The sequence below is a fragment of the Oncorhynchus keta genome, chromosome 26 (genome assembly GCF_023373465.1).
Source record: "Oncorhynchus keta strain PuntledgeMale-10-30-2019 chromosome 26, Oket_V2, whole genome shotgun sequence".
In the NCBI taxonomy this organism is placed as follows: Eukaryota; Metazoa; Chordata; class Actinopteri; order Salmoniformes; family Salmonidae; genus Oncorhynchus; species Oncorhynchus keta.
Genome location: NC_068446.1, coordinates 3,195,751 through 3,266,924, shown reverse-complemented (window position 1 = coordinate 3,266,924; position 71,174 = coordinate 3,195,751). Strand labels below are relative to the sequence as shown.

The window sequence follows — 71,174 nt, the reverse complement described above, 5'->3', positions numbered from 1 at the left end:
TACCAAAATGTGATTGCTAAGCAACAAGACAGTTAGTTAACCCTTGCTGCCCTCAAACTAAGGCATGCTGCCTGCTCCTTTTCCATAGGCTGTGTATCAATTGGTCGATTTTACAGTTTGAAATGAGGTGCGTTCCGCGTCCTCATGCATTCACATAGAAGTAGCCCATTTCACTGTGGCAGACAACTTAGGTTTGAGGCACGCTATGCTAATCAGTGGAGGCTGCTGAGGGGAGGACAGCTCATAATAATGGCTGGGACAGTGCATGGAATGGAAACCATGTATTTGATACCAGTCCGATAATTTTTTAATTTTTAAATTTTTTATTTCACCTTATTTCACCTAATTCCGCTCTAGCCATTACCACCAGCCCGTCCTCCCCAATCACGGTGCCAGCAACCACCTGTGATGCCTATGTAAGACAAGGATTAGCTAGATGAGCTGGGCAAAGTTATCTCTTCGCTGAGAGCCCAAGTACTCCACCAGTGTTTCCTCAGATCAAATGGGCAGACATTTGTGCATCTCCAGTCAGAACTGAACCTGCCTGAACTCTTCCCTTAGTGCATTTTACGGCTGGTGGCCACATCACATCCATTGTTGTTTTCCTGACTAATAAATACTGTGTGTATTCATATCAAAGTCAGTACCTTATTACCTTATCATAATACGGTTTCTGTATATCATGTTATGTCATTTCTACTGTAGCAGACTGTATTTCTGTATGGGGCATAATGTATTCTGTGTATATTCCTTTATAACCGTGGACAAGCAAGGTACTGATTTCATAACCTTTATTGTGTTATATTCAATTTTGATAATGTGGTTGCTTTCATCTATTAGTTCTGTGAAACGATGTTAACACTAATGGCGTCAAAGAAGTATTTTAGCTGGTGTTGTATCCGGAAGCTGCCCTGGCCTTATCATGACCATTGCATTGGCCTGCATTTGGCCTGTATAGCTCTGCCCTGCCCTCTTGTGGAGCCCTTGTGGAGATCATCAGTTATTATGTGTTTTTATTGCTATATCCTCATGTTGTATTCTAATTACTAATCATTCCTCTTTATTCTGTACTATCAGAAACCACAAACACAAACAGTATTTGCCAATATCAGAACTGGAACTGGACATATTTGGTGCTGAAGATTGAGGACAGCTTTTGTATGTTAGAAATATACTGTTTGGAGAGGGAGTGGGGAGGATGAGGGAGTGGGGAGGATGAGGGAGTGGGGTGGATGAGGGAGTGGGGAGGATGAGGGAGTGGGGATGATGAGGGAGTGGGGAGGATGAGGGAGTAGGGAGGATGAGGGAGTGGGGAGGATGAGGGAGTGGGGAGGATGAGGGAGTGGGGATGATGAGGGAGTGGGGAGGATGAGGGAGTGGGGAGGATGAGGGAGTGGGGTGGATGAGGGAGTGGGGAGGATGAGGGAGTGGGGAGGATGAGGGATGAGGGAGTGGGGAGGATGAGGGAGTGGGGAGGATGAGGGAGTGGGGGGTGGATGAGGATGAGGGAGTGGGGAGGATGAGGGAGTGGGGAGGATGAGGGAGTGGGGATGATGAGGGAGTGGGGAGGATGAGGGAGTGGGGAGGATGAGGGAGTGGGGAGGATGAGGGAGTGGGGAGGATGAGGGAGTGGGGAGGATGAGGGAGTGGGGAGGATGAGGGAGTGGGGATGATGAGGGAGTGGGGAGGATGAGGGAGTGGGGAGGATGAGGGAGTGGGGAGGATGAGGGAGTGGGGAGGATGAGGGAGTGGGGAGGATGAGGGAGTGGGGAGGATGAGGAAGTGGGGAGGTGGGTAAAATATTGCCAATAAAATTGCATAATGGGACTGTGTTTGATTTACATGCTAAGTTTATGTTCAATTACAAAAAAATAGGGGTTTTGGTCTCCAGACGGAGACTCATCAAAGCAAACAGCAGAGCCAGGAGGGGTGAGGCCTTCCAGCTACCGCAGACCTACTGCACCTCACCCACTATAGGTCTGCCTACATCACCACCAGCATCTTCAGAGGGACCTGGGCCTTCGTCGGTGAGCAAGGGGTCCTCAGATTCAGGGTTCTCAATGGCCACAAGGTTGGGGCGCTGTCACTGTCATTCTCAGAATTTCTGCATTTGCGAGTTGTCTCCTTTTGAAAGTCATTGCTAATGCTACAGCTTAGCCCACTAACTACATACATAAACAACAACAATGAATGGCTCCAAGTGAGTGTCAGGGATGACATGATTGGCTACCGGTGTGGTGATACTGATGAAATGTCTCCACAGATGGTTTGTTTACATAACAGTTTAGGATAATTAACATGGCAGGTTAGGAGAACTAACGCACCAGGTTAGGTGAATTAACAAAGGAGGTTAAGAGAATGAGGTTAAGGTAAGGAAAAATGTTAGGCTTAGCTACAATGCTACAGTTGTCGACAACTGTGTTCCCCCGAAGCGACCACTGGCTAGAGCTGATGTAGGCCAAGCTACTCCATCTAGACACAACGGTAGAAACGTAAACAAACCATGTGTGGTGACACGCATTGCATTCCAATTTTTTGCATAGATTCTAATGGACACATAATGTGTGTAAAATATTTTTTTTGAAGGTTGTACTGATTATGATGAGCTAACGCTAAGCTATTTGCTGCCTGTGTGGAACCATGTTTGTTGACATCAATCAATGTATTCTGGGTGTCAGGTGAACGTCTGAACGTCAACAAAAATGCTAACAAAACTTAAATTGAAGTGAAATCAACTTGACCAATATGATTATGATGAGCTAATGCCTAAGCTATTTGCTTAGCGAGCAAAACAATACCGGCGGTGTAATTATGGAACAGACGGTTATTTAATGCAAATGGAACAACCTAGAAGCAGATAATCTCATGTTAGAATCAGACACAGGTGGACAAATGATGTTGATAATTCAGCAATGACATAATTGGGATCTTGATGGTAGGGGCCTTGTTTTACCATGCTATCAAAACCCTCATGTTGAAGCGCATTAATACATATGGACGTTACTGTCCAACTAATTGCTTACAAGGCTCGTAGTCTACGTCTTGTTATGCCATTTGAAAATGAGGATGACGGAGAGGGTATTAGTGAGCTGTCTCTGATAATCTGAAACCAATGGGGGAAGTCTGGTGGAATATGTCAGGTAGTGGAGGCCCCTTGTCCTTTTTAGATAAAACTATACTAAATATATTCACCTCACCAAATAATGTCTTTAATAACCTCTCGTGACACCCCATCCCGGGTCCGGGAGCGTAATCATCGACTGACACTAATTAGCATAACACCACGGACATAAATATGACTAGAAAATATTCATGAAAATCACAAGTGAAATATATTGAGACCCAGCTTAGCTTTTTGTTAATCACCCTGTCATCTCAGATTTTCAAAATATGCTTTACAGCCAAAGCAAGACAAGCATTTGTGTAAGTTTATCGATAGCCTAGCATAGCATTATGTCCAGCTAGCAGCAGGTAACTTGGTCACGAAAATCAGAAAAGCAATCAAATTAAATCGTTTACCTTTGATGAGCTTCGGATGTTTTCACTCACAAGACTCCCAGTTAGATAGCCAATGTTCCTTTTTTCCCAAAATATTATTTTTGTAGGCGAAATAGCTCCGTTTGTTCTTCATGTTTGGCTGAGAAATCGACCGGAAATTGCTGTCACGAAAACGCCAAAAAATATTCCAAATTAGCTCCATAATATCGACAGAAACATGGCAAACGTTGTTTATAATCAATCCTCAAGGTGTTTTTCAAATATCTATTCGATAATATATCCACCGGGATAATTGGTTTTTCAGTAGGACCGATTGGAAAAATGGCTACCTCTGTATTTTACGCGAGAATCACTCTGAGAGCCATCAGGTGACCACTTACACAATGTAGCCGCTTACGGGTATTCTTCAACATAAATGCGTAAAACTACGTCACAATGCTGTAGACACCTTGGGGAATACGTAGAAAAAGTAATCTGGTTGATAGCCCATTCACTGCTCAATAGGAACGCATCGGAACGCAGAGCTTTCAAAACATGAGGCATTTCCGGATTGGATTTTTCTCAGGCTTTCGCCTGCAATATCAGTTCTGTTATACTCACAGACAATATTTTGACAGTTTTGGAAACTTTAGAGTGTTTCCTATCCTAAGCTGTCAATTATATGCATATTCTAGCATCTTGTCCTGACAAAATATTCCATTTACTTTGGGAACGTTATTTTTCCAAAAATGAAAATACTGCCCCCACAAGAGGTTTTAAACACACTGTTTTGTTAGGTTTACAGTAGCTTCAGCAGCACTCTGTAGGGTAGCATTGTGTAGCTGGAGGACAGCTAGCTTTTGTCCTCCTCTGGGCACATTGACTTCAATATAAAACCTAGGAGGTTCATGGTTCTCACCCCCTTCCATAGACTTACACAGTAATTATGACAACTTCCGGAGGACGTCCCCCAACTATCAGAGCTATTGCAGCATGAACTGACATGTTGTCCGCTCAATCAAAATATCAGATAATTAATCTAGTATCGAAAGCATATGCTACAACTAGCACTGCAGTGCATTACATGTGGTGAGTAGTTGACTCAAGAGAGTAAGACAATAGTTGAACAGTTTTGAACAAATACATTTTGGTTGAGAGAGAGCTAGCTATTTTTGGTTGTATTTTTTTTTAAACGTTCAACTACCTAGCAAATGCAGCTAGCTAGTTTAACCTACTCAAACAGAGAGGGATGCTATGTTAGCTAGCTGGTTATGACTATCCAACAGTGGAACTCTTTATGACTATTGCCAACACTGGAACTCTTTTCTTAAATGGAAGCAAAAGTTCTGAGTGACAAAAAGGCTGTGTGATGGTTATATGAAGGGATAAACATACCTGAATTTGTCCAATAGAAACTCTCATTTGCAACTGTTAAACTAATGATTACATCAGGCCTGGGTAAAGGCCGTATGCGGCCCGCGACCTGATTCAATAATGCCCGCGGAATCATGCTCAGATCACATAAAGATTTGCGATAGTAAAGATTTGAAAAATATATTTGTTATTCAAATTATTATCCCAATGAATACTCGCCTTTGTGTACTGATTTAACTCCAACCACTTTATTTTGAAGGGAGGTATAAATAACGACAGACAGTGACTGACAGGCTGACACACAAGTCACAGTTACAAATAGTAGCGAGCTAGAAATTGCGCAAAAATATTTCTCCTGGATGAGAGCAGTGATGCACGTGACACGGCACAGTTGTTGATATTCTTATGAGGCATAACCTCAGACTTTGAAATTACAGAGGCGCTTGCTTCAGTGCAGTCAATGAAGAGCACCACCACAGGGAAATGTTGATTGGAGGAGGTTAATAAGTGTTTGGAAAATCTGGGACTGAGTTTTGAAAAGTTACCCAGTGTGACCACTGATGGGTGCCCTAACTTGACAGGAAAAAACCTTTTGTCCTTTTGATAAGGTTACTAGATCAAGTTGCTGAGCTGAACCCAGATCAGAAAAGTATTTTCCTGCATTGCATTATTCATCAGGAGGTGCTCTGTAAATGTGCTCTGAAAATGAGCCATGTTGTGGATACAATCACTAAAGTGGTAAACTTCATAAGAGCAAAATCTTTAAACCACAGGCAGTTTGTCTCACTGTTGGAAGAGACAGAGTCGGGTCATGCAGATCTCCCCTACCACACAAACGTGAGATGGCTGAGTTTGGGGAAGGTTCTTAAAGGGTGTGGGACCTGAAGACAGAGTTTGCTGAGATTTTGCAAATTAAAGGAAAATATGTGGATTTCCCTCAACTGCAAGATAAATAATGGTTTGTTGATTTTGCATTCACCGTGGACGTTATTTAAAAAATGTATATATTTTTATTTATTTAACTAGGCAAGTAAGTTAAGAACAAATTTGTATTTACATGACAGCCTACCCCGGACGACACTGGGACAATTGTGCTCCGCCCTATGGGACTCCCAATCACAGCCGGATGTGATTCAGCCTGGATTTCAACAAGGTACTGCAGTGACGCCTCTTGCACTGAGATGCAGTGTCTTAAACCACTGCGCCACTCGGGAGTGGCACCACATCTTGGCCCTTATGAATGAACTGGATTCCAAACTACAAGTGTAGGGCCTTTTTGCACATCAGATGTACAGTCGTGGCCAAAACTTTTGAGAATGACAAATATTAATTTTCACAAAGTCTGCTGCCTCAGTTTGAATGATGGCAATTTGCAAATACTCCAGAATGTTATGAAGAGTGATCAGATGAATTGCAATTATTTGCAAAGTCCCTCTTTGCCATGCAAATGAACTGAATTCCCCAAAAACATTTCCACTGCATTTCAGCCCTGCCACAAAAGGACCAGCTGACATCATGTCAGTGATTCTCTCGTTAACACAGGTGTGAGTGTTGACAAGGTCAAGGCTGAAGATCACTCTGTCATGCTGATTGAGTTCGAATAACAGACTAGAAGCTTCAAAAGGAGGGTAGTGTTTGGAATCATTGTTCTTCCCCTGTCATCCATGGTTACCTGCAAGGAAACACGTGACGTCATCATTGCTTTGCTCAAAAAGGGCTTCACAGGCAAGGATATTGCTGCCAGTAAGATTGCACTTAAATCAACCATTTATCGGATCATCAAGAACTTCAAGGAGAGCGGTTCAATTGTTGTGAAGAAGGCTTCAGGGCACCCAAGAAAGTCCAGCAAGCTCCAGGACTGTCTCCTAAAGTTGATTCAGCTGCGGGATCGGGGCACCACCAGTACAGAGCTTGCTCAGGAATGGCAGCAGGCAGGTGTGAGTGCATCTGCACGCACAATGAGGCGAAGACTTTTGGAGGATGGCCTGGTGTCAAGGAGGGCAGCAAAGAAGCCACTTCTCTCCAGGAAAAACATCAGGGATAGAGTGATATTCTGCTAAAGGTACAAGGATTGGACTGCTAAGGACTGGGGTAAAGTATGCTTGGGGTCATTGTCCATTTGGAAGACCCATTTGCGACCAAGCTTTAACTTCCTGACTGATGTCTTGAGATGTTGCTTCAATATATGCACATAATTTTCTTGCGTCATGATGCCATCTATTTTGTGAAGTGCACCAGTCCCTCATGCAGCAAAGCACCCCCACAACATGACACTGCCACCCCCGTGCTTCACGGTTGGGATGGTGTTCTTCGGCTTGCAAGCCTCCCCCTTTTTCCTCAAAACATAACGATGGTCATTTTGGCCAAACAGTTCTATTTTTGTTTCATCAGACCAGAGGGCATTTCTCCAAAAATTATGATCTTTGTCCCCATGTGCAGTTGCAAACCGTCTTCTGGCTTTTTTAAGGCGGTTTTGGAGCAGTGGTTTCTTCCTTGCTGAGCGGCCTTTCAGGTTGTGTCGATATTGGACTAATTTTACTGTTGATATAGATCATTTTTTACCTGTTTCCTCCAGCATCTTCGCAAGGTCCTTTGCTGTTGTTTTGGAATTTATTTGCAGTTTTCGCACCAAAGTACGTTTATCTCTAGGAGACAGAACGCGTCTCCTTCCTGGGCGGTATGACGGCTGCGTGGTCCCATGGTGTTTATACTTGCGTAATATTGTTTGTTCAGATGAACGTTTGTAAATTGCTCCCAAGGATGAATCAGACTTGTGGAGGTCTACAATTTTTTTGGAGATCTTGGCTGATTTCTTTTGATTTTCCCATGATGTCAAGCAAAGAGGCACCGAGTTTGAAGGTAGGCCTTGCAGTACATCCAGAGGTACACCTTCAATTGACTCAAATGATGTCAAATAGCCTGTCAGAAGCTTCTAAAGCCATGCCATCATTTTCTTGAATTTTCCAAGCTGTTTAAAGGCACAGTCAACTTAGTGTATGTCAACTTGGAATTGTGATACAGTGAATAAGTGAAATAATCTGTCTGTAAACAATTGTTGGAAAAAATGACTTGTGTCATGCACAAAGTAGATGTCCTAATGGACTTGCCAAAACTATAGTTTGTTAATAAGACATTTGTGGAGTGGTTGAAAAACGAGTCTTAATGACTGTATATACAGTTAAAGTCGGAAGTTTACACTTAGGTTGGAGTCATTAAAACTTGTTTTTCAACCACTCCACAAATTTCCACAAACAGCTCAAATAAGTAAAGAGAAACGACAGTCCATCATTACTTTAAGATATGAAGGTCAGTCAATCTGGAAAATGTCAAGAACTTTAAAAGTTTCTTCAAGTGCAGTCGCAAAAACCATCAAGCGCTGTGATGAAACTGGCTCGTATGTGGACCGCCACAGGAAAGGAAGATCCAGAGTTACCAGAGGATAAGTTAATTAGAGTTACCAGACTCAGAAATTGCAGCCCAAATAAATGCTTCAGAGTTCAAGTAACAGACACATGTCAACATCAACTGTTCAGAGGAGAGTACGTGTATCAGGCCTTCATGGTCGTATTGCTGCAAAGAAACCACTACTAAAGGACACCAATAAGAAGAAGAGACTTGCTTGGGCCAGGAAACACAAGCAATGGACATTAGACCAGTGGAAATCTGTCCTTTGGTCTGATGAGTCCAAATGAGAGATTTTTAGTTCCAACCGCTGTCTCTTTGTGAGACGCAGAGTAGGTGAATGGATGATCTCTGCATGTGTGTTTCCCACCGTGAAGCATGGAGGAGGAGGTGTGATGGTGTGGGGGTGCTTTGCTGGTGACACTGCCTGTGATTTATTTAGAGTTCAAGGCACACTTAACCAGCATGGCTAGCACAGCATTCTGCAGTGATATGCCATCCCACCTGGTTTGCGCTTAGTGGAACTATAATTTGTTTTTCAACAGGACAATGACCCAAAACACCTCCAGGCTGTGTAAGGGCTATTTGACCAACAACGAGAGTGATGGAGGGCTGCATCAGATGACCTGGCCTCCACAATCAGATGACCTGGCCTCCCGACCTCAACCCAATTGAGATGGTTTGGGATGAGTTGGACTGCAGAGTGAAGGAAAAGCAGCCAAATAGTGCTCAGCATATGTGGGAACTCCTTCAGGACTGTTGGAAAAGCATTCCTTGTGAAGCTGATTGAGAGAATGCCAAGAACGTGCAAAGGTGTCATCAAGGCAAAGGGTGGCTACTTTGAAGAACCCAAAATATAAAAAACATTCGGAATTGTTTAACACTTTTTTGGTTACTACATGATTCCATATGTGTTATTTCATAGTTCTGATGTCTTCACTATTATTCTACAATGTAGAACATAGTAAAAAAAAAAAATTAAAACCCTTGTATGAGTAGGTGTGTCCAAATGTTTGACTGGTACTGTATGTTTCAGTAAGATTGGATTTTTAGCATTTATAGCGATGGTTATCAACTTTACTGCAGGGATGGAACATAAGTGGCAGAGAAATTGAGGTTGTGGTGGCAGCTGCAGAGAGGTATTTGGGTATATGAGATTTGACCTCAGAAGAGTTACATGGTGTGTTAAGAGGTGGTGTCCCATCCTTTCAGGTTGTTGGCCTGAAGTAGGACTAAATATATTTAGATAGGGGAGTAGGGTGGTGTTTTATTTTTTTTAGTGAGTGTAGCGTTAAATGGTAGGGTAGGGTATTGTTTTTTAAGCAAAGAATAAGGGAGTTATACTCCAGTCTAGTAGGTGGCGGTAATGCAACATTTATTGGATGACAACCGCGGTTAAACCTCATGGAAGAAGACAAAGTGTAGAGGGATTAACATGGCGTCTATGGTTGCTGTGTTGATCGGGGCCGTAGATGAGAAAAACAATATACTGAACAGGAAGATAAATACGGTCTAGGTCCATTTTCAGCTAAAAACCTGCATATTACAGTAAGGCATTAGATATTATTTGTGGACGTTTTGACTATTTTGTCGTGCATCAGTTTTATAGAGTACCTAGCTAGTAAAACAATTGTAAAATAGAAACGCTAAGCCGCCAGCGGATATATGTCTAGTTTGCGAACTAGCCAGCCATGTATTAGCAGCTACTTTGACTTAAGTAGCTGTCGTTAGCAAAAACATTTGCTCGCGAGCAAGGAAGTCCGTGCGCGAGCTGGCGGATATGTATTTGTCTCGAGCCGTTTTTAATACATTTTAGTTTGCTGCTTCTGCAGGGTGTCTCGCTGTGCGAGAAGGCCCTTTCGCGATGTGGTTTGGTTTGGTTTCTTAATAAACAAGTGCTTCAGCCATGGTTTTGTTCAGCTAGATGCTTTTAGCAACGCGGGTGTATTTACATACACTAGCGTTGCTCTGAATTGTATTGGGTTGCACAGAAAACTGTCCGCGGGAAGCCCGTAGTTAAATTAAATAAATAATAATTTAAACTTACTGTGCTGGTTGGACATTATGAAAACATTGAATTTGAAACTAAATGTAAGTTATAGGGATGATATTGTAAGTGTAATGAAACAATGGAGCAGGTCTCGAGCCCGAGCTCCGGCGCGCTATCGACTGTGCGGCAAAAGCATGCTCAAGCGGCAGAGTCGATAGCGCGCCGGGGGTCGAGGGTTCGAGACCTACTCCCCGCTGTTTCATTACAGTATTATTAAACGGACTTTCCAAACGTGGGACTATTGTAGAACCACTTCCTCTCTGGTTACCTCATGTCAATATAAAAGTCCCCCACAAGTTATTCCTTTTTCGTCCATGTAATAGTGCAGGACTATTATTTTGATATGAGGTTAGTATGTCTACAACAGACCCACGTGTCTTTAACTGCATCTTTTGTTAACTTCTGGCTTTTTGGGCTACCCAATACTATTGGATGCAATGCTAGTGTATGTAAACGCAAAGCGTTGCTAAAAGCAGCTACTAACCAACTAGCGTTAACTACGCCCTTTGTTATATTGTAATAATGTGTCTTTGCAATGAACATAGCTAGTTATAATTTTACCTTTTTCTGAACTGGTCCAACTAACCATATATTTTCCTAGCTTAGATGCACTCTTGTTTAATCAGGCCTTTGGGACTTCATTGCAGCAAAGGTTTTGCCACTGTCTACTTTCTCAGTTCCTCTTATCAATACCCAATTAGTTCAATATATGATTTGATAGTATTACTATTTAGTATATAATAATAGTTTAGGCTATTGCTCTTCTAAGGTAAATGTAGGTAATGCCAACAATGAATGCATTTAATCTCTCCAGGTTTTCGTTGGACGAGCTGCCTCACGAGACCCTGATCATCCTCAATACAGAGTAGCAGTGGGAGAGGACAGGATCGAGGCATGGAGGAGTCAAAAAGCCCATTAAAATCAGTCAAGCCCTCTCGCAACGAGGCCAAGGGAGCCAAAGCTTCATCCTCTGCCAGCTCCAGGCCCCTGAAAGAGACTCCAGCCCAGAGAGAGTGCCCCAAGCCTGCCACTGCCTGTCGGAGCAAGGAGCACATTACCGCAGCCAGGGAAGAGCATAAGGACCAAGGCAGTAACTGTGGGACAGGCAGAGCCTCCACTGCCAGCCCTCAGAACCCAGGGAGAGGGAAGCCTCGTAGGCCACCTGGTAGGACCAACTCTGGGGAGAGGGGGAAGGTGAGACTTGAAGGCCAGCGGCAGCAGAGGGGTGATGCTGGGCCCTCGTTGGTTACAGGATGCAGCCCGGCTGGTGTAGGTGGAGACACAGGAGCCACAGGTATGGTGGCCACTTCATCTGAAGAAGGCCTTACTTTACAGACCAAGACAAGTCCATTGAAGGAGAAGTCACCGGGTGAGTTATTCTATACTTTACATAACTATAGGTTAATGTTTGAGTCATTAGCCGCTATAATAAGTCTCTGTTGGAGACCTCTTGTTTTACCATGGAAACTATTTTTGGTCAAAATATTTGTTTCCTACAGCTGTTTGATATTCTGCCTGTCTGTGTTTGCAGGTGAGAAGGCTGGTGCTGTGGTGGGCACAGGGCAGCCTGCATTGGAGGTCACTGTGGTGGGGTCAGAGGTCAACGAGCGTGGTCAGGGTAGAAACATGACCTCTGAGCAGAAGCTGGGTCTCAGACAGGCTGAGGAGCGCCTCTACAGAGACTACATACACAGACTGGTCAAGGTGAGGAGAGAAAATAAGTTACCTCAGTTTGTATCAGTCAACTGTTGTCTGTATGTATTGTCTGTATCAGTTACTGGAATTTATGAACACAATTGCACATTTAAGGCAGCTTCAGTCTCAAGTTAGATCGGTCTGATGGTGCTGAGCGATTAACCAACATTTTGGTTATTTTTGATTTTTTAAGCAGCTAACTGACGGTTAACCTCTTTCAGCTAGGGAGCACTATTTTTATGTTTTTAAAAATAGGCCCATCTGCTAGAATATGCATATAATTGGCAGATTGGGATAGAAAACACTCTAAAGTTTCCAAAACTGTCAAAATATTGTCTGAGTATAACAGAACTGATATTGCAGGCGAAACCTGAGTTTTGCTTGCGTAACACAGTGGGGCAGCCATTGACTCTCCCTCTCCTACTGAAAAAGAGACAGTGCCGGTAGATATATTATCGATTATTTATTTTAAAAACAACCTGAGGATTGATTATAAAAAAACGCTTGACATGTTTCTGTGGACATTACGGATACTATTTGGAATTTTTGTCTGCGTTGTCGTGATCGCTTGAGCCTGTGGATTTCTGAACATAACGTGCCAAACAGTTATTTTGGATATAAAAATAATCTTTATTGAACAAGGAACATTTATTGTGTAACTGGGAGTCTCGTGAGTGAAAACATCCGAAGATCATCAAAGGTAAGCGATACATTTTGTATTGCTTTTCTGATTTTCGTGACCAAGCTACTTTGATGCTAGGTGTTCAATCATGTTTTGTCTAGTCATCGATAAACTTACACAAGAGCTTGGATTGCTTTCGCTGTAAAGCATATTTTCCAAATCTGACACGACAGGTGGATTAACAAAATGCTAAACTGTGTTTTGCTATATTGCACTTGCGATTTCATGAATATAAATATTTTTAGTAATATTATTTGTGTGGCGCTATGCAATTCAGCGGTTGTTGATGACAATTATCCCGCTAAAGGGATGGGTAGCGTCAAGAAGTTAAGAAAAAGTTTATCTTTAATGCAACCGCTGTGTCAGATTTTAAAAATGCTTTATGGCAAAAGCACAATATTGAATAATCTGAGAACAGTGTTCAGCCACAAAAACAAGCCATACAGTTATCCGCCAAGTTGTGGAGTCAACAAAAGTCATAAATAGCATTATAAATCTTCACTTACCTTTGCTGATCTTTGTTGGAATGCACTCCCACAAGAAATGTTCGTTTTGTTCGATTACGTCCATATTTATGTCCAAATACCTACGTTTTGTTCACGCGTTTAATTCACTATTCCAAAGGCACAATGCGCGAGCGCAAAATTCAGACGAAAAGTCGTGTTCCATTACAGTTTGTAGAAACATGTCAAACAATGTTTACAACCTTTTTATAATACATCTTCAATAATATTCCAACTGGACAATAGCGTATTCATTACAGAGGAAAAAGAAGGAACGGCGCGCCCGTGTGACCTGCAGTAAACAACTGATTTGCCTCAGCTTAGTCCAATTGTTGAAACAGCTCTTATTCGACACCCTTCCACAATAGAAGCCTCAATCAACTTTCTAAAGACTGTTGGCATCTGCTGGAAGCATTGGGAAGTGCAATCTGGCCCCATAGACACAGCATATTGGATAGGCAATCACTTAAGTGAAACTACAAACCTCAGATTTCCCCTCTTCTTGGTAGGATTTGTCTCAGGGTTTCGCCTGCCATATGAGTTCTGTTATACTCACAGACATCGTTCAAACAGTTTTAGAAACTTCAGAGGGTTTTCTATCCAATACCACTAATATGCATATATTAGCATCTGGGGCAGAGTAGCAGGCAGTTTACTCTGGGCACCGTATTCATCCAAGCTACTCAATACTGCCCCCCTGTCACCAAGAAGGTCAATTATTTTAATTCCATTTAGTTTTTTTCCTGTCAGCTCGATGTTCATTTTCTGTAGAGATAAATCAGATTAAGCCGAACTGTGCAATATGGTAGGGAGTTGTAGTTTCCAACAGCCCAATATTTGACATAGTATAGCAGAGAAAATTGGGTAATTAACTACAATGAGCATAATCCATTGCACGCCTGCTTCCTTGTCTATGTGGAACAGACACAGAGACCTAGTTGTCACAGAGAGAAAAGAACACATGAGAGGAGTAGAAAGCAGTTGCTTTGCAAGGTGTACTTGAAAATGCATAATCTAAGTGATTTGATATAGTTGGTAGCCTGTTCAGCAGTCATAAAAGTAGGCCGTTTTTACTTTGAAGAACTTATCAAATTGTGATTTTTGTCTGACAGCATAGGCAGCAGCTCTATAGAGATGAGGACTTGGAATAAATGGTCATCCAATTAAATATTTTATTAAAGTAATGCGAATAAATTATGGATAAGGGATAAGCAGTAATGGTCTGTCACTACCATCATGGGATTTCTATTGTTTTATTCTGTGTTGCAGTATTCAAACCACAATGCAAAGTGCATTTAATGTTGAAGTCTTATCAACTTGTAATTGGTTAATTAGAATTATCACCACGTAAAACTGTCTCAATGCTAATAGTCAACAGCTCAAGACGTAGAGTTAAGATTTCCATGTCTACAGGGCAGAGGGGTGGGGCACTATCATGTCATCATCTCTTACATGCGATCGGTTTCACTGCTCTATCTCCGCCTCCACAGCCGTCTCCTGAATACCCTAACTTCCAGTATCTATGCAAGCTGTGTTCTGTACACATTGAGAACATACAGGGGGCACACAAACACATCAAGGAGAAAAGACACAAGAAGAACATCACGGTGAGAGAAAAAGCTACTTTTATTTAATTTGTCATAATTATCATGTCCTCCGACGACAACTGATGTGTAGTGTAACTTAGAAGGGAAACCTAGGCGGCTATTTCCATTTTTACGACATTTTAGAAGTGGAAATGTTTACTTGAGGTGGAGCTTATTGATGTGTGTGTGTGTTTATCCCCCAGAATTCTCCCTAGTCAATTAGACAGGGCCATTGGGTATTTGGATTCACTTTGCCTTTGTCCCTCTCCCCTGTGCTGTAACTGTTTTAGGATAAGCAGGAAGAGAATGAGCTGCGGGCGCTGCCTGCCCCCTTTCCAGCCCAGCTGGGAGCCGTTGACGCAGCCGTCCTCCGGGCGGCCAGCCAACACGGCATCTCAGAGCAGGACTTCCTGGTGCGACAGGAAGTGGTCGACAGGATGGAGGAGATCATCCAGCAGCACCTCTCAGGTAACCAACTCTTCCTATCCTTTTTGTCTCCTCCCTGTCATCTAGGCCTCTGATCTACAAAGTCTGAATGGGTGAACGCTGTGCAACCGCAGCTGGTCATTTATTTGTGTAACTGGGAGTCTGCGCTCCCTGTGTTTTCCCCTTACTGCCACAATGACATGCAGATCATTATGCATTGATATTAGGGCTGGGCGATATGGCCTAAAACTCATCTATATATATATATATATATTTTTTTTTAATTTATGGGCGGTTCACGATATATATCAACAAACAAAATATTCTCTCTTAAAGAAGCTTTTTTTTCCTGTACAATTTAATGGTCAAATACACTGAATTTCTACCCAGGTCGAATTATGTGCTTTCCACAACCATAAGACCCACTAATAATTTAAATATTTTATCAAAATAGTTGTACCTGCTTTTTTTTGTTGTTGCAATAATCACTGATAATCACTGTCTATAAAAATGCCCTTTTTGTTACACATTTATACAGAACAATGCACATTCACTAATAATGTAACAGGCATAAAATAAACAGCCGACTCATGAACAGTCTCTCAGGCACAATCCCAGATGCTAGTGAGTAGCCAGCTAATATTTATATTTCAAGTTTAGTCCACTTAGATCATGGTATAATTTCACAAGCTCTTTCCCTAAACAGCTAGTATTTTATTTTTTTAATTTCTTTCCCTAAACAGCTAGTATAACAATCATTATTTGACAAAAATGCTGCTAGCGATACGTGGTACGGTAATGTGCGCGCGACAAACTGAGCATTAATTCTTCAGAAGGATTGTTCATTGGTACATTTTAGTCGTGTCTGCTGTTCAAAACATTTTGAAAAAGGGAACAGGCGTCTGTCTGGTGAACGGCGCGAACAGGACGCTAAGGCCACTGACATTTTTCCTAGTGGTATCGCGATACTACACGGTATCGTGATACTTGTCCTGCTATCGTATGATGAGTGAAACGTTGGTATCGTGTCAACACTAGTAGGGAGATTATATGATCTGAATCATGTATAATGCTGTTTAATGTATGGCTTTTGGTGTTGTTTCTTATCCAGTTTGCTCCCTTCGGCTCTACGGCTCCTGTCTCACCCGATTTGCCTTCAAGACAAGTGACATTAACATTGACGTCACCTACCCCTCCACTGTAAGTCTTCGTTGTGTTCTCACCTAACCACTAATGCAAGTTATGTAAATGTAAAGTGGGAGGAGGCTATTCGAGACTATTGGGACACAGCCTTGGTTTGCGTCATCACCTCAATGTCAGTCTGTATCAGATGATTCAACGTGATTGTCTTGGATAGGATTTAACTGATTTGGCTAGTGCTTATTAGTTAGGAGGATCCAAGTACCTGTGAATAATAGGACTTCTAAACAGGACACTGCAAAACACATTTAACAGGACCGAACCGAGTTCACCAAATTGACACCCCTAATGAATGCATTTGATTGAAATATGATCAACTGATGCCGACCCTGACTAACAAATGTCATGCTGTTGTTGTCTCTCCAGATGACCCAACCAGATGTGCTGATACTAGTACTGGAAATCCTGAAGAACAGCAGTGAGTGTTGCATGAATAAACACTGTCGGTGTAGAGAGCGACTGTAGATTCGGCACAAGGAGGATTGTGTTGTGGCACCAGGCAGAGTCAGTGAGCTCTTTGTTCCAGCCCACAGGCCAGAGCAGGGAAGTGTAGAGCTGTACTGACTTCTGTGTTGGACTGGAGAGTCCATATTAACCTCTTTCAAATGAAGAATGTTGCTGTGAAACGAGAACATTTTATAGAAAACCTGATAACTAATGCACGTTAGTTTTAACGCCTAGGAGATGATGTTGTTGTCTTTGAGTTTGGGAGCAGTGAAAGAATGTTCACCTTTCTCTCTACAGCTGAATATTCTGAGGTGGAGTCTGACTTTCACGCCAAAGATCCGGTTGTGTTTTGCAGAGACGTCAACAGGTCAGTGGAATGTCAACTCTGCCGTTTTCTATTAGCTCTACACTTTTATCTATTTACAACATACTACTGTTTGAAATCTCCTCTGAGTTACTGGTTGCTGGATGGTTTTCATTCCTGGGCACATTGCAGCAATACATTTTGCAACAGAAAACAAAACATGAGTTTTTTTTCAGGTAGCCCCTCTCTGTTTCAGTCAGTTTTCTTCCGTTTGGTGCCTAATGAACACAACCCTGATGAGTTTGTTGTCTCCACAGTAGGTTGTTGTGCACGGTGAGTGCAGGTAATGACGTAGCCTGCCTCACTACCAACCACCTGGCTGCCCTGGCTAGACTGGAACCCAGACTGGTGCCTCTGGTCCTGGCCTTCCGCCTCTGGGCTAAGGTAAGGCTGTCCTGGGGGACGTTCTCTTTAATGGATAGTATGCCATCATATGCTGTAAATGGTATCTATCTAGTGCTTTTGATTACACTTTTTCAATGTTCAGGCCTTTGCTGACTGAACCTAAACCTCTTCATGCCAACAGTTCTTAAAGATGACTGTATTTGTCTGTGGGTTTCATTGTAAATGAGTCAATGATATGATATGCTCGACATACCCTTTGCATACTGTAGCTTTAGTTGTTTTGATGACCCCAACCGCCCCTGACCAGAGACAATTCTATATTTGGTTGTTTCTGTTCATCTAGTTGTGCCACATTGACTGCCAGGCGGAAGGGGGTATCCCCTCCTACTCCTTCTCTCTCATGGTCATCTTCTTCCTCCAACAACGCAGGGAGCCCATCCTCCCTGTCTACTTCGGCTACTGGGTAGGTGACACCACAGAAATATAATGACTAGAGTGGACATCGTTCTCTTTGTGACGCGTTTGATTATTTTAATAGAACTGGTCGCCATTGTGACAGGCACATTTTGAAGGTAATAAATGACTTTCAAGTGACAAGTCATAACATGTTGCTGGCTTTTCTGTTGTTGATAGCTAAGCTATGTCGTGTTCTGTTTCAGATGGAAGGCTTTGACTTGAAGCATGTGGACGAGTACCATCTGACGGGGATAGAGATGGATATATTTGTGGGGTGGGAGCACAGATCCCCCAGTACAGAGGGACGGGGGGACGGCAGGGGGGAAGGACGGAAGGCCAAGTCTGAGCAAAAGAAACCTGATGTGAAGAACCGGCATGTAGCGGGGAAGGTGAGTAGTCCGGGAGGGGAGGGTCTACTCACCGGCTCTGCAACGGCACACTCGCACTATGATCGAGTTCTGAAGTTCTTCACTTTTCCCAAAAAGTGTACACTTGCTCACTCTCCCCTTTATGGATTTATTAGATTGTTTTGCATAAGAGAGAAGACACCAGTCTTTTGGTAACACTTAATGACAACTTTCAGAAGTACACAGTCCATGAAGGGACGTGAACGAGGAGAGAACGTGACCGTTACTATGACTTTCAAGAATCAGAATGTTTTTTTTTGTTTTTGTTTATGGCGCTTCCTGAACTAAGCCGATGTCATTGACATAGTGCATTTCCCACTCTCTGTCCCCTCCCCAGACGCGTCTATCCCTGGACCTGGGTACGGGTGTTTCCCTGGGCCAGTTGTGGCTAGAGCTGCTGAGGTTCTACACGCTGGAGTTCGCCCTGGAAGAACACATCATCAGCATCCGCCTCAAAGAACTTCTCTCGCGAGAGATGAAGAACTGGCCCCGACGCAGGCTGGCAATCGAGGGTGAGTGACAGAGAGGGGGAGGGGAGAGAGCGCTGAATGGGGGTGTATTCGGACGGGTGAAACGATAGAAACGTACTGAATAGAGCTGACATGTCATTGTATTCTACATGACGGACAATCAGGTTTGTTTTACACAATACATCTTTGTGTGTGACTAGCTCTCCTCCTTTGTTACCTATTTTGTCATGACTATTTGTCTCCCTCAATGAGCCTGTTGAAGTACCAGGGGTTAATAGGTTGGGGTTTGGAAAGGTCAGAAGGACCTCTTATTTTTTTATTTTTCAGATTTCTCAGTTAGTTTCTACACCCCACTACCACCTTTTCAAGTCGTCATCCTCCATTTCCTCTTCTCTCAGATCCGTTTGCCCCGAAGAGGAACGTCGCACGCAGCCTCAACAGTCAAATGGTCTTTGAGTACATCCAGGAGCGCTTCCGCACCGCCTACAAATACTTTGCCTGCCCGCAGAGCAAGGACCGGAACGCCGTGGAGTGGCAGAGAGGCAAGAATACAACCAAACATGAGGGCATGAAGCGGCAGGAAGGCGAAAGTGGAGAAGACGGGTCTGAGAAGAGTGGAGGTGGACAGGGCGATGGGAATGAAGGGAAAAGTCAGAGCTCTGAGACAGGTCAGAAGGAGGATAGTGAGAGTGATGAAGAGGAACGGGCTGAGCGGACTCAGGAGAAGGAGGAGAGGGCATTGAATGGCGGGCTTATGGACTTGGTCCTTAGTGGGGGGGGGGCTCCAACGGATGGGGCTGTAGCAGAGCCTGGCACCGCTCTGGAGCCTTGCTCCGCCTCAACCCACAACGGCCTACTGGATAGGGATGAAGAGGAGGAGAAGCAGGGACACATTGCACCAGAGGACCTGCACTATATCTTCGACAGAATGATCTTCACTGGCGGAAAGGTAACACTTGTTTTCCAATGGACAACGTAAATTCTATAACTGATTTGACAGCACATGTTGTATATCTATGTCATTTCCAGAACTCCTTTGCCATAAGTGTAATAGTTTGACTTGTGGATTTGGCTTAACGTTTATGAGAAAGCATTTACCATAGTTTTCAGGTTTTATCTTAATGAGTTTCTGGTCATTTTGAATGTTCACAGGTTCTGCTTTCCAACAGGTCAATCCTCTTTATTATTTGATTATCCCCCCCTGCAGCCTCCTACAGTCGTGTGCAGCACATGTAAGAGAGATGGCCATCTGAAGGACGAGTGTCCTGAGGACTTCAAGAAGATCGAGCTCAAACCGCTGCCGCCCATGACCGACCGCTTCAGAGACATTCTGGATGGCCTTTGTAGACTCTGCTACCGTAAGTCGTCCGCTGTTCATCATCCTTGTGCCATCTTGCAAGGAGTTTGAGTGATTTTTTTTTTTTTTATCCAGATTTTGTCCCAGCATATTTTTATTTTTACCTTTATTTAACCAGGCAAGTCAGTTAAGAATAAATTCTTATTTTCAATGATGGCCTAGGAACAGTGGGTTAACTGCCTGTTCAGGGTCAGAACGACAGATTAGTCAGCTCGGGGGTTTGAACTTGCAACCTTCCGGTTCCTAGTCCAACTCTATAACCACTAGGCTACCCTACCGCCCCTTCTATATTATGGAGCGAAGACGGGTGTCTATAACCATACACTGTTAAAAACAATATATATACTTAAATAACACACACGGGAATACTCAAGCACGCTAAATATCATTTTTATTTTCCTGTTTTTTTGTTGTTAAATGTCTGTGTTTGTAGATGAGCTGTCTCCTTCCCCTGGAGAGCAGCTGAAGAGAGAGCAGATCCTGGGTAGTCTGGAGAGGTTCATACAAAAGGAGTACAATGGCACGTACAGATAACAACTGAGTTGCAGATGTTAACAGCTGAGAACAGCAGTGTAAAGGAATACAGAACTTCCACTTCAGGGTGTTAATATAAAACATCTGTGATATCATTCTACAGACAATGCCCAGCTGTGTTTGTTTGGCTCCTCCAAGAACGGCTTTGGTTTCCGTGACAGCGACCTGGACATCTGCATGACCCTGGAGGGCCATGATACAGCAGAGGTACATTAACTCACTGGACCGGCACCCATTTTGACAATTTTAAACTAAGCCTTCAGCTCTTTGTCTGATCTCATCTCCCTAGTCATTCTGAGATGTAAATATGTCTACCTCTACTAACAGAAGTTGAACTGCAAAGAGATCATCGAAGGCCTAGCCAAGGTGCTAAAGAAACACACAGGTAAGAGACCAGTTTGTCCACAGCACATTACTTTGACTGCTTGCTATGAGTACAGACTAGACAGTCATATTTTGTGACTTGGTGATTGATTAACCTGTGTTTTCCCATGTCAGGTCTGAGGAACATCCTGCCTATCACAACAGCCAAAGTGCCTATTGTGAAGTTTGAACACAGACAGAGCGGACTGGAGGCAGACATAAGCCTCTACAACACTCTGGTGAGTAAACCGACTGGTAAGCGTCAGTCACTGGTTAACAGGTCCTTTTGTAACTCAAGCTAAGTTTCTATTATCTACATAATTGCGTACCAGCTTAAAACTACTCATGGGCAGGTGAGACAGTGTCCCACCTGGCCAACATCCGGTGACATTGCAGAGCGCGAAATTCAAAAATACCAAATTCAAATATTTAACATTCTTGTATGTGTTACACATCCAAATTAAGCTTAATTTATTGTTAATCCAGCCGCTGTGTCAGGCTTTACAGCGAAAGCAAACCATACGATTATCTGAGGACAGTGCCCCGCATACAAACACATGAAGATCAGATTTCAACCAGGCAGGTGCGCCACAAAAGTCAGAAATAACGATTATAATTCATGCCTTACCTTTGAAGATCTTCTTCTGTTGGCACTCCAAAAGGTCCCAGTTACATCACAAATGGTCCTTTTGTTCGATAATGTCCTTCTTTATGTCCCAAAAATGTCCATTTATTTTTTTATTTATTTTTTTACCTTTATTTAACCAGGCAAGTCAGTTAAGAACACATTCTTATTTTCAATGACGGCCTGGGAACAGTGGGTTAACTGCCTGTTCAGGGGCAGAACGACAGATTTGTACCTTGTCAGCCCGGGGATTTGAACTCGCAACCTTCCGGTTACTAGTCCAACGCTCTAACCACTAGGCTACGCTGCCACCCCAAACTTGTTGAGTTTGATTAAGAAATACACCGGTGTCAACTCGCCCACAAAGTGTCTAATAAGTTACCTATATGAACTTGGTCCAAACATTTCAAACAATGTTCCTAATCCAACCTCAGGTACCCTAAAACGTAAATAATAGATTAATACCGGACAAAAACAACGTGAAGCGCGCTCCAGTTCACGCGCATCAAAACAGTGGAGTCCACCTGGAGTGACACTTACAATGAATAGCACTACTTCTTCATTTCTCAAAAAAAAAAAAACATTGAACCATTTCTAAAGACTGCTGACATCTAGTGGAATCCATAGGAACTGCAACCAGGTTCCTAATAATAAGGGTATCCCATAGAAAACAATTGGAAAATCCTATGACCTCAATTTTTTCTCCTGGATGGTTTGTCCTTTGGTTTTCCTTGGTTTCCATATCAGTTCTGTTATACTCACAGACATTATTTTAACAGTGTTAGAAACTTTAGTGTTTTCTCTCAAAATCTACCAATCATATGCATATCCTAGCTTCTGGGCCTGATTAACAAGCAGTTTACTTTGGGCACGTTTTTCATCTAGAGGTGAAAATACTGCCCCCTACCCAAGAGGTTAAGCAATTAAATGCATGCATCTGTATGGATTCATTGGCATCAGTCCTCTTCCAGGCTCAACACAACACCAGAATGCTGGCTACCTACGCTGCCCTGGACCCTCGCGTACAGTTCCTGGGATACACCATGAAGGTGTTTGCGAAGCGCTGTGACATAGGTGACGCGTCCAGAGGAAGTCTGTCATCCTATGCCTACATCCTCATGGTGCTCTACTTCCTGCAGCAGAGACAGCCCCCTGTCATCCCTGTTCTCCAAGAGGTACTGTTCACTTCCCCTTTTTACAACCCCAAAGTGGTTACTGTTGTAGCTTGTCTGTATGGACGTAGCCCACACCAACAGAATCAAATCAAATTTATTTATATAGCCCTTCGTACATCAGCTGATATCTCAAAGTGCTGTACAGAAACCCAGCCTAAAACCCCAAACAGCAAACAATGCAGGTGTAAAAGCACGGTGGCTAGGAAAAACTCCCTAGAAAGGCCAAAACCTAGGAAGAAACCTAGAGAGGAACCGGGCTATGTGGGGTGGCCAGTCCTCTTCTGGCTGTGCCGGGTAGAGATTATAACAGAACATGACCAAGATGTTCAAATGTTCATAAATGACCAGCATGGTCGAATAATAATAAGGCAGAACAGTTGAAACTGGAGCAGCAGCACAGTCAGGTGGACTGGGGACAGCAAGGAGCCAACAGAACATGCCGAAAGACTTTTTGTAAAAGCATTTATGAAAAACTTAAGGAAATAACCCAATGTTGGTCTTCTTCTTAGGTCTTTGATGGACATTCTGTACCGCAGAGGATGGTGGATGGTTGGAATGCTTTCTTCTTTGATGACATTGAGGAACTGGTGAGTGGTTTGGTCATCAACACTACTGAATGTAATATCCTACATGCCTGCTTTTCCTAAATGATGTTTTCGTTGTTGCTTACTAGTCATTGTAGTCAAAAGGCGTTCTCTAAAAGTTCTGAATATAATAAAGCTCACCATCTGTTTGACGTCCCCCGTAGCGTCAGCGTCTGCCAGCGCTTCCGCAGAACCGCGAGACTGTGGGGGAGCTGTGGCTGGGCCTGCTCAGGTTCTACACCGAAGAGTTTGACTTTAAGGAGCTCGTCATCAGCATCCGCCAGAGGAAACGGCTCACCGCCTTCGAGAAGCAGTGGACCTCCAAGTGCATCGCCATCGAAGGTAGTGAAACCATCCTTCTCAGTCACATGGTTGTGATGAGGAAAGGACCAATTTGATCACTGATGACTTGACTTTTTGACTTTTTTTTTTTTAGATCCCTTCGACTTGAATCACAATCTTGGTGCTGGAGTTTCTCGCAAAAGTAAGTGAACTATGTGTCCTGAAGTAATCCTTAGGAGGCCAATTCTGTGTTGTCTCTAGTATTTCAGTGATCGTGGTCGCTAACACCCCCCCCCCTCTCTCCTCAGTGACTAACTTCATCATGAAGGCCTTTATCAACGGCAGGAAGCTGTTTGGTACTCCTTTCTACCCCCAGCCTGGCATAGAGGCGGTATGACACACATTAGATATAGGACTGTATTAACAGAGTGTTAAGAGTATATGAGTGCTGGTATAGGTTCATTTTTGCCTTTTTAAATGACAATGCGTAAGAATGGGACCTGATCCAAGATCAGCTCTCCGAAACGCATTGTAAGTTATTGGCATTGTTGCCTTGACACTGAGTTGCATTTATGCACACGTATCAAATGGTTCCATTTGTCTTAAGTAAAGTCTGTTCTCATGTCTAACGATGTTTTCTTCCTGTGGTACAGAACTACTTCTTTGACTCCAAGGTGCTCACGGACGGGGAACTTGCACCTAATGACAGGTGCTGTCGGATCTGTGGCAAGATCGGTCATTACATGAAGGACTGCCCCAAAAGACGCAGGTACACGGGGAGAGAACATCAGTGAGTTTTTTTGGGAACGTGTGTGTGTGTGTGTGTGTGTGTGTGTGTGTGTGTGTGTGTGTGTGTGCGTGTGTGTGTGCAGACCTGGGTTCAAATACTATTTCAAACATTTTCAATACTTTGAACATTTGCTTTAGCATGTTTGCAGTGCCAGGTGTCACCGGTTTGTACTTTTGTATGTTGGTTCTATTGCAACAGGCATAGTATATATTATTTGAACCTGTGTTGGGTGGTGTTTCCATGTTTGATTGAACTAATCTTCTGTTTCTGTGCGCGTGTGTGTGTGTGTGTGTGTGTGTGTGTCATTTGTCCAAAAAGGGGGATGAAGAAGAAGGAGAACGAAAAAGAGGAGGATGTCAAGGATGGAGACGATCATGAGCCACGGGAGCGTCGCTGTTTCCAGTGTGGTGAATTTGGTCATGTACGGCGGGACTGCCCAGAGCACCGCCACCTTAGACAGAAAGCCGCAGGGGGACCAGGTACACACACACACCTCAATGTCCTTTTATTTGGTCATGTACGGCGGGACTGCCCAGAGCACCGCCACCTTAGACAGAAAGCCGCAGGGGGACCAGGTACACACACACACCTCAATGTCCTTTTATTTGGTCATGTACGGCGGGACTGCCCAGAGCACCGCCACCTTAGACAGAAAGCCGCAGGGGGACCAGGTACACACACACACCTCAATGTCCTTTTATTTGGTCATGTACGGCGGGACTGCCCAGAGCACCGCCACCTTAGACAGAAAGCCGCAGGGGGACCAGGTACACACACACACCTCAATGTCCTTTTATTTGGTCATGTACGGCGGGACTGCCCAGAGCACCGCCACCTTAGACAGAAAGCCGCAGGGGGACCAGGTACACACACACCTCAATGTCCTTTTATTTGGTCATGTACGGCGGGACTGCCCAGAGCACCGCCACCTTAGACAGACCTCAATGTCCTTTTATTTGGTCGCAGGGGGACCAGGTACACACACACCTCAATGTCCTTTTATTTGGTCATGTACGGCGGGACTGCCCAGAGCACCGCCACCTTAGACAGAAAGCCGCAGGGGGACCAGGTACACACACACCTCAATGTCCTTTTATTTGGTCATGTACGGCGGGACTGCCCAGAGCACCGCCACCTTAGACAGAAAGCCGCAGGGGGACCAGGCCACTTTTATTTGGTCATGTACGGCGGGACTGCCCAGAGCACCGCCACCTTAGACAGAAAGCCGCAGGGGGACCAGGTACACACACACACCTCAATGTCCTTTTATTTGGTCATGTACGGCGGGACTGCCCAGAGCACCGCCACCTTAGACAGAAAGCCGCAGGGGGACCAGGTACACACACACACCTCAATGTCCTTTTATTTGGTCATGTACGGCGGGACTGCCCAGAGCACCGCCACCTTAGACAGAAAGCCGCAGGGGGACCAGGTACACACACACCTCAATGTCCTTTTATTTGGTCATGTACGGCGGGACTGCCCAGAGCACCGCCACCTTAGACAGAAAGCCGCAGGGGGACCAGGTACACACACACACCTCAATGTCCTTTTATTTGGTCATAGACAGAAAGCCGCAGGGGGACCAGGTACACACACACCTCAATGTCCTTTTATTTGGTCATGTACGGCGGGACTGCCCAGAGGCTCAGACAGAAAGCCGCAGGGGACTGCCCGGCGGGACTGCACCGCCACCTTAGACAGAAAGCCGCAGGGGACCAGGTACACACACACACCTCAATGTCCTTTTATTTGGTCATGTACGGCGGGACTGCCCAGAGCACCGCCACCTTAGACAGAAAGCCGCAGGGGACCAGGTACACACACCACCTCAATGTCCTTTTATTTGGTCATGTACGGCGGGACTGCCCAGAGCACCGCCACCTCAGACAGAAAGCCGCAGGGGACCAGGTACACACACACCTCAATGTCCTTTTATTTGGTCATGTACGGCGGGACTGCCCAGAGCACCGCCACCTTAGACAGAAAGCCGCAGGGGACCAGGTACACACACACAACTTCAATGTCCTTTATTTGGTACACACACACCTCAATGTCCTTTTATTTGGTACGGCGGGACTGCCCAGAGCACCGCCACCTTAGACAGAAAGCCGCAGGGGACCAGGTACACACACACACCTCAATGTCCTTTTATTTGGTCATGTCAATGTCCGGCGGGACTGCCCAGAGCACCGCCACCTCAGACAGAAAGCCGCAGGGGGACAGGTACACACACACCTCAATGCCTTTTATTTGGTCACGGCGGGACTGGGGACCAGGCCGCAGGGGGACCACACACACACCTCAATGTCCTTTTATTTGGTCATGTACGGCGGGACTGCCCAGAGCACCGCCACCTTAGACAGAAAGCCGCAGGGGGACCAGGTACACACACACACCTCAATGTCCTTTTATTTGGTCATGTACGGCGGGACTGCCCAGAGCACCGCCACCTTAGACAGAAAGCCGCAGGGGGACCAGGTACACACACACACCTCAATGTCCTTTTATTTGCACTACTTTTTAATGGGTACAGGTGACGTAGTGTATATTAACTGATGCCAAAGAAAATACTGTACCAAGTTTGACTATGGTTGTGTTTAGAAGCTCAACTTTATTTGAGTGGTCCACAATGTTTTATTTATTTATTATCTAGTGGATAATAATTTATTATCTAATCTCTATCTAGTAGAGCTAGTGGATCACAGCAAGAGTATTTACCAGCTATGTCTACAGTAACTAACTCATGATTAAAGACCTGTATTTTCTCATTACTAGTACGGCCCAGCACAGGGCAGCAGTGGGACAGAGTGATGTATGTGGTGGTTGGTTTCTCTGTTTCCCACATAGTGCGAGCCATGGTAAGCTCCCAGTCCATCCCCATCCCCCAACCTCCCCAGGACCTCCCTGGACGCACCAGACAACCTTCCGAATGTGTGAGTACAACAGGGAATTGTCTCGCTCTCCCTTAGCCACCCTAACCATGTTCAAATGTAATGAATGAGTACTGTTGCAGCTAGCTTCTTTATCTATCAATACATGTATGTATGTATGATACATTTTTATTTTTTTCTGTCTTTCCCACTACCTCCTGCTCCCTTGCTGTCTCTCCAACTCTGCTCTCTCGGTCTCTCTGTCCAGTCTGATTCCCGCCAGACTCCGCCCTATTCCCCTCAGCCCACCCTGTTCTCCCAGGGTTCGAGCCAATCCTCCAGCTCCCCCCAGCCCTCCTCTTCCAAGACCTCCAACTCCGCTGGAGGGGTACCCCACAAGCAGCCCCAACATCCCCAGGTTCCCCTCTCTCTCTTTAGCTTCCCTCCCACCCACCCAAGCCAGTACCACCACCCTGGAGCTCTCACTGCTCTGGGGCTACTGCCATCCCACCACAACCAGCACCAATCACACCTGTCCCAGGGACACCAGGCCCATCACCAACCTCACCACCCCTCCATCTCCTGGCCCATCCATGGCCCCGTCCTCCAGACCTCCAGTGGCCCCGAAGGGCCCTCCCCGCCCGGCCTAAAATTCCCCTTACACCAGGCCCCGGGGCAAGGGAATGGGAACACAGGCCCAGGGGGGTCTCCGGTGGGTGGCAGCCCCATGAACCTCAATGACCCCAGCATCATCTTCGCCCAGCCGGCGGGGAGGCCCATGGGCTTGGGAGGAGGGCCGGGACTGGATGGGCACTGGCACAACCACCTGGCACAGCAAGGGGCACTGGTGGCTAATGGCACTGTGGGCAAGTCAGGTACACACTGGGTGGCACTGTCTGTCTGTGTTAGGTCTGACTGTCTGTGTCAGTCTGTCCACGGCTTGGTTTATTTGTCTGACTGTGGTCAGATTCTGTCCTTGTTCCGGGAGTCTTTAGCAGTAACTGTCTGTTTCCCTGTTAACGGTGCTGATTGTGTGGTCAGGTAAGAGACACCAGTGGTTTTGCCAACACACTTAATTTACTGTTCACAAAAAACTGGTGCTAGGACAGAAGGATATTATCAAATTATTGTAGTTGGCTTAGTTATTTGTTTTAAATTCCAAGGATGTTTTGCTGTACCGAATTTGAAGACCTCTCCATTCCTCCCTCCCCCCGCAGATCCGGGCTACCAGACCCAGTTTGGGGGGGTGAGTCAGCAGGGCTCTAGGAATTGGGAGCACAGCAACGCAGCCCACTACTCCCAGTCCCCGTCCTACCGCATGCCACAGAAGTTCATCCAGCAGGGCAACGGGTGCTACCCGCAACCCGGCAAGCACGTCATGTCCCAAAGTAAGAGGCTCAGAAAGCGAGAGGAGAGAGGGAGAGCGAGAGACGGACAAAGGGTCAAGAGACGTACTGCTAGGATGCCACCTCTCATTTAGTACACTTTTTTACTAAATGTAATCGAAATAATTTACCACTTCAATCTTTAAAAAAATACCCCTACAGCAGTTAACTTGACTTCCTTGTTTGTCTTGACTCCGCCCCAGGTTCTGTGGTGCACCCCAGTCAGCATTTCCCGCTACTCCCCCACGGACGACGACATGTCAACCTCAATTACATCCAACAGAAGAAATGAACTTTGAACTCTGCTCCCATAGCATATCCATTCAATTAGGTTTTTATGGGCCTTCACCATGACAAAACAAACACGATATAATCGAACATTTGCATCATTTGGTCACACTACTTTTTTAAATGAATTTGATCATTTTTGTAAAAACTTTTTACATTTTTCCTTTGGTCTCCTTATATTGATTTGTGATACAAATGTCATATTTTAATACCCCCGTTTTTGAAGGGGTCCAAAGTGTTTATTTTATTGTGTAAAGGAAGTAGGTAAAAATATTAGCTGTACTCATATTTTGCTTGCTTATGGATAAATGCTTTGAATAGATATTTGTAAAATATATATATATATATATCATGATAGGGGTGGCCCTGCCTTTGGAATGTATTCATACAGCCTGCCTTGTTCCACAGTGACAGCCTGAATTGAAAATGGATTCAATTGTTACAATTCACTCTGTGAATTACACAATACCCCATAATGACAAAGTGAACATGTTTGTAGAAAATATTTTGCACATTTTATAGGAAATGAAATGCATGCATTGAATTTACAGAAGTATTCACACCCCTGACTCAATACTTTGTAGAAGAGCACCTTTGGCAGTAATGACAGCTTGGTCTTTCTGGGTGCAACCATTTTCAGGTCTTGCCATAGATTTATATCAAAACTGTAACTCGGCCACTCGAACATTCACTGTCGTCTTGGTAAGCAGCTCCGGTGTAGATTTGGCCCTGTGTTTTAGGTTATTGTCCTGCTGAAAGGTGAATTCATCTCTGTGTCTGGTGCAAAGCAGACTGAACCAGTTTATTGTCCTGCTGAAAGGTGAATTCATCTCCCAGTGTCTGGTGGAAAGCAGACTGAACTAGGTTATTGTCCTGCTGAAAGGTGAATTCATCTCCCAGTGTCTGGTGGAAAGCAGACTGAACTAGGTTTTCCGCTAGGATTTTGCCTCTGCTTAGTCATCAACACTAAGAAACAGAATGTAACTATCATAAAAACTCTTTAACGATGACAAGCATACCCATAACACGATGCTGCCACCACTATACTTGAACATTTGGAGAGTGGTACTCAGTAATGTGTTGTATTGGATTTGCCCCAAACATAACACTTTTTTTCAGGACTTTGTTGCAAACAGGATGCATGTTTCGGAATAATTTAATTTTGTACAGGCTTCCTTCTTTACATTCTGTCAATTTAGGTTAGTATTGTGGAGTAACTACAATGTTGTTGATCCATCCTCAGCTTTCTCCTACCACATCCATTAAATTCTGAAACTGTTTTAAAGTCACCATTGGCCTCATGTTGAAATCCCTGAGCGGTTTCCTTCCTCTCCGGAGTTAGGAAAGACGCCTGTATTTTTGTAGTGACTGGGTGTATTAATACACCATCTAAAGTGTAACGTTGCCATGTTCAAAGGGATATTCAATGTCTATTTTTTTAAATTACTTTTACCCATCTACCAATAGGTGCCCTTCTTTGCGAGGCGTTGGTAAACCTTCCTGGTCTTTGTTTGAAATTCACTGTTGGACTGAGACAATTATCTGTAAGGTATGTGTGGGGTACAGATATGAGGTAGTCATTAAAAAATCACGTTAAACACTATTTCCCACCTAGTGAATCCATGCAATTTATTATGCGAATTATGTGAATATTTCAGCTTTTCATCTTTTTATTAATTAAACATTTCTACAAACATAATTTTACTTTGGAATTATGGGGTATTGTGTGTGTGGGCCAGTGACCCAAAAAAAATCTTGTAACAACAAAATGTGGGAAAAGTCTAGGGGTGTGAATTATTAAGGCACAATTAAGGCACTGTATGTAGTGCCAAAAATACCTATAGTAAGTGGCAACATTTTAAAATGAATAACAGTCTCCCAAAAATACTTTAAACACAAACACTTTGTTTTTGGTGACTATTTGTTGACTGCAGACAATTTTGGCCAGTTTCCCAGACAGATTAAATTTAATCCAGGCTGTATCTCAACCGGCCGTGATTGTGCGCACAATGGGCCCAGTGTCGTCTGGGTTTGGCCGTTGTAGGCCGTCATTGTAAATAAGAATTAGTTCTTAACTGACTTGCCTAGTTAAATAAAGGCAAAATCGTTTTTTTTTAAGTCCTGGACTAAAATATTTTTTTTATAGAGATTCTTAATCTGTCCTGGAAACCACTGCCTTGTTTAAAAAAAAAAAAATTAAATAGCCGATTGGGACAGCAAATTGTTGTCGCTCTACGTACAATGCAGTACATGTATGTTTTTCACGATCATCTTCGGTAATGATTTACATAACTGCAGCTGCTATACTAGAACATGGATTTAATCAGCAGGACACTGGTATTGGCATGTATTGCATACAATGTCACTGTAGTATTATTGATTCATACATTTGTTGATTCTAAAGTTACAGATTTCAGTTACTACATAATGGTAGTGGTTGTCACCCAAGTGAACATTTTTCCTAGAAATGCCTCTGAGGAATGTTTTTCTCTCAAATCAATGGAAGAAGCTGTCACAGCAGTCCACGTTGCATTGGGTTTGGGCTCTCCCACCTTTGCCTAGCCCATAGCCTTTGTGTTGGATGGACAATGTGAAAGGCAGTAGCAGTAATGTATACAGTCTGGTAGAACTTTTCCTGTTAGTCTCAGGTAAACCAGAACAGTATAGGGGACAGTGGTAGAAAATGAAGGATGCAAGTAAGAATGTATGCTTATGAATAGGTGGACTGAATAAGTGCTCATGATAACTACTAAAAGTCTAGCAATTTCAAAACTATACTACACACAGGCATGAAGGTTGTAAGGCTGGAGTGTGGGCCCAACCTTGCTGTTTGGTCTGGTCTTCTATGAGGTGTACAGGTTAGGCAACCTCTCCACTGGCCGGTCCCTACACCCTGGCTTCTGGTGGGGAACTACTACTAAAGTAGTACTTCAAAGCATTTTTACTTAGTTACTTCACACCACCTCCTCAGCAAAAGTTGGTGCAGGTTTGTTCAGTAGCTGGGGCTGTGTCTGTCTGTCTGTCTGTAAAGTTTTTGGGGGTATCTGTACTTTACTATTTGTATTTCTAACAACTTATTCTACTACATTCGTAAAGAAAACAGATTTTTTTACCCCCAGCAATATTGTCCAATTCACACACCGTGTCAATATAATGATCTGGTGGACTCACTAAACACAAATACTGTTTGTACATGATGTCTGAATAATGGAGTATGCCCTGGCTGTCTGTAAATAAATACAATTTAGAAAATGGTGCTGTCTTGTTTGCTTAACATAAGGAATTTGATATGGCAATCTATTTTTATCCATAACTGTACTGTACTCAAAAGTAACAGTATCTGGTGTGGCCAGCAGCTGCATTAAGTACTGCAGTGCATCTCCTCCCCATGGACTGCACCAGATTTGCCAGTTCTTGCTGTGAGATATTACTCCACTCTTCCACCAAGGCACTTGCATGTTTCAGGACATTTCTGGGGGGAATGGCCCTAGTCCTCACCCTTCAATCCAACAGGTCCCAGATGTGCTCAATGGGATTGAGATCCGGGCTCTTCGCTGGCCATGGCAGAACACTGACATTCCTAACTTGCAGGAAATCACGCACAGAACGAGCAGTATGGCTGGTGGCATTGTCATGCCAGGATGAGCCTACAGGAAGGGTACCACATGAGGGAGGAGGATGTCTTCCCTGTAACACACAGCGTTGAGATTGCCTGCAATGACAACAAGCTCAGTCCGATGATGCTGTGACACACCGCCCCAGACCACGACAGACCATCCACCTCCAAATCGATCTCGCTCCAGAGTACAGGCCTCGGTGTAATGCTCATTCCTTCGACGATAAACGTGAATCCGACCATCACCCCGAGTGAGACAGAACTGCAATTCGTCAGTGAAGAGCACTTCTTGCCAGTCCTGTCTGGTCCACCGACGGTGAGTTTGTGCCCATAGGTGAAATTGTTTCCGGTGATGTCTGGTGTGGACCTGCCTTACAACAGGCCTTACAAGCCCTCAGTCCAGCCTCTCTCAGCCTATTGCGGATTGTCTGAGCACTGATGGAGGGATTGTGCATTCCTGGTGTAACTCGGGCAGTTGTTGTTGCCATCCTGTACCTGTCCCGCAGGTGTGATATTCGGATGTACCGATCCTGTGCAGGTGTTGTTACACGTGGTCTGCCACTGTGAGGACGATCAGCTGTCCGTCCTGTCTCCCTAAAGCGCTGTCTTAGGCGTCTCACAGTACGGACATTTAAATTTCTTGCCCTGGACACATCTGCAGTCCTCATGCCTCCTTGCAGCATGCCTAAGGAACGTTCACGCAGATAAGGGACCCTGGGTATCCTTCTTTTGGTGTATGTCAGAGTCAGTAGAAAGGCCTCTTTAGTGTCCTAAGTTTTCAGACCTTAATTATCTTAATTGCCTACCGTCTGTAAGCTGTTAGTGTCTTAATGACCGTTCCACAGTTGCATGTTCATTAATGGTTCATTGAACAAGCATGGGAAACAGTGTTTAAAACCCTTTACAATGAAGATCTGAAGTTATTTGGATTTTTACAAAATATCTTTGAAAGACAGGATCCTGAAAAAAGAGAGGTTTCTTTTTTTACTGAGTTTATTTGCGAGTCATTCTATTGCATTGTTGGTCTATAGGTTAATTTTCATAATTGTGTGGAATTAAATTGGCACGTTTGTATTTTAGTTGCAATTTTATTTATCACACAGGCACAGCATAAAGAGCCTTGTTTGATGAGCGGAATAGCCTACCACCTGTCAGACAGAGCGAGAGTAACTCCTTAAAAAGCCTGTGGGCTATTGGAGTGAAACCTGCTTTTGTAAGCACAGTCATTGCAACAAATAATAATTCTAAATGCAATCCTGTGTTCACTTCTGTGGCTATGATTTAAAAAGGAGTTATTTCTCAGTCTCAACTCAATCTCAACTTTACTTCAAATAATGAGGCAAGTCTTACCTTGCTTCAAAGTAGCCTTGTAAAAATCCATCCATAGAAACAACACAATCTCACACTCAATTCCTGTAAATATTTACGGATTTCAGCAGATTGTGGCTTAATTCATGTGACAGAAAGCACATTGTTGTGTGACTGAATTTGTAGGAAAATACACTTTTTGTGAGACTTCATTCATAGAAAAATACATTTTGGGGGTGGGGGGGACAATCTTAGGAAAGTTATTGGAGCAATGCATTTTGGGGGCGGGGGGACAATCTCAGGAAAGTTATTGGAGCAATGCATTTGGGGGGGGACAATCTTAGGAAAGTTATTGGAGCAATGCATTTTGGGGGCGGGGGGACAATCTCAGGAAAGTTATTGGAGCAATGCATTTTGGGGGGACAATCTTAGGAAAGTTATTGGAGCAATGCATTTTGGGGGGGGGGGGGACAATCTCAGGAAAGTTATTGGAGCAATGCATTTTGGGGGGACAATCTTAGGAAAGTTATTGGAGCAATGCATTTTGGGGGCGGGGGACAATCTCAGGAAAGTTATTGGAGCAATGCATTTTGGGGGGGGGGACAATCTTAGGAAAGTTATTGGAGCAATGCATTTTGGGGCGGGGGGACAATCTCAGGAAAGTTATTGGAGCAATGCATTTTGGGGGGGACAATCTTAGGAAAGTTATTGGAGCAATGCATTTTGGGGGGGACAATCTTAGGAAAGTTATTGGAGCAATGCATTTTGGGGGGGGGCAATCTTAGGAAAGTTATTGGAGCAATGCATTTTGGGGGCGGGGGGACAATCTCAGGAAAGTTATTGGAGCAATGCATTTTGGGGGGACAATCTTAGGAAAGTTATTGGAGCAATGCATTTTGGGGCGGGGGGGACAATCTCAGGAAAGTTATTGGAGCAATGCATTTTGGGGGGGACAATCTTAGGAAAGTTATTGGAGCAATGCATTTTGGGGGCGGGGGGACAATCTCAGGAAAGTTATTGGAGCAATGCATTTTGGGGGCGGGGGGGACAATCTCAGGAAAGTTATTGGAGCAATGCATTTTGGTGGGGGACAATCTTAGGAAAGTTATTGGAGCAATGCATTTTGGGGGCGGGGGGGACAATCTTAGGAAAGTTATTGGAGCAATGCATTTTGGGGGGCGACAATCTTAGGAAAGTTATTGGAGCAATGCATTTTGGGCAATAGTGTTCTACACTGCTTTTGGTTTTTGTGTCCCACATTTATGTCAAAATACAAATGTGTTTACAACCCAGTGTTGAGTAAAAAGCTGTATTTATTTTTTTTTTGTTGTGGTATCGATGAAGGTATTTGATTGGGAAATGGGGATACATTTTAAATATGGGAAACTGCACTATAATCAATTAAGCCATATCAATGCAGTTAAACAGGTAAAATGACACTGTTGGCTTGCACTAATGGCACTTCCAAGGCTGTTTCATGATGATTATTACGGTCGGGTCAATCATGTAACATATGCCAGCATTGTTGACCTACTGTCTCTGCCCAGAGGCGTACTAGGCTACATGAGCCTACGTATGAGCCCTGGTTAGAGTCCCTGTTGCAGCTTTCAATTTATTTCGCTACACTGGAGGCAGCGTTGGGATCACGTCTAGTTATGGGATCTAGTGGTGGGAAGCATTCTGTTTTTCTACATTGTGTTGGGTGTAATTACATTTGATATATCTAGTGAACAACCAATAAGAAACAATGGGCGTGACGGATAGAAGTAGTCACTACAGCTGTGATCAAGCCTAACATCAAAGTTGCCTGAAGCAAAATGAAAAGTGTTATTCCCTAACCAGTGTGTCAGAAGATGTGACTGTCTCATTTACATAAGTTAACTTACCAGTGTGGACCCAAAACGAACACATTTAACACATTTACAAGCTACCTGTTTAAAGTGTTATTACAACCATGGTTTTATTTTGTTACTGAAGCGTATATATCTAATAACCTGATAATGATCCACATCCTATGGACTGTGAAACCTCTATGGACTGTGAAACCTCTATGGACTGTGAAACCTCTATGGGCTGTGAAACCTCTATGGACTGTGAAACCTCTATGGGCTGTGAAACCTCTATGGACTGTGAAAGTCCTATGGACTGTGAAACCCCTATGGGCTGTGAAACCTCTATGGGCTGTGAAACCTCTATGGACTGTGAAACCTCTATGGGCTGTGAAACCTCTATGGGCTGTGAAACCTCTATGGACTGTGAAACCTCTATGGACTGTGAAACCTCTATGGACTGTGAAACCTCTATGGACTGTGAAACCCCTATGGGCTGTGAAACCTCTATGGACTGTGAAACCTCTATGGGCTGTGAAAGCCCTATGGACTGTGAAACCTCTATGGACTGTGAAAGCCCTATGGACTGTGAAACCCCTATGGGCTGTGAAACCTCTATGGACTGTGAAAGTCCTATGGACTGTGAAACCCCTATGGGCTGTGAAACCTCTATGGACTGTGAAACCTCTATGGGCTGTGAAACCTCTATGGACTGTGAAACCTCTATGGACTGTGAAACCTCTATGGACTGTGAAACCTCTATGGACTGTGACACCTCTATGGACTGTGAAACCTCTATGGGCTGTGAAACCTATATGGACTGTGAAACCTCTATGGGCTGTGAAACCCCTATGGACTGTGAAACCTCTATGGACTGTGAAACCTCTATGGACTGTGAAACCCCTATGGGCTGTGAAACCTCTATGGACTGTGAAACCTCTATGGGCTGTGAAACCTCTATGGACTGTGAAAGCCCTATGGACTGTGAAACCTCTATGGACTGTGAAAGCCCTATGGACTGTGAAACCTCTATGGACTGTGAAACCTCTATGGACTGTGAAACCTCTATGGACTGTGAAACCTCTATGGACTGTGAAACCTCTATGGACTGTGAAACCTCTATGGGCTGTGAGACCTCTATGGACTGTGAAACCTCTGTGGACTGTGAAACCCCTATGGGCTGTGAAACCTCTATGGACTGTGAAAGCCCTATGGACTGTGAAACCTCTATGGGCTGTGAAACCTCTATGGACTGTGAAACCTCTATGGACTGTGAAACCTCTATGGACTGTGAAAGCCCTATGGACTGTGAAACCTCTATGGACTGTGAAACCTCTATGGGCTGTGAAACCTCTATGGACTGTGAAACCTCTATGGGCTGTGAAACCTCTATGGACTGTGAAACCTCTATGGACTGTGAAACCTCTATGGGCTGTGAAACCTCTATGGACTGTGAAACCTCTATGGACTGTGAAACCTCTATGGACTGTGAAACCCCTATGGGCTGTGAAACCTCTATGGACTGTGAAACCTCTATGGGCTGTGAAACCTCTGTGGACTGTGAAACCTCTATGGGCTGTGAAACCTCTATGGGCTGTGAGACCTCTATGGACTGTGAAAGCCGAGTGACAGTTATCACCATTTATTTATGGAGAGCCATTTCTGTTTTTATAACAGGTAGTATACATTTATTTACACTAGTGTGTTGATGAATTAAAAGCCAAATATACCAAAAGCTAAATCAAAAAGAGATTTACAACTATTTAAACATGTTAATAATTACTGAAACATGCAAACTACAAACCTTTTACCAGTTAAAGAAAATGCATACATTATAACTAGTCAAAAATATTTTATTACAAATAATACATACAAGTTAAGTAAATAATTGACTATAACATGAGTACAAACAGTGTGTGTATTATAATTTTCCATCATAAAAATGTGTCCCCATTCCCCAATCAAATACCGTTATCGATACAAGAAAAAAAAAATCTGTATAGGAAATGCGTTATGAAGATCGTGTAGACCTACTGTTCCAGAGCGCTCAGGACGTCAGACTGGGGCGGAGGTTCACCTTCCAACAGGACAACGACCATAAGCACACAGCCAAGACAACACAGGAGTGGCTTCAGGACAAGTCAGGACAAGCATGGACTGGGAGACTAGTCAGGATCGAGGGAAAGATGAACGGAGCAATTTACAGAGAGATACTTGATGAAAACCTGCTCCAGAGCGATCAGGACCTCAGACTGGGGCGGAGGTTCACCTTCCAACAGGACAACGACCCTAAGCACACAGCCAAGACCACACAGGAATGGCTTCAGGACAAGTCTTTGAATGTCCTTGAGTGGCCCATTCAGAGGCCGGATTTGAACCTGATTGAACATCTCTGGAGAGACCTGAAAATAGCTGTGCAGCAACGCTCCCCATCCAACCTGACAGAGCCTGAGAGGATCTGCAGAGATGAATGGGAGAAACTCCCCAAATACAGGTGTGCCAAGCTTCTAGCATCATACCCAAGACTCAAGGCTGTAATCGCTGCCAAAGGTTCTTCAACAAAGTACTGAGGAAAGGGTATGTAAATATAACATTTTAATTTTGCAAAATGTTCTAAAAACATGTTTTTGCTTTGTCATTATCTGTAGATTGATGATTTTAATCCATTTTAGAATAAGGCTGTAATGTAGCAATGCGGAGAAAGTCAAAGGGTCTGAATACTTTCCGAATGCCCTGTATATGTGTATATGGAGGGCGTACTGTTTCTGTGTTCATGTGTTTTTATTCTACTTTCCCTTGAGACATAAAAAAAAGACTGGAAGGAAGTTATGATGGGGAGATAGTTGAGGTATTGACTAAAATGGTGGGGGTCGGGCGTGCAGTGGGCTCGGGCTGGGGGCTCGGGCGTGGGGCTCGGGCGTGGGGCTCGGGCGTGGGGCTCGGGCGTGGGGCTCGGGCGTGCAGTCGGCTCGGGCTGGGGGCTTGGGCGTGGGGGTCGGGCGTGCAGTCGGCTCGGGCGTTGGGCTCGGGCGTGGGGGTCGGGCGTGGGGGTCGGGCGTGGGGGTCGGGCGTGTGGTTCGGGCGTGCAGTCGGCTCGGGCTGGGGGCTCGGGCGTGGGGCTCGGGCGTGGGGGTCGGGCGTGCAGTCGGCTCGGGCTGGCTTGGCAGTCTGGCTGAAATTTAATATAGAGGATGTCTTAATAAGACAATCAAAAGTATTTGTACTTTATTTGTAAGATTTGTTAATTTGTTAGGCTATTGGTTAAAGTTGCAACTCCATATTAATTATTGAATTATCACTGATCTAGTTCTGTCTTCTCACATATTTAATAATGATCTCTTACCTAGCTTGATGACTGGGCATTTTTGCTTACGTTTTGTTCTACTTTTTGGGTCATATTAAATTGTGTAGAAGTGAGGGATGCAAATTTCAGTCAATTTTGCTGCTGACTAACTGACCCTAATAAACCGGTCAACAAACAGTTACATATTTTCTAAAAGGTAAATTGATGTGACCAACAGAATGTACTATCAGAGATCTGTATATAATGACGAGATGCATATGTTTCCACCCTAACAATTGGAGTCGTCCCAAGACGGGAAGACAGGAAACAAGTTTATGCCCAAAATAAGCCCATAGAAACGCATTGGACTTACATTGAACATATTTTGGCGAGTGAAACCTCTGATACTATGCACATATACAAGGACCGGACATTTTTCATTAAGAGCTTCATGGAAACATGCAACAACGGCATGCTTATCGTCGTACAGTCAAAAGGATAACATGCATTCCTGTAATGAAGCAGCTAATAAAACGTCATTTTCAAACATTTGCCCAAATGCAAATCTCGTGAAAACATAGTTCTAAAGCACGCACCTAATGCAGGCGGTTTCATATGTAACAATATCTGTTAGAAATAGGTGGAATATAATAGCAACTACTATGATGGGTCGGCTGACTAGGATTGTGCCTTTTGGCTTGTGTATAACGAAAGAAAGTTCATATGAAAACCAATAGAGCAGGAGAGAAATGCTGGTTAATGGCATGAGAAAGTCTTACTTAAAATAATTGCCTCCACGTTTCTATTAAGACTTTTTCATGCCAATCTACGCACAATAACCCATAATGACAATGCATTTTTCCTAATTTATAAAATAAAACTGAAATATCGCATTTGGAATGAGTTGGTGTTTCTTTATTATTACTGTGGTTCTGTTGTGACTATCGTAACTGGAATGACAATTTGAGATAACCTGGGCCAATCGTCTTGCCCAGAAGTGGCATCAGAACGCCATTTCCTCATCAGAACACCATTTCCTCATCAGAACACCATTTCCTCATCAGAACACCATTTCCTCATCAGAACACCATTTCCTCATCAGAACACCATTTCCTCATCAGAACACCATTTCCTCATCAGAACACCATTTCCTCATCAGAACACCATTTCCTCATCAGAACACCATTTCCTCATCAGAACACCATTTCCTCATCAGAACACCATTTCCTCATCAGAACACCATTTCCTCATCAGAACACCATTTCCTCATCAGAACACCATTTCCTCATCAGAACACCATTTCCTCATCAGAACACCATTTCCTCATCAGAACACCATTTCCTCATCAGAACACCATTTCCTCATCAGAACACAATCTCCTCATCAGAACACCATCTCTGTCAGTCACCCACACAAACTTCAAACTCCTGGACGTATCTCAGCAAAAAAAAAAGGGGTGAGGTGAACCTCTTGAAGTGGTCCTATACACTCGCTCACATTTGGGGGTTTCAAAGGAGAGGTCAACTGAGGAGGTTTACTGAAATCAGGGTCACCCATAAACGTCTCAGACGGGTGGGCTCGCTGACGTCCTCATCAACACTAGACTTGCTTAGACATGTGTAACGGCACATGCTGGGAACACTCTAGGTTACTTTCCTGATAACCCATCAGGTTCCTCTACTCTGGGTTCCATACAAACCACAGGATTTGGCACGATCTTCCCTCCAGCCAAATCGATTCCCAAAATGAAAAAGACCCCCTTCACCGGTTGGCTAGGTCTCAGTCCAACGATAAAGAAACCAGACATAATATCATGCTCGAATTCCACATTATACAAAGGAACCTCCATGCAACCAATTTCAACCCCATGTACTGTAACCAGCGGCTGAATTGTAAGACAAAGGCAAAACACCCTCCATAATGAAGGGTTGCCCCAGTGTCTCACATTATCTTCACAAAGGGTTTCAGACACCACTTCTGGGCAAAATGATTGGTCCAGTGTATCTAAAAAGATTGTTCCATACACACCTGATCCAAAATCTTGTTTAGGAGATACACCAGTCCCAAATATAGATTTAATTGGCTGGAATGCTCCCACATGCAGAAACAGCTTTTTCTTGCTCTCATTTTTCTGTTTCAACTTAGCACACAGAGACAATGTGTCCTTTCCCATGGCAGTAATGACAAACTGGCAGATATGACAATGTATCTTTGGGCACTGTGGAAAATAACTGAAACCTTGCTGGATTGCTTTTTGCTTAGGGATAACTACTGGGTGCATTGTTTGTTAAGGTATTTATTTGTCAACACAAACTTATTTGCAAGTACTGCAGCTTTCTCAAGAATGAGATCCTTGTGCTCATGAATGTAGGTAGCAACCCTTTTGTGAAGGCAATTCTTGAACTTCAAGGTCCTTGACCTCTTGAGAACCACACCACCGATCAAAAATATATGCTTGTTCCCTTGCAAACTCAACATGGCTGTGATTCTGTCTTTTTAAATTTACAGAACTGTTGTCTGTATGCCTCTGGGACCATCTCGTAAGCCCGAAGGATGGCAGCTTTAACAGTGTCATGATCTGAACTCTGGCCAAGAGAAAGCTGCATACACTTTTGGGGCTTTTTTCACCAGAACACTTTGGAGGAGCAATGACCAATTCTCTCGCGGCCATTTTAGGGATGTGGCAATCAACTCAAACAGAGTAAAATAGACATGCACCTATTTTTCATTGAAAGGCGCTACAAGTCGGCTGTTCAGACCAAGATCAAACTCCGAGGGTGCTGAATGGATTCAGAGTGCTGCCAGATCTACTGTATCTCTTAATCGAAATTCATGCTCCCATTTTTGATCTGGTTTGGCTGCATGCTCTTGGTTTTTGGCAGCATGTTCACGTCCTTGTTCTGGTTTGGCAGCATGTTCACATCCTTGTTCTGGTTTGGCTGCATGTTCACGTCCTTCTTCTGGTTTGGCTGCATGTTCACGTCCTACTCCAGTTACTCCAGTCACTGCTCACGTTCTCTTTCCCTTTCCTTGTGCTCAAGCTCTAATTTATGTTGCTCCAACTTTGCCTTTAGTTTGAACTCCCTCAGTTGCATGTCTACCGACTCACCCCACTACTTGTAGCACCCTTTTCAGCAGAATCTTCATCGGGATTTCCTCCTCCAGTAATACCAATCAGCACTTTGACTACTGCCTTTGGATCGTCAGATGCCGCTTTGATGTCATAATGTATTGCAATCATGAGCAGATTTGCATTTATACATTTATCTAGCATCTCCCATGTAAGGTTTTCCACAACTGCTTCCAACTTAAAGTCCATGGCTTTTCTATTTTTTTTATTAGCCTGTGTGTTTACGCAACTATCAAAATTATTCCACCAATTGTATAAAAGTGGTGGAAAAAGTACTCAATTTTCATACTTGAGTAAAAGTAAAGATACCTTAATAGAAAATGACTCAACTAAAAGTGAAAGTCACCCAGTAAAATATTACTTGAGTAAAAGTCTTTGGTTTCAAATATACTTAAGTATCAAAAGTAAATGTATAAATAATTTCACCTTCCTTATATTAAGCTATTCATATCAGGCCTTTATGGTAGAGTGGCCAGATGGAAGCCACTCCTCAGTAAAAAAATGCACATGACAGCCCTCTTGGTGTTTGCCAAAAGGCACCTAAAGGACTCTCAGACCATGAGAAACAAGATTCTCTAGTCTGATGAAATCAAGATTGAACTATTTGGCCTGAATGCCAAGCGTTACCTCTGGAGGAAACCTGGCACCATGCCTACGGTGAAGCATGGTGGTGGCACCATTATGCTGTGGGGATGTTTTTCAGAGGCAGGGACTGGGAGACTAGTCAGGATCGAGGCAAAGATGAACGGAGCAAAGTATAGAGAGATCCTTGATGATCATTTGCTCCAGAGTGCTCAGGACCTCAGACTGGGGCAAAGGTTCACCTTCCAACAGAACAACGATCCTAGGCTTCAGCCAACACAATGCAGGAGTGGCTTCGGGACAAGTCTTTGAATGTCCTTGAGTGTCCCAGACAGAGAGACCTGAAAATAGCTGTGCAGCAACTATCACTACCCAATTTTTAAGTAAACAATTGGTATTAGATAAACAATAGATAAGTAAAGGGGGGGCAATGCAATTAGTCTGGATAGCCATTTGATTATGGAGTCTTATCGCTTAGGGTTAACAGCTGTTGAGAAGCCTTTTGGTCCTAGACTTGACGCTCCGGTACAGCTTGCCATGTGGTAGCAGAGAGAACAGACTATGACTGGGGTGGCTGGGGTCTTTGACATTTTTTATGGCCTTCCTCTGACACAGCCTGGTGTAGAGGTCCTGGACGGTGTGCAGCTTAGCCCCAGCGATGTACTGGGCCGTACTCACTACCCTCAAGGCACTACACCTTGCAGTCGGAGGCCGAGCAGTTGCCGTACCAGGCAGTGAAGCAACCAGTCAGGATGTGCTCGATGTTGCAGCTGTAGAACCTTTTGAGGATCTCAGGACCCATGCCAAATATTTTCAGTGTCCTGAGGGGGATTATGTTTTGTTGTGCCCTCTTCACGACTCTCGGTGTGTTTGAGCCATTCTAGTTTGTTGGTGATGTGGACACCAAGGAACTTGAAGCTCTCAAGCTGCTCCACTGCAGCCCCGTCGATGAGAATGGGGGCGTGCTCTGTCCTCCTTTTCCTGTAGTCCACAATCACCTCCTTTGTCTTGATTACGTTGAGGGATAGGTTGTTATTCTGGCACCACCCGGTCAGGTCTCTGACCTCCCTATAGGATGTCTCGTCATTGTCGGTGATCAGGCCTACCACTGTTGTGTCGTCTGCAAACTTAATGATGGTTTTGGAGTCGTACCAGGCCATGCAGTCGTGGGTGAACAGGGAGTACAGGAGGGGACTGAGCACGCACCCCTGAGGGACTCCGGTGTTGCAAAAATATATATATATATATATATTTATATTTCATAAAACGGCATTAACACTTACCCGTCCAGAAGTATGTCCTGTCCTTGCAGAAACAGCTCCTCAGTTCCTGTTTGCATCATAACACTCAAAGATTCCTCAAACAAAAAATCCTTCAGACACTTTAGACTTTGACTTCGCTTTTCCTGATTTATTCGTCATGATATCTTCAATGAAATCGTTGAAAATACAACTTTCCGAAATACTGCTGCGCGTAACAAGCGTCACAGCAAGTCCTCTGACAATCAAGGCGAGAATGGAGTTCCTTACGCGTGCATTTACAAACAAGGAATGGTGGTCCAACCCAAAACCATTACATACTGGCGTTTACCTCAGCTCATTGGCTATCTACCCAGCTAGATTTCAAGAAGATCAGTGGTCATTGGGCAGAAATACAGTCAATCAATGAAGCTTTGCTAAAATTATTGGTGCGCAAGGAAGTACTCTCTCGTTGTCTTCAAATCAGTTCACTTCGGTCAATAATCCCCATAATGATGTTTGGCTGTGTTGCAAACATCCAGAGGAATGCACTGAAACCAACCATGACTAGATAAACGATTTTTTACTGTGTGTAATTACGGCGAATGCTCCGTAAAAAATTGATAGAGATGGAATTCACGGCACACACGGTTTACAAAATGTTTCGATTTAGGCTATAAAAATGGATTTTATCAAAGAAAACGGCACTTCATTTGATCTCTGGGACCCTCAGGAAGAGAAATAAGAGCAAGATATCAGAATGTAAGTCGTAATTCTACCTTCAGATGTGAATGTGTAAAAACTGTCATGGCGGAAAATGTTTGTTGTTGATTGCTCTTCTCAAACAAAAGCATGGCATTTGTTCTCTGTAATAGCTATTTTAAATTGGAAAACATAGTTTGATTACCAAGATCCTAATCTTTTGAAGGATGTAAGACACTTGCATTTTCAAGAATGTTACAATGTTGTATTTTTAGTTGTCACTCTGAAATTTCCCCTGATGTTGATCCCTGTACAGGGATCGCAGTCATAAGAGGTTTAAGAAGGAAATCAATTCCACAAATTAACTTTTAAGAAGGAACACCTGTTAATTGAAATGCATTCCAGGTGACTACCTCATTAAGCTGGTTGTGAGAATGCCAAGAGTGTGCAACGCTGTCATCAAGGCAAAGGGTGGCTATTTGAAGAATCTGAAAAAGTAAATAATATTTGTTTAACACTCGTTTGGTTACTACATGATTCCATATGTGTTATTTTATAGTATCGATGTCTTTACTATTATTCTACAATTTCGAAAATAGTAAAAATAAAGAAAAACACGAAGTGTATATTGTAGTGTATATTGCCTTGATAGAAAATAAAAAGGTACAGAAGAAATCACCAGACCATGGGTCAAATACATTCAGATATGCCATATACATGAAAGACATGTCGTATGTTTACATTGTAAATTATGTACATTTACATTGAAAATCTAAAACACTCCTACATTATCAATCAAATATTTCCTTCTTATTCAAGTTTAATCTAGGACTACAACATATAGGTAGAGTATTATTGGTATGTGTAGTGTCATTACATGAGTGTGTTTTCTCCATCTGCAGCCTTTTCAGTTGTTTGGTGTTAGGAAAGACTTCATTTCCTTTTCATTTGTGTCAATTTAAAACCTAAGCAACCAGGCAAAGGAAGTTTCAATCAATTACCTTAGTTGATCAATCAAGTACAAGGGAGGTGTGAAAACCTTCAGACACTTCAGGCCCTCCAATAATGAATTTTGAAACCCCAGCAACATAATGAATAGGGCAGCTGTGGAAGACTCAACGAGGTGTTGCACACAGCTGGTAGGGCTTGGGACTGTGTGTAACCCCCATCTTAAAGTCCAGGCTGGGTTCCACCCCTGGGGGAGAGGAGAAGGTGAACCTCTGCAGCAGGGAGGTGAAGAACAGGAAGAGTTCCATCTTGGCTAGCTGCTCCCCAGGACACACCCTCTTACCTGGGGAGGGAACCAAATCACAGTAAACCTTCTCCAACTGACACTGTAAAGCAGGGGTGTCAAACTATTTCCATGGAGGGCCCATTGCCTGCAGTTTTTTTGCTTTTTCCTTTCAACTAGACAACCAGGTGAGGAGAGTTCTTTATTAATTATGACCTTACTTGGGGCGGCAGGGTAGCCTAGTGGTTAGAGCGTTGGACTAGTAACCGGAATGTTGTGAGTTCAAACCCCCGAGCTGACAAGGTACAAATCTGTCGTTCTGCCCCTGAACAGGCAGTTAACCCACTGTTCCTAGGCCGTCATTGAAAATAAGAATATGTTCTTAACTGACTTGCCTGGTTAAATAAAGTTTTTTTTTATTTTTTTAAATTCAGCAATCAAGTACAAGAGAGAAGCAAACACCTGCAGACACTCGGCCCTGCATTGGAATGAATTTGACACATGCTGTAAAGTACAGAACAGTTACTTTGGATTGGGATACTAACACTAACGTACACTGTAAAATATTTCCTGTAAAATGTACAGTAACTTACTGGCCTCAATTTATTTAGCAGTACAGCTACTGTAATCCATTTGACGGTAATCCATTTGATAGTACCAAAAATGTTACTGAAATCCAATTACCCATTGCAGTGACATATTACACAATGTTCGTAGCAAGTTTTTCATTTTGGTCCATTCAAATCTATTGTACCCCCTCACTTGCATTGACACATTGAGCAAATTCAGATTATCAAACATAACCACCAGATAGGCAACATGGGCGAGCCATTCCTAACAATCTAAATGTTCGAAGCTCATAAAAGCGTCCCAACAGTTTACCCCCGGAAAGCCAGCGGACCTCTGCATGATAAAGCACCCGCTCCCCATATCCCTGCAGAAGGCCTGGAGACACCTGCTGGTGCTCCCTCCCCGTATCCCTGCAGAAGGCCTGGAGACACCTGCTGGTGCTCCCTCCCTGTATCCCTGCAGAAGGCCTGGAGACACCTGCTGGTGCTCCCTCCCCGTATCCCTGCAGAAGGCCTGGAGACACCTGCTGGTGCTCCCTCCCCGTATCCCTGCAGAAGGCCTGGAGACACCTGCTGGTGCTCCCTCCCCATATCCCTGCAGAAGGCCTGGAGACACCTGCTGGTGCTCCCTCCCCGTATCCCTGCAGAAGGCCTGGAGACACCTGCTGGTGCTCCCTCCCCATATCCCCGCAGAAGGCCTGGAGACACCTGCTGGTGCTCCCTCCCCATATCCCTGCAGAAGGCCTGGAGACACCTGCTGGTGCTCCTCCCCATGCAAGAAATCCCTGCAGAAAGGCCTGGAAAACACCTGCTGGTGCTCCCTACCCGTATCCTGCAGAAGGCCTGGAGACACCTGCTGGTGCTCCCTAACCAGAATCCCTGCAGAAGGCCTGGAGACACCTGCTGGTGCTCCCTCCCCGTATCCCTGAACAGAAGGCCTGGAGACACCTGCTGGTGCTCCCTCCCGATATCCCTGCAGAAGGCCTGGAGACACCTGCTGGTGCTCCCTCCCCGTATCCCTGCAGAAGGCCTGGAGACACCTGCTGGTGCTCCTCCCCATATCCCTGCAGAAGGCCTGGAGACACCTGCTGGTGGTATCCCTGCAGAAGGCCTGGAGACACCTGCTGGTGCTCGCTCCCCGTATCCCTGCAGAAGGCCTGGAGACACCTGCTGGTGCTCCTCCCGTATCCCTGCAGAAGGCCTGGAGACACCTGCTGGTGCTCCCTCCCCGTATCCCTGCAGAAGGCCTGGAGACACCTGCTGGTGCTCCCTCCCCATATCCCTGCAGAAAGACACCTGCTGGTGCTCCTCCCCGTATCCCTGCAGAAGGCCTAAAACCTGCTGGTGCTCCCTAAGATGGGCAGAAGGCCAGACACCTGCTGGTGCTCCCTGTATCCCTGCAGAAGGCCAGCACCTGCTGGTGCTCCTCCCGTATCCCTGCAGAAGGCCTGGAAACACCTGCTGGTGCTCCTCCCCGTATCCCTGCAGAAGGCCTGGAGACACCTGCTGGTGCTCCTCCCGTATCCCTGCAGAAGGCCTGGAGACACCTGCTGGTTCCCTCCCCATCCCTCAAAACACCTGCTGGTGCTCCCTCATCCCTGCAGAAGGCCTGGAGACACCTGCTGGTGCTCCCTTGATCCCTGCAAAGGCCTGGAACACCTGCTGGTGCTCCCTCCCCGTATCCCTGCAAAGGCCTGGAGACACCTGCTGGTGCTCCCTCCCGTATCCCTGCAGAAGGCCTGGAGACACCTGCTGGTGCTCCCTCCCCGTATCCCTGCAGAAGGCCTGGAGACACCTGCTTTTCAGTTTCCCTGTCCAGGCCTGGAGACACCTGCTGGTGCTCCCTCCCCGAATCCCTGCAGAAGGCCTAACACCTGCTGGTATCCTCCCCGTTATCCCTGCAGAAGGCCTGGAAACACCTGCTGGTTCCCTCCCCATATCCCTGCAGAAGGCCTGGAAACACCTGCTGGTGCTCCCTCCCCATATCCCTGCAGAAGGCCTGGAGACACCTGCTGGTGCTCGCTCCCCATATCCCTGCACACTCTTCTTGATATATATACGACAGTTTCTTCTGAAACTCGTTAGTCTGTTCTTGTTCTGAGAAATGAAGGCTATTCCATGCAAGAAATTGCCAAGAAACTGAAGATCTCGTACAGCGCTGTGTACTACTCCCTTCACAGAACAGTGCAAACTGGCTCTAACCAGAATAGAAAGAGGAGTGGGAGGCCCCGGGGGACAACTGAACAAGAGGACAAGTACATTAGAGTGGATATTTGAGAAACAGACGCCTCACCAGTCCTCAACAGGCAGCTTCATTAAATAGCACCTGCAAAACACCAGTCAAGGTCAACAGTAAAGAGGCGACTCCGGGATGCTCGTCTTCTAGGCAGAGTTGCAAAGAATAAGCCGTATCTCAGACTGGCCAATAAAAATAAAAGATTAAGATGGGCAAAAGAACAGACACTGGACAGAGGAACTGCCTAGAAGGCCAGCATCCCGGAGTCGCCTCTTCACTGTTGACGTTGAGACTTGTGTTCCAGCAACAATAGTCATTTACAACATTAACAATGTTTTCGGATCAATTTGATGTTATTTTCATGGTCAAAACATTAGCTTTTCATTCAAAAACAAGAACATTTGTTTGACCCCAAACTTTTGAACATTAGTGTATGTTTGAATATGTTGGTAACCTGTTGTATAAAGGTGATAATGCCCCTCGAACTCGTTGTTTAGAGGACACATTGGCACTTTTTTTGCAGTTTTCAGTTTCTCTGGGTCCATCTGGATTATTGTACCAGAATTTAGAACATAACAATACAGTATCATACCGTTAATGTATGCAGTAAGTAACTGTTCAAATAAAGTCTAACGGTGTACTCTAACTATATAGGCTAGTCAATGATTCAACTTCAAGTCAATCAGTTAAACCGATTAAACCGAGTCAAGTATTACTATGTAAGGAAGATGAGTTGTGCATGTACTATTTCCTATTGGGCAGCTTTATTTGGCACCAATTTGGGGGGTCAACTGATATGGAAGAAACGTAGTACAGTATTTACCTAAAGAGAATGGAAGGAATGCATCTCTATTCCTAAACTTTCCCTCCTGATCCAGGAAGTGTCCAGGGTTGAAGGTGTGAGGGGTCTCCCACTCTGACTCATCAAACAGGATCGACTGGAGGGTGCCAAACACAATGGTGTTCTGAGGGGGGAATAACAGACATTGTCTCATCAACAAGTACACAATGGTGTTCTGAGGGGGAAACAACAGACATTATCTCATCAACAAGTACACAATGTTATGGCATCGACTGGAGGGTGCCAAGCACAATGGTGTTCTGAGGGGTGAGGGGGGACAACAGACATTATCTCATCAACAAGTACACACAATGGTTTCTGAGGGGGAACAACAGACATTATCTCATCAACAAGTACACAATGTTATGGCATCGATGTTTTATGTGTAGTTGAAATAATAAGGAAAGTGAGGGGAAAAGGAAAAAAGCTTATACTTTTAAGTCCCTATACGATAACCAAACACATTTAATTCTTCTTCTAAATGTATAAACACCACATGGTGACAACACACTACACATTAATGTAGTTATAAGGAATACATCCTCATAAAGCGCTGAATCATGCAGTGGATGCGCCGTGAGATCACATGATGAAGTAGAACAAGTACACGATCTCTATGCTTGAGATGAGATGACTGACCTTAGGGATGGTGTACCCTCCAACCTCAGTGTCTTTAGTTGCCATGCGGGATACGTTGAGCGGTATGATATTCCCCATCCTCTGTGTCTCATGGATGACTGCGTCTGTGTAGGGCATGCGGTTCCTGTCTTCCATGGAGGGCTGCCGAGACGACCTAACAACTGCATCGATCTCTGCCTGCACCTTGGCTACAACGGGGATACAAAGTATAAAGACACAACACAAAGGAAGTCTTCATGCAAATAGAGTGTGTGTGTGTGTGTGTGTGTGTGTGTGTGTGTGTGTGTGTGTGTGTGTGTGTGTGTGTGTGTGTGTGTGTGTGTGTGTGTGTGTGTGTGTGTGTGTGTGTGTGTGTGGTGTGTAAGCGTGCCTCCATGTGAGAGAATGACCTTTTATTAATCAATCAAGATCAATCATTTTGACGAACTGATTAAATGCTATAGGGGAAACTTAGTCATTGTGATGTTAGTGGGAGCACTTACCTTGTATCTCCGGGTAGTTGATCATAAAGAGAAGGCCCCAATGGAGGGTGGTAGAGGTGGTCTCTGTCCCAGCCACAAATAGATCCAGAGTGCAGAAGGACAAGTTCTCCAAGTTAAACCCAGCCCTTGTGTCATCTTCACACTGTGGAACAAAACACACCAAAACAACCTCAACATGCTAGACACTTAAAAATATTTGACAATCTAACGAATTGATGTAGCTAAATTACCAACGTGTCAAGAGAATGTGATAAAAAAATGTTTACATGTGTTGCAATACAAATCCACACCTTCTCTATCTCGTTGAGGAAGCAGTCGATGAAGTCTCTTGGTGATGAGGGGTCGTTGTCCTTCATGTGCTCCTGAATCCTGATGTTGATGAAGGAGATGACCTCCTTCCAGCCAGTGAAGATCCTTCTGTGAGGACCAGGAACCCGACGCATGACCCACGGCATCATGTTATACATCTGAGAACAGAGTTAGGGCAGGGACGGACTGAAACCAGAATTCGGCCAGGGAATTACAAACACAGCAGCCCCTCAAGGCCCTAATTTCTAGTAAAATAATGATAATTCTGACAAAAACATAGTTCCTGGCAGCATGATTATGATATTCAGTGGGGCAAAAAAGTATTTAGTCAGCCACCAATTGTGCAAGTTCTCCCACTTAAAAAGATGAGAGAGGCCTGTCATTTTCATCATAGGTACACTTAAACTATGACAGACAAAATTAGAAAAAAAAATCCAGAAAATCACATTGTAGAATTTCTATTGGGTTCAGGTCTGGAGACTGCTAGGCCACTCCAGGACCTTGAGATGCTTCTTACGGAGTCACTCCTTAGTTGCCCAGGCTGTGTGTTTCGGGTCGTTGTCATGCTGGAAGACCCAGCCACGACCCATCTTCAATGCTCTTACTGAGGGAAGGAGGTTGTTGGCTCGCGATACTCGCGATAAATGGCTCCATCCATCCTCCCCTCAATACGGTGCAGTTGTCCTGTCCCCTTTGCAGAAAAGCATCCCCAAAGAATGATGTTTCCACCTCCATGCTTCACGGTTGGGATGGTGTTCTTGGGGTTGTACTCATCCTTCTACTTCCTCCAAACACAGCGAGTGGAGTTTAGACCAAAAAGCTCTATTTTTGTCTCATCAGACCACATGACCTTCTACCATTCCTCCTCTGGATTATCCAGATGGTCATTGGCAAACTTCAGACGGGCCTGGACATGCGCTGGCTTGACCAGGGGGGCCTTGTGTGCGCTGCAGGATTTTAATCCATGATGGCGTAGTGTGTTACTAATGGTTTTCTTTGAGACTGTGGTCCCAGCTCTCTTCAGGTCATTGACCAGGTCCTGCCGTGTAGTTCTGGGCTGATCCCTCACCTTCCTCATGATCATTGATGCCCCACGAGGTGAGATCTTGCATGGAACCCCAGACCGAGGCTGATTGACCGTCACCTTGAACTTCTTTCATTTTCGAATAATTGCGCCAACAGTTGTTGCCTTCTCACCAAGCTGCTTGCCTATTGTCCTGTAGCCCATCCCAGCCTTGTGCAGGTCTACAATTTTATCCCTGATGTCCTTACACAGCTCTCTGGACTTGGCCATTGTGGAGAAGTTGGAGTCTGTTTGATTGAGTGTGTGGACAGGTGTCTTAAATACAGGTAACGAGTTCAAACAGGTGCAGTTAATAAAGGTAATGAGTGGAGAACAGGAGGGCTTCTTAAAGAAAAATGTCTGTGAGAGCCGGAAATTAATGCAAATTAATTACTAAATCATACAATGTGATTTTCTGGATTTTTGTTTTAGATTTTAGATTCTGTCTCTCACAGTTGAAGTGTACCTATGATGAAAATTACAGACCACTACATGCTTTGTAAGTAGGAAAACCTGCAAAATTGGCAGTGTATCAAATACTTGTTCTCCCCACTATACATTCAATTGTTAGGGAACTACTACCAGATAAAACTTCAATTTGTACATGACTCTCACTAACTGGTGCTATAAATATAGCCACTTAAGCCTCTAAATATGTTAATGAGCAAGTGTTTCTTTCCCCTCCCACAATATTTTTGTCCAGTACCCAGTCCAGTACCCAGTTGCACAGGGCGGGGTCGAGACCCAGGGTCTCGAGCTTGATGACGAGCTTGGAGGGTACTATGGTGTTAAATGCCGAGCTGTAGTCGATGAACAGCATTCTCACATAGGTATTCCTCTTGTCCAGATGGGTTAGGGCAGTGTGCAGTGTGGTTGAGATTGCATCGTCTGTGGACCTATTTGGGCGGTGGAGGTGATATGGTCCTTGACTAGTCTCTCAAAGCACTTCATGATGACGGAAGTGAGTGCTACGGGGCGGTAGTCGTTTAGCTCAGTTACCTTAGCTTTCTTGGGAACAGGAACAATGGTGGCCCTCTTGAAGCATGTGGGAACAGCAGACTGGGATAGGGATTGATTGAATATGTCCGTAAACACACCAGCCAGCTGGTCTGCGCATGCTCTGAGGGCGCGGCTGGGGATGCCGTCTGGGCCTGCAGCCTTGCGAGGGTTAACACGTTTAAATGTTTTACTCACCTCTGCTGCAGTGTAGGAGAGGCAGCATGTTTTGGTTGCAGGCCGTGTTAGTGGCACTGTATTGTCCTCAAAGCGGGCAAAAAAGTTATTTAGTCTGCCTGGGAGCAAGACATCCTGGTCCGTGACGGGGCTGGTTTTCTTTTTGTAATCCGTGATTGACTGTAGACCCTGCCACATACCTCTTGTGTCTAAGCCGTTGAATTGAGATTCTACTTTGTCTCTATACTGACGCTTAGCTTGTTTGATTGCCTTGTTTACATTTACATTTACATTTAAGTCATTTAGCAGACGCTCTTATCCAGAGCGACTTACAAATTGGTGCATACACCTTATGACATCCAGTGGAACAGCCACTTGCATCTAAATCTTTTTTTTGGGGGGGTGAGAAGGATTACTTACCCTTACTTACCCTATCCTAGGTATTCCTTGAAGAGGTGGGGTTTCAGGTGTCTCCGGAAGGTGGTGATTGACTCCGCTGTCCTGGCGTCGTGAGGGAGTTTGTTCCACCATTGGGGGGCCAGAGCAGCGAACAGTTTTGACTGGGCTGAGCGGGAACTGTACTTCCTCAGTGGTAGGGAGGCGAGCAGGCCAGAGGTGGATGAACGCAGTGCCCTTGTTTGGGTGTAGGGCCTGATCAGAGCCTGGAGGTACTGAGGTGCCGTTCCCCTCACAGCTCCGTAGGCAAGCACCATGGTCTTGTAGCGGATGCGAGCTTCAACTGGAAGCCAGTGGAGAGAGCGGAGGAGCGGGGTGACGTGAGAGAACTTGGGAAGGTTGAACACCAGACGGGCTGCGGCGTTCTGGATGAGTTGTAGGGGTTTAATGGCACAGGCAGGGAGCCCAGCCAACAGCGAGTTGCAGTAATCAAGACGGGAGATGACAAGTGCCTGGATTAGGACCTGCGCCGCTTCCTGTGTGAGGCAGGGTCGTACTCTGCGGATGTTGTAGAGCATGAACCTACAGGAACGGGACACCGCCTTGATGTTAGTTGAGAACGTCAGGGTGTTGTCCAGGATCACGCCAAGGTTCTTAGCGCTCTGGGAGGAGGACACAATGGAGTTGTCAACCGTGATGGCGAGATCATGGAACGGGCAGTCCTTCCCCGGGAGGAAGAGGAGCTCCGTCTTGCTGAGGTTCAGCTTGAGGTGGTGATCCGTCATCCACACTGATATGTCTGCCAGACATGCAGAGATGCGATTCGCCACCTGGTCATCAGAAGGGGAAAGGAGAAGATTAATTGTGTGTCGTCTGCATAGCAATGATAGGAGAGACCATGTGAGGTTATGACAGAGCCAAGTGACTTGGTGTATAGCGAGAATAAGAGAGGGCCTAGAACAGAGCCCTGGGGGACACCAGTGGTGAGAGCGCGTGGTGAGGAGACAGATTCTCGCCACGCCACCTGGTAGGAGCGACCTGTCAGGTAGGACGCAATCCAAGCGTGGGCCACGCCGGAGATGCCCAACTCGGAGAGGGTGGAGAGGAGGATCTGATGGTTCACAGTATCGAAGGCAGCCGATAGGTCTAGAAGGATGAGAGCAGAGGAGAGAGAGTTAGCTTTAGCAGTGCGGAGCGCCTCCGTGATACAGAGAAGAGCAGTCTCAGTTGAATGACTAGTCTTGAAACCTGACTGATTTGGATCAAGAAGGTCATTCTGAGAGAGATAGCGGTAGAGCTGGCCAAGGACGGCACGCTCAAGAGTTTTGGAAAGAAAAGAGAGAAGGGATACTGGTCTGTAGTTGTTGACATCGGAGGGATCGAGTGTAGGTTTTTTCAGAAGGGGTGCAACTCTCGCTCTCTTGAAGACGGGAGGGACGTAGCCAGCGGTCAGGGATGAGTTGATGAGCGAGGTGAGGTAAGGGAGAAGGTCTCCGGAAATGGTCTGGAGAAGAGAGGAGGGGATAGGGTCAAGCGGGCAGGTTGTTGGGCGGCCGGCCGTCACAAGATGCGAGATTTCATCTGGAGAGAGAGGGGAGAAAGAGGTCAGAGCATAGGGTAGGGCAGTGTGAGCAGAACCAGCGGTGTCGTTTGACTTAGCAAACGAGGATCGGATGTCGTCGACCTTCTTTTCAAAATGGTTGACGAAGTCATCTGCAGAGAGGGAGGAGAGGGGGGGGGAGGATTCAGGAGGGAGGAGAAGGTGGCAAAGAGCTTCCTAGGGTTAGAGGCAGATGCTTGGAATTTAGAATGGTAGAAAGTGGCTTTAGCAGCAGAGACGGAGGAGGAAAATGTAGAGAGGAGGGAGTGAAAGAATGCCAGGTCCGCAGGGAGGCGAGTTTTCCTCCATTTCCGCTCGGCTGCCCGGAGCCCTGTTCTGTGAGCTCGCAAGGAGTCGTCGAGCCACGGAGCGGGAGGGGAGGACCGAGCCGGCCTGGAGGATAGGGGACATAGGGAGTCAAAGGATGCAGTAAGGGAGGAGAGGAGGGTTGAGGAGGCAGAATCAGGAGATAGGTTGGAGAAAGTTTGAGCAGAGGGAAGAGATGATAGGATGGAAGAGGAGAGAGTAGCGGGGGAGAGAGAGCGAAGGTTGGGACGGCGCGATACCATCCGAGTAGGGGCAGTGTGGGAAGTGTTGGATGAGAGCGAGAGGGAAAAGGATACAAGGTAGTGGTCGGAGACTTGGAGGGGAGTTGCAATGAGGTTAGTGGAAGAACAGCATCTAGTAAAGATGAGGTCAAGCGTATTGCCTGCCTTGTGAGTAGGGGGAAGGTGAGAGGGTGAGGTCAAAAGAGGAGAGGAGTGGAAAGAAGGAGGCAGAGAGGAATGAGTCAAAGGTAGACGTGGGGAGGTTAAAGTCGCCCAGAACTGTGAGAGGTGAGCCGTCCTCAGGAAAGGAGCTTATCAATGCATCAAGCTCATTGATGAACTCTCCGAGGGAACCTGGAGGGCGATAAATGATAAGGATGTTAAGCTTGAAAGGGCTGGTAACTGTGACAGCATGGAATTCAAAGGAGGCGATAGACAGATGGGTAAGGGGAGAAAGAGAGAAAGACCACTTGGGAGAGATGAGGATCCCGGTGCCACCACCCCGCTGACCAGAAGCTCTCGGGGTGTGCGAGAACACGTGGGCGGACGAGGAGAGAGCAGTAGGAGTAGCAGTGTTATCTGTGGTGATCCATGTTTCCGTCAGTGCCAAGAAGTCAAGGGACTGGAGGGAGGCATAGGCTGAGATGAACTCTGCCTTGTTGGCCGCAGATCGGCAGTTCCAGAGGCTACCGGAGACCTGGAACTCCACGTGGGTCGTACGCGCTGGGACCACCAGATTAGGGTGGTCGCGGCCACGCGGTGTGGAGCGTTTGTATGGTCTGTGCAGAGAGGAGAGAACAGGGATAGACAGACACATAGTTGACAGGCTACAGAAAAGGCTACGCTAATGCAAGGAGATTGGAATGACAAGTGGACTATACGTCTCGAATGTTCAGAAAGTTAAGCTTACGTAGCAAGAGTCTTATTGACTAAAATGATTAAAATGATACAGTACTGCTAAAGTAGGCTAGCTGGCAGTGGCTGCGTTGTTGACACTACACTAATCAAGTCGTTCCGTTGAGTGTAATAGTTTCTACAGTGCTGCTAATCGGGGGCTAGCTGGCTAGCTAGCAGTGTTGTTTACGTTACGTTGCGTTAAAAGAACGACAATAGCTGGCTAGCTAACCTAGGAACTCGCTCTAGACTACACAATTATCTTTGAAACAAAGTCGGCTATGTAGCTAGCTACGATCAAACAAATCAAACCGTTGTACTGTAATGAAATGAAATGAAAATGTGATACTAACTGTGGAGCGAAGCGGAATGCGACCGGGTTGTTGATGGCTAGCTGTTAGCTGTTAGCTGTTGGCTAGCTAGCAGAGTCTCCTACGTTAAGGACGACAAATAGCTGGCTAGCGAACCTCAGTGAATTAAGATAATCACTCCAAGGCTACACACACTAAACTACACAATTATCTTGGAAACAAAGACAGCTATGTAGCTAGCTAACACTAGACTAATCAAGTCTAGTCTCCTTGTGGAGGGAATAGCTACACTGTTTGTTTTCGGTCATGTTTCCGGTCACTTGCCCTGATTAAAAGCAGTGGTTCGCGCTTTCAGTTTCACAGGAATGCTGCCATCAATCCACGGTTTCTGGTTTGGGAATGTTTTAATCGTTGCTATGGGAACGACATCTTCAACGCACGTTCTAATGAACTCGCACACCAAATCAGCGTATTCGTCAATGTTGTTGTCTGACGCAATACGAAACATATCCCAGTCCACGTGATGGAAGCAGTCTTGGAGTGTGGAATCAGATTGGTCGGACCAGCGTTGGACAGACCTCAGCGTGGGAGCTTCTTGTTTTAGTTTCTGTCTGTAGGCAGGGATCAACAAAATGGAGTCGTGGTCAGCTTTTCCGAAAGGAGGGCGGGACAGGGCCTTATATGCGTCGCGGAAGTTAGAATAGCAATGATCCAAGGATGTGGTAGGAGAAAATCCAAAGAAAATCCAATTGGAAATTGAGAGCCCATGCTCTTACAATGGAATGTATGAGAGGCATACTGAATTCTAGCGCTCAGGATGCAATTCTTCCACAGGGTTTCAGCAGTCTATGTTCAAGGTTTCAGGCTTGTAACTTCCAAAAACGAATAAGAAATATCAGTTTTAGTACAGGAACAGTCTTGGAAATGTGTGTATGCGCGCGATGAAGACAGAACGCTAAAAATCGGTTCTTATTGAACATACTTTTGTCCGTAAGAAATATTATAGTTTCATTACATTTTAGGGAGTAGATAGAAATGTATTTTGATTTATTGAAACAAAGTTTAGGGGTAGATTCAGATTCCTTTCTCTGCATGTTGAACGAGTGGATTAATCAAATTGATGGCGCCAAATAAACTGACTTTTTGGGATATAAAGAAGGATTTTATCTAACAAAACGACACTACATGTTGTAGCTGAGACCCTTTGGATGACAAATGAGAAGAAGATTTTCAAAAAGTAAGTGAATATTTAAATTGCTATTTGTGAATTTATGAAAACTGTGCCTGAGAAAATATATTTTGATGTGGGGCGCCGTCCTCAAATAATCGCATGGCATGCTGTCGCAGTAATGGCTACTGTAAATCGGACAGTGCAGTTAGATTAACAAGAATTTAAGCTTTCAACCGATATAAGACACTTGTATGTACCTAAATGTTTAATATCCGTAATTTTTATGATTTTTTATTTGAATTGCGCGCCCTCCAGTTTCCGACACCGAGACTTAAAAATTCTTATTTTCAATGATGGCCTAAGAACAGTGGGTTAACTGCCTTGTTCAGGGGCAGAACAACAGATTTTTATCTTGTCAGCTCAGGGATTCAATATTGCAACCTTTCGGTTGCTAGTCCAACGCTCTAACCACTAGGCTACTATTCAATTTGAATACATTGAATCTATAAAGCTTGTTATATATTAAATTATCTGAGCAGTTACATTTATGACCAATAGAACAAATACAGTGTCTAATTTATATATATATTTAATCATAGCAGATTATTTTATTTTTTCATTAGATTGAAGTTGAGTTGGGCTATGGATATTCTTGATCAATATGATCTTAGATGATTTTACTATTATCCATTAGCCTACATGCACCACATGACCAAAAGTTAGGTTGATTTAGATAGGGTTTTTGGGGCAAAAAGAGCTATGGCCAGTATGTTTCTGACAAAGTTAGGTTCAATGGAAAACTTCAGTCCTGTCAGATTTCCTGATCATTCTTGAATTGATGGATGGCCATAATATTTACATTTAAAAAACCTATAGTGCATTTAATATTGTTTTCTCCTCTAGGGTAGACAATTGTAGTCAACAAGTCAAAGTAAGTAACCACATAAGGTTGAAGCAGTCTACAAATAGAATATGAGAGAGAGAGAGAGAGAGAGAGACTTACCCCGGCCCAAAAGCCCCCTTCCAAGTAAATAATCTCGTTCATTGTTTTCAGGAGGGTTTGGAATTGGTCATCGCTGTATTCAAAGCGGTCACCAAACACAAGACAGCAGATCACATTGGAAACAGCATTGTTCATCAGTATCTGGGGGCTGAAGGGTTTTCCTGCATGGGCCAAAAGAAAACCTTATTCCCCACAAAAGCAATGTGGCTTACATCAAAAGTAACATGTCACCATATAGGCTAGTGGCCAATCCTCAAAAAGGGCATTTGTTTGAGATACCCCTACCAGACGTATAACAAAGCACAACCACGTTTTTCCCCCTCTAAGGTCTCCAATATATGAAATTGATGGTTGTATACATAAGCTCATGTGGCCCAATATCGCAAGCTCTGATATTGCAAAAATGTTGAAAATAAGTAGTCAATTGTCTCCCCTACCTATACAAACAAACAGCATTTGGAAAAATCTTAAAGGATTTGGGAAATATAGACCTGTAAACAGATACATTAGGAGGAAATATGAACTATGAATACAAATGTAACTTTCTGATAGCTGTTCAATAGACAACTTCCAGGTCAGATTTGCTCTCATAAGTTCAATAGACAACTTCCTGCCCGACAAAAGTTCAATAGACAACTTCCTGCCCGACAAAAGTGCATAAAGTTACGTTTTTTTGATGTTGTGGCTATTGCAATCAGCTTTAAGGCAAGTGGGCCCAGACACTGAACGCTCAGTTATTTCAAAGGTTCCTCTGTGGACTTTATACATTATGTGCCCCCCCCCTCCCCCAAATCCAATATGGTGTCCAATATCCAATATGCCTGCAACATCACCATTAACTGGTGGTTCAATTACCTCTGTACATGTTTTAAATGAGAGATATTTTTCAGATTTGTGTACTGTACTCATGACCTGTACTTAAGACAATTTTTTTGAACTTCAACTACATTACATGACCAAAAGTATGTGCTCATCAAACATCTCATTCCAAAATGTGCTGCTTTAACTGCCTTCACTCTTCTGGGAAGGCTTTCCACTAGCTGTTGGAACATTGCTGCTATAACAGCCTTCACTCTTCTGGGAAGGCTTTCCACTAGCTGTTGGAACATTGCTGCTATAACAGCCTCCACTCTTCTGGGAAGGCTTTCCACTAGCTGTTGGAACATTGCTGCTATAACAGCCTTCACTCTTCTGGGAAGGCTTTCCACTAGCTGTTGGAACATTGCTGCAGGAACTGGCAGTCGGCATCTCAATTTAGCCCGATGGGGTTGAGGTCAGGGCTCTGTGCAGGCCAGTCAAGTTCTTCCACATCGATCTCAACAAACCATTTCTGTAGGGACCTCACTTTGTGCCTCGGGGCATTGTCAAGCTGAGAGGAAAGGGCATTCCCCAAACTGTTGCCACAAAGTTGGGAGCACAGAGTCATCTAGAATGTCATTGTATGCTGTAGTGTTAAGATTTCCCTTTAGTGGAACCGTGAAAAACAGTCCCAGACCATTATTCCTCAAACCAAACTTTATAGTGCTTTATTTGGCCACAGAACTACAACAACGATTGGCTACTTTGTCTCCTCACCATTTTAAGGACGCACGCATGTTCTTGTTGATATGCTGTAAGTGTGTGAATGAGATCGAAACACGAACACACATTGAAAAACTAGTTGTGTTTGAATATGCAAGGTGGTGGGGATAGGATCGAGAAGGCATGTAGAAGGCTTAAGTTGTGATATCACTTTCCTGAGCATGTCTGTGTCAACCAGGGAACATAAATCCATAGTGCCTCTGCGTGGTAGGCTAGGGCACATAAACTACTCATCAGGTCTTGCTTCACTGATACCAAGCCTGATGTTTGTTCTCTTGTCTTTGAAATATGCCGTAAACTCATCACGTTGAGATGTGGAGGAAAGTTCACCTACATTTGCGGGGGGGTAGGATTTATCAGGCCATCACTGCTCGAAAAGAGCTCTCGAATTATTCTGATTATTAGTGATCAAGTTAGAAAAATGAGGTCATCTGGCATTTCTAATTGACTTGTTATATATGCCAAGTTGCTCTCTTAGAACATCATAATGGACCTGCAACTTCTGCTCTGCCTGTCTATCTCTTTAATTCATACATTTCCTCACTAATCCAAGGGGCTCTCCGTTTGGATCCTTTATCAACTTCACTGGAACTATTCATTTGCTATTAAAGCTATCAACTAAATCATGACAAGAGGAAGGAAGAGTAGGTGATGGAGCATTGTTCATACACTCAGTCAAATCTGTAGCAACTTCCGAGGTAAGACAGCATTTCTTGATAATACGTTCAAGATGACCCCTATGGGCAAAAAGGTAGTAAAAAATACAAGATGGTGTTCAGATAAAGCAACATCAACAGTAGAGGATATGTCAATTGGAAGGCCCTTGGTAATAACCAGATCCAGAGGATGGTCCCGGTAATGGGTGGGCCCAGTGACATGTTGGATAAAGTCAATAGAGCTCAAAAGATTCATATATTCAATGGCCTTGGAGTAAATATTAAAATCACACAATGAGTTTTATCATAGTTCTCAAGGACAACAGTTCAGGTAAGTCAATAAAGAAAGTGGGGAAGTGCTTTCGTGGCCGATACAGGGTTCCCTACATGGAACAGATAAGAGACACTTCAGAACAAACTTCCTTTTGATTTGTTTTGGTACTATCTGAGAGATATAAGAAAGATCACCATACATGTATTTATCCCCGTATTTTAGGCACTAAACTATCTTCGTACATAATACCATACATTTTTTACAACTGATACCGGGAACCTTCAGATGAGTCTTGTGAGCATACGACATGTACATTTAACATTTACATTTAAGTCATTTAGCAGACGCTCTTATCCAGAGCGACTTACAAATTGGTGCATTCACCTTATGACATCCAGTGGAACAGTCACTTTACAATAGTGCATCTAAATCTTAAAGGGGGGGTGTACTTGTTCGTGACTGTACCTTCCCGCATAGGGGTCATATTACTATTTAGCCTGGCCTCCCGATTGACGCAGCAGTCTAAGGCAAAGCATCGAAGTGCTGAGGCGCCACTACAGCCCCGGGTTCAATCCCAGACTGTGTCACAGCCGGCCGTGACCAGGAGTCACATTGTGCAGTGTGTCAAGAAGCAGTGCGGCTTGGCAGGTAATGTTTCAGAGGACACATGGCTCTCAACCGTCACCTCTCCCGAGTCCATTGGGGGGTTGCAGCGTTGAGACAGGTAATGTTTCAGAGGACACATGGCTCTCAACCGTCACCTCTCCGTTGAGACAAGATCATAACTACCAATTGGAATCACAAAATTGGGGAGAAAAAGGGGGTAAAATATGTTTAAAAAATAAATAATAATATTAGTGTGTAGCCCAAACAGTTCGGACACTACAGACAGAAGCTGGCAGATCGGCTGTACCGACTTCAGACGAGTCCCAAGGCGCTTGTGCGGTAAGACCATCTTGTTCATGAGTGTCTCACATTTCCTTAGAGATGTTTTTCGCGAGAAGACCGATTTTCAGGACATCTCATGGTCTGACAAACACCACTCTGGCTCTGCAACCTTTCACGGCAGATGCGGAAGGCAGATATCGGTGGAAGCGGTATTTGAGAAGCCGCCCATACAAAAAAAAAACAGCTTAAACAAATGGATTTTGATGGAGGTTTTTTAGTATTATGTTCATTTGATTTCCACAGGTGTGTGGAAATTTTAGGCCAATTCTTTTATCATGATAATTAGATTTCCATGGGGGCGCTGACATCGACCTTAGGGGGTAACGGGTGTTTGTGTCACAACATCTGTATATGTAACCACTTTTTCAGTCAAATATTTTTTACACAACCCTCCATTTCATATATGGGAGACCGTAAAGATATGGAAAAACGCTAGTGTTTTTGTAATACCTCAGGTAGGGGCATCTAAAAATGCTTTATATCTCTACACTGAACTTCAGTCTGCAAAACTTCTCTGGAAGCACCACAGCTCATATACAGCTTTGTTGTGTTTTTGCTTGGTGGGCTTGGACTCCTGATCTGAACTGAATCTGTTTTCAACGTGAAAATCGAAACAGTTTTTAATCGCTATATGTCTGTTGCATCCAAAACAGAGACAACTCATGTGTAAACTTAATAATGCCAGTGCGGTGTCTACCCAAATCTGTTTTGACAAGTATATTCATTTCCTTGCAGGGACAATAACGTTTGAATTGAACTGTAACCACTGTACCTTGTTCACTCTGAATGGCTTCATTCAAACACTGCGCTTCAATCTGGATGGATGGCTCCAGACTCTTCTTGCCCAGTCCAAAGTTCCTCAGCGTAGAGAGAGCAAACCTCCTCTGTTGTTTCCATGGATACCCGTTCGACATAATCACACCTAAGTATAAGAACAGTTTTCAGTGAAGAAGCCTTAACTTGTACCATACACTCAAAGATGCAAATAAGCCTTGAAAAGTAGCCTTTTCAGAGGCAGAACAGCCAATAAGAGCAGGTTCTGTTTCTCAAGCGTGAGGCAGCTTGATGTAAAAGTACACACCCTAGACAGGATTCTAGCCTGTCAGGGCCTTACCCCCTATCCATCTCCTTAATACTGATGGCCAAGCAAAGAGGCATGAGGTCCCGTTTTGGAGTCTTTGGTAGGACTTGAACGGGGATCGAACCCACGACCTTTCCATTTTTAAGGATCGACACTAATTCACAAAATATGTCATATTTCTACAATAATAAATTATTATGATCCATAATCAATTATCAGTTAATAACTGTAAGATGATGACAATGTCCTGCAAGCCCAGGGTCAGGTCAGAGGTCGGTAATCCAGAGTAGTGGCAAAGGCACAAGATGGCAGGCTCAGAGTCAGGACAGGCAAGGGTCAAAACCAGGAGGACAAGAAATAGAGTGACTGGGGAAAGGCAGGAGCTGAGACAAAACACTAGTTGACTTGAACAAACAAGAAAAACTGGCCCAGACAGACAGAAAACACAGGTACAAATACCCAGGGGATAAGTGGGGAAGATGGGCGACACTTGGAGGGGGTGGAGACAAGCACAAGGACAGGTGAAACAGATCAAGTCGTAACAAGTATAAAGTATGTGAGCGTTACCTTTACTTCCCATTGCTTGACTTCCAATATATATATCTTCAAATAAGGGAATGGAGGGACGATCGACAAAACTGTGGCCATTGTGGACCAAGGCCTCTTTCACCATCTCGTATCCACTCAGAATAACCCACTTTGGCCCTTGGTTTGCTGAAGGAATTCGAAGGCTGAAGATATTTCCATATTTTTTTCCACACTACAAGAAGAACAACAAATAACGTTTGCCATCAAAAGAGTGCTAAGCAGCATTAAGTTAGCCTGGTGCCATATCTGATTGTGCTCTTGCCAACTCCATTGCTCATTGTCAAGCCAAACATTGGTCTGGCATGACAATGATTGACAAGGAGTTGGAATGATAGCACAAGCCGCATGATACTCAGGCTAGCGTTTAGTAAACCCACTTCTTCAAACTGAAGATGTATCTTAGCAGGATCAAATTGAAACATGTTGCCAATGAAAGGCCATGACCAAGGTCCAGGAGGAAAATTCTTTGGAGGTTTGTTTTTCAGGAGGTCGGCAAGTACCAAGAAAAAACTGAGGAAAATCAAAAAAGTCTTTATGTCCAACCATTCCAAAACAGAAGAATGAAGTAATTTGCTCATCTCACTACAAGTGCAACTGACTCAAAAAAAAAAAAGCACACAGAAACTAAACATTAGGAATGACGTGCCAGTGATTTCTCTGTAACCTGCTCCCTATCTCTCTGCTTCCAAAGTAATGTCATAATAACCACTGTTGTGTGTGTTCATACTTGGGACTGGGTGTGTGCTACTACGATAACAACTCAGAGTTCATGCATTTCCCCTTTGTACAGAGTTTTTTTCCTCTCCTCAGAAAACCATGGTTGCACAATGACTACACAGAATTCCTCCTATAGATGTAGATTTCAGCTTTGTTGCTGAAATAGCAATATTACTTTACTGTAGTATAGTGCATTGTAGGCTGTATACTGTACAATGGACAAATTGTATGGCCCTGAACATTGTGTTTTCCATTTATTAACAGTACTGACTGCTCAATAGATTTTGACTGGTTGCAGGTTCATATCAACAAAGAACAAGATCTACAGTATCACAGAGACAAAGGACAAGTTTGGGAGATGCAGGATACAGTACTGTAAAAATAGGGGTACAAGGAGGAGGAAGAACAAAAAACTAAATTGCAAAGAGTAAAGCAGAGTAGTAATTTCTGATCAATTTTGAGCTTCTATGATAGAACCTGCTTTCGTTCATCAAAAGACAATGACGGAAAAATATGAATATTTTTTTAGATTAAAAATATACTTCTCCCTGAGAATTGTATGTTTTGAACAATGTGTTTTCTATTTTTCAGTGTATTGTTTACTGACTGCTTGAGAGTGTATATCATTTTGATCACTTTGTTTGTGATTTGAGAGCCGTGTTTGATTTTGAACACAGGTAAAACTGTTTTGAGGCGACTGTTTCATTTTGGCGAGAGGAGTCAGAGGTTATGTAAATAGTGCTTGAAGATGAGGTTTTGTGTTTCATTTTGCCAGAGGAGTCAGAGGTTATGTAAATAGTGCTTGAAGATGAGGTTTTGTGTTGAATGTTTTCAGGAAATGGAGCAAGGGTTCAGAAATTGTGTTTTAGCGATTGAGAAAAACTGTAAGTCCTGCAGTGCATCTCCTCCTCATGGACTGCATCAGATTTTACAGTTCTTGCTGTGAGATGTTACCCCACTATTCCACCAAGGCACCTGCAAGTTCCCGGACATTTCTGGGGGGAATGGCCCAAGCCCTCACCCTCTGCTCCATCAGGTCCGAGACGTGCACAATGGGATTGAGATCTGGGCTCTTCGCTGGTCATGGCAGAACACTGACAATAGTGTTTTGCAGGAAATCACACACAGAATGAGCAGTATGGCGGGTGGCATTGTCATGCTGGAGGGTCATGTCAGGATGAGACTGCAGGAAGGGTACCACATGAGGGAGGAGGATGTCTTGCCTGTAATGCGCAGCGTTGAGATTGCCTGCAATGAGAACAAGCTCAGTCCGATGATGCTATGACACACCGTCCCGGACCATGACGGACCCTCCACCTCCAAATCAATCCCGCTCCAGAGTACAGGCCTCGGTGTAACGTTCATTCCTTCTACGATAAACACGAATCCGACCATCACCCCTGGTGAGACAAAACCGCGACTCGTCAGTGAAGAGCACTTTTTGCCAGTCCTGTCTGGTCCAGCGACGGTGGGTTTGTGCCCATAGGCGACGTTGTTGCCGGTAATGTTTGGTGAGGACCTGCCTTACAACAGGCCTACAAGCTCTCAGTCCAGCCTCTCTCAGCCTATTGCGGACAGTCTGAGCACTGATGGAAGGATTGTGCGTTCCTGGTGTAACTCGTGGCAGTTGTTCTTGTCATCCAGACCGCTGTCCGTCTTTTTGACACGTTGAACCACTCAGATAACAGAGGTTACATCATAGTTACCCCTTGTGTGTGTGTGGGCTAGTTAGGTTTCACTGACTACCATCACAGCTCAAAACAGCTGTTCTGGGGGTGTGTTAGTGCATGCACAGCACATTGTCTTAGTGTTTGAGTGTGAGTGTGAGTGTGAAAGAGAGAGACGGGGACGGGGGGCATACTTCAAGTCCTAATTTCTGGGAACTGAGATTCGAATCACGGACCCAGTCAGATCTGCGTTATTAAGAGACACTCATTTATCTTTCTCTTCAATTCTCTGACTTTGTCCATATCTCTTGCAGTGTGAATAGCCCTCTTGAACGGTGTTGAGTGACGAGAACCTGTTTAAGACTCACAAGTTCCCTGGCCGTCTGTCTGCGCCCTGAGGGAATTGCTTTGCACCACGAAGGTGTGTGCAGTGGTACGGTTCTCCTCCTCTCCCCTTCTGTTTCGGAGTGGACCTCCAGCTCCTATCCAAGCCACCAGCACATAAAACCAAGAAGGAGTTGTCACTCAAATTGTGTTGTTGTTTTATGGACATCACCGCTGGTAAGATTTATTGTCAAGTTTCCAGTCCTTCTGAAACAATACTAGGCTGCCTATACTGCATGAAAATGTAATTGGCTTTCACTCTCCTCTAAATTGTTATATTGCATATAGTCTATGACAAATGGATGTTTTTCTCTTTACAGTTAATACAGCACTATAAAAAGTGGGATGGTTCTGTTGTTCATCTGAAATGCTTTTTCTGATTGGTATGATAAAAGAATTATGCTTTGGCTCATTCAACCTATTCTGTTAAATTTGTCTGGAATCAAGTAACGAATTTGACAGATCAATGTGATTTTTTTATTGGATGAAAGTTTCTAAATTGCTTTCAACACCTCATTCATATTTGCTTTGCATAGTGGTGGGTGTGACATAGCTGCGGAAGCCTATCAGAAGAGTTGGAGGCGTGGCCTATTGAGGGCGTGACGTTCAGTTTGTTATTTTTGGCCACCCGTGAGTATATATGTCATTGCAGTTAATCTTTTATTTATTTTTTATTTTTTACGATGTTCACTGACAGCACTCAATCTAAAATTATATTGTTGTAAGTACTGTGATACTAAAGAGCAGGGAAGATTTACGTTGATGAGATGGTTATGATTTGGTGCCAATATTGTAACCATATTGTAAGTCTTACGTAAAGAAAGTTTTTGGAATCATTATTTCATGTTTTGGAACCAAGTTAGTATATTGATTACCAAGAAATGTATTGAATTGCGTGTAACCCAACTGTAGATGTGCATATGTTTTTCCAAAGTGACAAATCTTCTTGGTATATAACATGACAAAATGAGTTGTATATATTAGTTATTTGTTAGGTTTAACTAAAGAGGAAAAGAAAATTGAGCATTGAAAGAAATAGGTTGCAACTTCAAACATGTTAATCCATTGAGTCCCACCATTGCGGCGCCGTGATTTAGGACTTCTAGCCCCTTTTAAACATTGTATGTTTGAGCTACAGAATTATGGGTTGTATCATTGGATTTGTTTATTTCTTTGTACCAACTAATAGTCTGTGCGATTGACGGGGGCTGAGATAGAGAAGTGTTAGTGAGACAAGGGCGGATCCCGAAGGGGCCTTTGGCAGAGTCTTTTTTTACAAAAACATCAGTTGTTTGAGCTACAAACTATTTAAAATAGCTGAGACTCTCACGAGACTCTCACGAGACTCTCACGAGCACCCATGTGTAACATGTTTTGCTCTATGATGCTCACAAGCTACACAGGAGTCGTTAGAAGATCATAGGAAATCCCAGGGCATAATGTCTATAATACTGCAATAAGTTCACATAGGCAGAAAAAGGCCTATATCATTTTAAAACAGGTTCAAAAATGGGAGAGATGGACAAATACTGATTTCAAAACAAAATGGACAACATTCTCAAAAGATGCCCTTGCATTAAAGTTGAACTTTTCATAGATTGCTTGTATAATAGTCTATACAGTCAACTCAAGATATGGTAATCTGTTCTTTTGAAATAGCCCACATATTCCATATCATGATGAGGCTAAATTAAATGTTTGTGATGTTGTCCTATATTAAATGTACCTATTAGACTGTTAAAATGTAGGGGAAAAGGCAGACGTTGTATATACTGTTAACATTGGATTTCTCTGGTCTGAATTGCATAATAATTTTTGTTTTCAGATGTTTTCCGTTGGTAGACCTACTCATGTGTCTCTCCTCACTTTGAAACCCTGCTCATCAATGTCAAATCAAATCAAACTTTATTTGCCACATGCAAATAAAGTGCAGACTTTACCGTGAAATACTTACTTACAAGCCCTTAACCAACAGTGCAGTTCAAGAAGAAGATATTTACCAAGTAGGCAAAAAAAAAAATTATAATAAAAAGTAACACAAGAATAACATTAACAAGGCTATATACAGGGGGCACTTAGTCAGTGTGCAGGGGTACAGGCTAGTTGAGGTCATCTGTACATGTAGGTGGGGCTGAAGTGACTATGCCTTAGTCACCCAGCAAACAAACATTGAGTAGCAGCAGCGTACAAGAGGGGGGGTCAATGTAAATTGTAGGATGCCAATTTTTATGAATTGTTCAGCAGCTTGGGGGTAGAAGCTGTTGATGAGCCTTTTGATCCTAGACTTGACGCTCTGGTACCACTTGGGAAAACAGTCTATAACTTGGGTGACAGGTGTCACTGACAATTTTATGGGCTTTCCTCTGACACCTCCTATTATATAGGTCCTGGAATGCAGGAAGCTTGGCCCCAGTGATGTACTGGGCCATTCGCACTACCCTCTGTAGAGCCTTGCGGTCAGATGCCGAGTAGTTGCCATACCAGGCGGTGATGCAACCGGTCAGGATGCTCTCGATGGTGCAGCTGTAGAACCTTTTGAGGATCTGGAGACCCATGCCAAATCTTTTCAGTCTTCTGAGGGGGAAAAGGTTTTGTTGTGCCCTCTTCATGATGGTCTTGGTATGTTTTGACCGTGATAGTTTCTTGGTGACACCAAGGAACATGAAACTTTCGACCTGCTCCACTACATCCCCGTCAATGTTAATGGGGGCCTGTTCGGCCCTCCTTTTCCTGTAGTCCACGATCAGCTCCTTTGCCTTGCTAACATTGAGGGAGAGGTTGTTGTCCTGGCACCACACTGACAGTTCTCTCATCTCCTCCCTATAGGCCGTCTCATTGTTGTCGGTGATCAGGCCTACCACTGTTGTGTCGTCAGCAAACTTATTGATGGTGTTGGAGTCATGTTTGGCCACACAGTCATGGGTGAACAGGAAATACAGGAGAGGACTAAGTACACACCCTTGAGGGGCCCCAGTGTTAAGGATGAGTGTGGCAGGCGTGTGGTTGCCTACTCTTACCACCTGGGGGCGGCCCGTCAGGAAGTCCAGGATCCAGTTGCAGAGGGAGGTGTTTAGTCCCAGAGTCCTTAGCTTAGTGATGAGCTTCGTGGGCACTATGGTGTTGAATGCTGAGCTGTAGTCAATGAACAGCATTCTCACATAGGTGTTCCTTTTGTCCATACCAAAGCTGATAATTGTGACTAGATTGAATTTGAATTATTTGAATAATAATAATGATGATGATGGTGAGAGCCCTAAACCCTTTAATCATAGGCTATTGTTTCTTTTTGTCTCTAAAGTCACATTGTTTTCGTTGCTTTAATCATGTGACAAATAGTCTGTGTTAACTGAAACGTCGAAATTTCGGCCATTTATAGGATGTTTTATTTTTCACATTAAATGTTTATTTTCATAACTGATCAAAATTCGGTATGCTATAGCCTACAGATAATTTTCTGCCAATATGTACAAATACATTTTAGGCCATATAACGAACAGCTATGCATGATTTAATGAAAAGCAGCAAACAGACACAACATTGTTTCACATTATTTAATAAAAGACTCTTTAACAGAAACAGGCCATGTGATATATAGCTGTCTTCACAGTTTCCCGTCAAATAGGCTTACAAGGGAACTCTGTATCTCCACGAAGTTGATTGCGTGGCTGTGCTCATCAAAAAGACATGTAAGCTCAAACTGTGTGGGAGTGTGTGGACACCAAGGAACTTGAAGCTCTCGACCTGCTCCACTACAGGTCCATCAAGGTAGATGGGGCGTGCTTGCCACTCCGTTTCCTGTAGTCCATGATCAGGTCCTTGGTTTTTCTAAAGTTGAGTTGAGATCAACTTTAGCAAAGGTCCTGATCTTGGAAGGGACTATGGTATTGATTGCTACACTGTAGTCAATGAGCATAGTTATTCCTTTTGTCCATGTGGGTGAGGGCAGTGTGGAATGCAATAGAGATTGCATCATCTGTGGATCTG

The 71,174-nt window shown here is 44.2% G+C and overlaps 2 protein-coding genes and 2 long non-coding RNA genes across 27 annotated transcripts; 1 reads left to right on the top strand and 3 right to left on the bottom strand.

The window, feature by feature from the left end:
• The first annotated feature begins 9,660 nt into the window (after positions 1-9,660).
• On the top strand, positions 9,661-32,394 carry LOC118358833 (terminal uridylyltransferase 4-like). Of its 9 annotated transcripts, none has more exons than XR_008079925.1 (30): positions 9,661-9,801; positions 11,118-11,672; positions 11,835-12,007; positions 14,674-14,790; positions 15,060-15,237; positions 16,307-16,395; positions 16,762-16,813; positions 17,140-17,209; positions 17,464-17,590; positions 17,895-18,014; positions 18,211-18,396; positions 18,752-18,926; positions 19,283-19,833; positions 20,092-20,242; positions 20,675-20,761; positions 20,879-20,982; positions 21,103-21,160; positions 21,274-21,377; positions 22,735-22,938; positions 23,448-23,525; positions 23,687-23,864; positions 23,959-24,006; positions 24,113-24,195; positions 24,458-24,594; positions 24,913-25,073; positions 27,445-27,530; positions 27,736-28,342; positions 28,685-28,855; positions 29,056-29,899; positions 30,024-32,394. XR_008079925.1 is itself a non-coding variant. In XM_052480050.1 (29 exons), the coding sequence occupies exons 2-29, from the start codon at positions 11,198-11,200 to the stop codon at positions 29,142-29,144; spliced, it is 4,638 nt and encodes a 1,545-aa protein (XP_052336010.1). In that variant the 5' UTR covers positions 9,661-9,801; positions 11,118-11,197; the 3' UTR covers positions 29,145-32,394. The 9 variants fall into 9 exon arrangements, 7 of the variants coding, with proteins under 7 accessions (XP_052336010.1, XP_035592659.2, XP_052336012.1 ...); XR_008079924.1 differs by having other exon boundaries at positions 29,961-32,394; XM_052480050.1 differs by having other exon boundaries at positions 24,458-24,573; positions 29,056-32,394.
• LOC127911977 (uncharacterized) lies at positions 25,321-27,069 on the bottom strand. Of its 2 annotated transcripts, none has more exons than XR_008079927.1 (4): positions 26,896-27,069; positions 25,807-26,038; positions 25,580-25,729; positions 25,321-25,469 (listed from the first exon to the last, which is right to left on the bottom strand). It is a non-coding gene; the product is annotated as an uncharacterized LOC127911977 (long non-coding RNA). The 2 variants fall into 2 exon arrangements; XR_008079926.1 differs by having other exon boundaries at positions 25,327-25,469; positions 25,674-25,729.
• A 13,056-nt stretch (positions 32,395-45,450) lies between the features above and the next one.
• On the bottom strand, positions 45,451-65,127 carry LOC118358831 (cytochrome P450 2J2-like). Its single transcript, XM_035736765.2, has 9 exons — positions 64,800-65,127; positions 64,402-64,594; positions 63,526-63,675; positions 59,295-59,455; positions 51,117-51,293; positions 50,827-50,968; positions 50,345-50,532; positions 49,688-49,829; positions 45,451-46,119 (listed from the first exon to the last, which is right to left on the bottom strand). Exons 1-9 carry the CDS (start codon positions 64,998-65,000, stop codon positions 45,944-45,946), a joined length of 1,530 nt encoding a protein of 509 aa, XP_035592658.1. The 5' UTR covers positions 65,001-65,127; the 3' UTR covers positions 45,451-45,943.
• LOC127911976 (uncharacterized) lies at positions 46,126-49,681 on the bottom strand. Of its 15 annotated transcripts, none has more exons than XR_008079919.1 (7): positions 48,592-49,681; positions 48,378-48,423; positions 47,840-47,885; positions 47,750-47,795; positions 47,623-47,668; positions 47,107-47,290; positions 46,126-47,060 (listed from the first exon to the last, which is right to left on the bottom strand). It is a non-coding gene; the product is annotated as an uncharacterized LOC127911976 (long non-coding RNA). The 15 variants fall into 15 exon arrangements; XR_008079921.1 differs by lacking the exon at positions 47,750-47,795 and adding an exon at positions 47,337-47,382 and having other exon boundaries at positions 47,577-47,668; XR_008079917.1 differs by lacking the exon at positions 47,750-47,795 and adding an exon at positions 47,337-47,382.
• Positions 65,128-71,174: the final 6,047 nt, after the last annotated feature.

What these genes read in the sequence shown, in the direction of transcription:
- LOC118358833 (XM_035736766.2), top strand. Translation starts at nt 11,198, where the DNA reads ATGGAGGAGTCAAAAAGCCCATTAAAATCAGTCAAGCCCTCTCGCAAC. An exon ending in CATACAAAAGGAGTACAATG is followed by an intron (nt 20,762 to 20,878) that starts GCACGTACAGAT and finishes ATCATTCTACAG; the next exon opens with ACAATGCCCAGCTGTGTTTG. An exon ending in AGGGCCATGATACAGCAGAG is followed by an intron (nt 20,983 to 21,102) that starts GTACATTAACTC and finishes CTCTACTAACAG; the next exon opens with AAGTTGAACTGCAAAGAGAT.
- LOC118358831 (XM_035736765.2), bottom strand. Translation starts at nt 65,000, where the DNA reads ATGAGCAAATTACTTCATTCTTCTGTTTTGGAATGGTTGGACATAAAG. An exon ending in AGCCATTCAGAGTGAACAAG is followed by an intron (nt 59,456 to 63,525) that starts GTACAGTGGTTA and finishes TGGCCCATGCAG; the next exon opens with GAAAACCCTTCAGCCCCCAG. An exon ending in CAACTACCCGGAGATACAAG is followed by an intron (nt 50,533 to 50,826) that starts GTAAGTGCTCCC and finishes TCCCCGTTGTAG; the next exon opens with CCAAGGTGCAGGCAGAGATC.